Source organism: Salmo salar, chromosome ssa03 (assembly GCF_905237065.1).
Source record: "Salmo salar chromosome ssa03, Ssal_v3.1, whole genome shotgun sequence".
NCBI lineage: Eukaryota > Metazoa > Chordata > Actinopteri > Salmoniformes > Salmonidae > Salmo > Salmo salar.
The window spans coordinates 45,370,291-45,434,416 of record NC_059444.1 but is presented as its reverse complement, the minus strand read 5'-3'; the positions used below and the strand labels follow the sequence as shown (position 1 = coordinate 45,434,416).

General features: G+C 41.3%; 1 protein-coding gene across 2 annotated transcripts; it reads right to left on the bottom strand.

Moving 5' to 3' along the window:
- Positions 1-14,540: 14,540 nt before the first annotated feature.
- Positions 14,541-60,898, bottom strand: LOC106600551 (serine/threonine-protein kinase OSR1). 2 transcript variants are annotated; one of them, XR_001327834.2, is made up of 17 exons: positions 60,666-60,898; positions 45,925-46,037; positions 45,387-45,495; positions 44,651-44,792; positions 44,064-44,119; positions 42,877-42,986; positions 42,152-42,253; positions 41,821-41,954; positions 41,228-41,276; positions 40,203-40,268; positions 39,691-39,813; positions 39,166-39,195; positions 38,137-38,302; positions 27,983-28,035; positions 17,172-17,240; positions 15,040-15,104; positions 14,541-14,915 (listed from the first exon to the last, which is right to left on the bottom strand). XR_001327834.2 is itself a non-coding variant. In XM_014191988.2 (17 exons), exons 1-17 carry the CDS (start codon positions 60,733-60,735, stop codon positions 14,841-14,843), a joined length of 1,518 nt encoding a protein of 505 aa, XP_014047463.2. In that variant the 5' UTR covers positions 60,736-60,897; the 3' UTR covers positions 14,541-14,840. The 2 variants fall into 2 exon arrangements, 1 of the variants encoding a protein (XP_014047463.2); XM_014191988.2 differs by having other exon boundaries at positions 38,151-38,302; positions 60,666-60,897.
- Positions 60,899-64,126: the final 3,228 nt, after the last annotated feature.

Here is a 64,126-nt window from a genome sequence, read left to right as displayed (position 1 = left end):
AAATCAGAATAAGAATAATAAATAAAAGGAACACGTAATTAAAGAGCAGCAGTAAAATAACAATAGCTAGAGTATATACTGTGGGTACCGGTACAAAGTCAATGTGTGGAGGCACCGGTTAGATGAGGTAATTGGTTGGTAGAGCATGGTGTGTGCAACGCCAGGGTTGTGGGTTCGATTCCCACGGGGGGCCAGTACAAAAAAATGCATGAAATGAAATGTATGCATTCATTACTGTAAGTCGCTCTTGATAAGAGTGTCTGCTAAAATGACTAAAATGTAAATATGTACATGTAGGTAGAGTTATCAAAGTGACTAAGCATAGATAATAACAGAGTGTAGCAGCGGCGTAAAGGAGGTGGTGGTGAATGAAAATAGTCTGGGTAGCCATATGATTACATGTTCAGGAGTCTTATGGCTTGGGGGTAGAAGCTGTTTAGAAGCTTTTTGGACCTAGACCTGGTGCTCCGGGACCGCTTGCCATGCGATAGCAGAGAGAACAGTCTATGACTAGGGTGGCTGGAGTCTTTGACAATTTTTAGGGGCTTCCTCTGACACTTCCTGGTACAGAGGTCCTGGATGGAGAGGTCCTGGATGGAGGGTAGTGCTCTGTAGTGCCTTGCAGATGGAGGCCGATCAGTTGCCATACCAAGCAGTGATGCAACCAGTCAGGATGCTCTCGATGGTGCAGCTGTAGAACCTTTTGAGGATCTGAGGACCCATGCCAAATATTTTCAGTCTCCTGAGGGGGAATAGGCTTTGTTGTGCCCTCTTCACGACTGTCTTGGTGTGTTTGGACCATGGTAGTTCGTTAGTGATGTCGACACCAAGTATCTTGGAAGGTCTCAACCTGCTCCACTACAGCCCCGTCGATGAGAATGGGGGCGTGCTCGGTTCTCCTTTTCCTGTAGTCAACAATCATCTCCTTTGTCTTGATCACGTTGAGGGAGAGGTTGTTGTCCTGGCACAACACGGCCAGGTCTCTGACCTCCTCCCTATAGGCTGTCTCGTTGTTGTCGGTGATCAGTCCTACCACTGTTGTGTCATCAGCAAACTTAATGATGGTTTTGGAGTCGTGACTGGCCATGCCGTCATGAGTGAACAGGGAGTACAGGAGGGGACTGAGCATGCACCCCTGAGGGGCCCCTGTGTTGAGGATCAGCGTGGCGGATGCGTTGTTACCTACCCTTACCACCTGGGGGCGGCCCGTCAAGAAGTCCAGGATCCAGTTGCAGAGGGAGGTGTTTAGTCCCAGGGTCCTTAGCTTATTGATGAGCTTTGTAGGCACTATGGTGTTGAACGCTGAGCTGTAGTCAATGAATAGCATTCTCACATAGGTGTTCCTTTTGTCCATGTGGGAAAGGGCAGTGTGGAGTGCAATAGAGATTGCATCATCTGTGGATCTGTTAGGGCGGTATGCAAATTGGAGTGGGTCTAGGGTTTCTGGGATAATGTTGTTGATGTGAGCCATGACCAGCCTTTCAAAGCACGGGGACTGGGATTAAAAATAAAAATATATAAATATAAGACAAAACACACATCACGACAAGAGAGACAACACAACACTACATAAAGAGAGACCTAAGACAACAACATAGCAAGGCAGCAAAACATGACAACACAGCATGGTAGCAACACAACATGGTAGCAACACAAAATAAGATACAAACATTATTGGGCACAGACAACAGCACAAAGGGCAAGAAGGTAGAGACAACAATATACCACACAAAGCTGCCACAACTGTCAGTAAGAGTGTCCATGATTGAGTCTTTGAATGAAGAGACTGAGATGAAACTGTCCAGTTTGAGTGTTTGTTGCAGCTCGTTCCAGTCACTAGCTGCAACGAACTGAAAAGAGGAGCGACACAGGGATGTGTGTGCTTTGGGGACCTTTATCAGAATGTGACTGGCAGAACAGGTGTGTATGTGGAGGATGAGGGCTGCTGTAGATATCTCAAATAGGGGGGAGTGAGGCCTAAGTGGGTAAATAACATCTAGCTGCTCGAGAGCACCCTTACCTGCTGATCTATAAATTATGTATCCGTAATCTAGCATGGGAAGGATGGTGATCTGAATCAGGGTTAGTTTGGCAGCTGGGGTGAAAGAGGAGCGATTACGATAGAGGAAACCAAGTCTAGATTTAACTTTAGCCTGCAGCTTTGATATGTGCTGAGAGAAGTACAGTGTACTGTCTAGCCATACTCCCAAGTACTTGTATGAGGTGACTACCTCAAGCTCTAAACCCTCAGAGGTAGTAATCACACCTGTGGGGAGATAGGCATTCTTCTTACCAAACCACATTACCTTTGTTTTGGAGGTGTTAAGAACAAGGTTAAGGGTAGAGAAAGCTTGTTTGACACTAAGAAAGCTTTGTTGTAGAGCGTTTAACACAAAATCCGGGGAGGGGCCAGCTGAGTATAAGACTGTATCACCTGCATATAAATGGATGAGAGAGCTTCCTACTGCCTGAGCTATTTTGTTGATGTAAATTGAGAAGAGCGTGGGGCCTAGGATTAAGCCTTGGGGTACTCCCTTGATGACAGGCAGTGGCTGAGACAGCAGATGTTCTGACTTTATACACACACTCTTTGAGAGAGGTAGTTAGCAAACCAGGCCAAAGACCCCTCGGAGACACCAATACTCCTTAGCCGACCCACAAGAAGCGAATTGTCTACCATATCAAAAGCTTTGGCCAAGTCAATAAAAATAGCAGCACAACATTTCTTAGAATCAAGGGCAATGGTGACATCATTTAGGACCTTTAAGGTTGCAGTGACACATCCATAACCTGAGCGGAAAGCAGATTGCATACCCAAAGGAATACTATAGACATCATGAAAGCCAGTCAGTTAATTATTGACAAGTTTCTTTTGTTGTTGGGATAAACAGGGCAAAATAGAAATAGGCCTATAACAGTAAGCTTGATCTCACCTTTAAATAAAGGATGAACCGTGGCTGCCTTCCAAGCAATGGGAACCTCCCCAGAAAGGAGATACAGGTTAAAAAGGTCGGAGATAGGCTTGGCGATGATAGGGGCAGCAACCTTAAACTATTTTGCAATCTATATGGCACAGTTGTCAATTTTATGGTCCTTAAATGAAACAGGTATATATTTTTATTTATCACAATTTTCTTTAAGCAATTTTGGTCTTTAATGTAGGCCGACAGACAAGTTCCTTACTTTTTCCCCCCTTCCACTTGATAAAGGTTCCAATTGATATCGTTTTTTTATCAATTAGTATATTTGAGTTTAACCACAATATTTGTTGTATTATTTGTTCTGTCTTCAGGTGGATTAAACTGAAATTGCAACCAGCTTTCTATGGCAAAGTAAAAAAATATATATATATATATTTTAGAGTATTTCTTTTCAAATAACCGAAAGTGAGCGGCTAACCCTAACCCTAACCCTAGTGGTTAGAGCGTTGGACTAGTAACCGAACGGTTGCAAGATCGAAACCCCGAAACCCAGTTAACCCATTGTTCCTAGGCCGTCAATGAAAATAAGAATTTGTTCTTAACTGACTTGCCTAGTTAAATAAAGTAAATAAATATATATATATATATATATATATATATATATATATATATATATATATATATATATATATATATATATATATATATATTTAAAATTAAGTGAAAAGGCCATTCTTGAACATGGGGTGAGAAATTCTTAATAATTTGTAAATAAAGCCAGTTTGTTATTTAGAAATGATTTATTTCTGTTTTTAGAGGGAGAGAAACCAAAAGCCCACAGTGCTTATTTTTCAAAAATCGTCAGTCCACACGTCAAGTGAAATTCCCCCATTGTATTTACCCATGTTCTCTCTTAACTCCAGGACCACCAAGAGTTTTTGTTGTTGTTGCCTGATGCAGGACTCTAGTGCCAGAGAAGAGAGAATATCAGACTAAAAACGCCTCCATAAATGACCACAGTTTAGACTACCGATAGATCAGCGTTCAAACTCCCCGTTGTGATAGTGTGGTGCAATGACAGAATGCCACCATCTACCACTAATGGTCGCGGCAGAAGCTTGTAACTTTTAGAGGAAGAATCACTATAGGTATTCCCCTTGTCCTGATAGGATCGGGCAGTGTGCAGTGCGATGGCGATTGCATCATCTGTGGATCTATTGGGACGGTATGCAAATTGAAGTGGGTCAAGGGTGTCAGGTAAGGTGGAGGTGATGTGATCCTCTTAGGGATAGGATTCCCACTAGCGGGACAACTTCCAGTGAAACTGGAGGGCTCACAATTCAAATAAATAATCATAAATATCATGGATATTAGGGACAGACGTTCCGCTAGCGGAACGCCTCACCAATATCCAATGGTATAGCGTGGCGCGAAATACAAAAACTTCAATTTCTCAAACATATGACTATTTTACAAAATTTTAAAGACAAGACTCTACTTTATCTAACCACATTGTCCGATTTCAAAAAGGCTTTACAGCGAAAGCAAAACATTAGATTATGTCAGGAGAGTACCAGCAAAAAATATTCACACAGCCATTTTCAAAGCAAGCATATATGTCACAAAAACCCAAACCACAGCTAAATGCAGCACTAACCTTTGATGATCTTCATCAGATGACACTCCTAGGACATTATGTTATACAATACATGCATGTTTTGTTCAATCAAGTTCATATTTATATAAAAAAACAGCTTTTTACATTAGCATGTGATGTTCAGAACTAGCATACCCACCGCAAACTTCCGGTGAATTTACTAAATTACTCACGGTAAACGTTGACAAAAAACAAAACAATTATTTTAAGAATTATAGATACAGAACTCCTTTATGCAATCGCGGTGTCAGATTTTAAAATAGCTTTTCGGTGAAAGCACATTTTGCAATATTCTGAGTACATAGCCCGGCCATCATGGCTAGCTAATTTGACACCCACCAAGTTTGGCCCTCACCAAACTCAGATTTACTATAAGAAAAATTGGATTACCTTTATTGTTCTTTGTCAGAATGCACTCCCAGGACTTCTACTTCAACAACAATGTTGTTTTGGTTCGAAATAATCCATAGTTATATCCAAATAGCTCCGTTTTGTTCGTGCGTTCAAGTCACTATCCGAAGGGTGACGCGCGGGCGCATTTCGTGACAAAAGATTTCTAAATATTCCATTACCGTACTTCGAAGCATGTCAAACGCTGTTTAAAATCAATTTTTATGCTATTTTTCTCGTAAAATAGCAATAATATTCCAACCGGGCGACGTTGTATTCATTCAAACACTGAAAGAAAAACATGGAGTCGTCTTGTGCACGCGCGCTCCAGTGTCATTGTTCTCAGCAGGACCACTCACTAAAACTCCTGCTGTTTTTCGCCCAGAGACTGGAGAGCTCTCATTCCACTTTCTGGCGCCTTCTGAGAGCCAATGAAAGCCTTAGAAAATGTCACGTCATGTCTCTGCTGTAGCAGAGATGCAGTATTTTTGATAGAGATGCCCTAGAAGGAGAACAAAATGTCAGACAGGGCACTTCCTGTATAGAATCTTCTCAGGTTTTGGCCTGCCATATGAGTTCTGTTATACTCACAGACACCATTCAAACAGTTTTAGAAACTTTAGAGTGTTTTCTATCCAAATCTACTAATTATATGCATATTCTAGTTACTGGGCAGGAGTAGTAACCAGATTAAATCGGGTATGTTTTTTATAAAGCCGTGAAAATACTGCCCCCTATCCCAAACAGGTTAAACATTTAGGTACATATAAGTGTCTTATATCGTCTGAGAGCTTAAATTCTTGTTAATCTAACTGCACTGTCCAATTTACAGTAGCTATTACAGCGCAAACATGCCATGCAATTGCTTGAGGACGGCGCCCCACATCAAAATATTTTTCCACTGGCACAGGTTTCATACATTCATAAATAACGATTAAATATTCACTTACTTTTTGAAAATGTTCCTCTGATTTGTCATCCAAAGGGTCCCAGCTATAACATGTAGTGTCGTTTTGTTAGATAAAATCCTTCTTTATATCCCAAAAAAGTCTGTTTAGTTGGCGACATCGATTTGAGTAATCCACTCGTTCAACCTGCAGAGAAAGGAATCTGAAAATGTACCCCTAAACTTTGTTTCAACAAGTCAAAATATGTTTCTATCTACTCCTCAGATACCCTTAAATGTAATCAAACTATAATATTTATTTCGGAAAGAAGTATGTTCAATAGGAAACTGATTTTAGCAGGTGCGTAATGTCTTCATGCGCGTGCAAATTTCCAAGACTGTGTCCTTCTACTAAAACTGATATTTCTTATTAGTTTTTTAAATTACAAACTTAACTCTACATACAGGAATGAGAGAAAATGTATAGGGGTACTCACAGTGCTTGGAGGGGAAACATTCAATGTGCCAGTGGATGAACGGGCACATGGGACTTGGCTTCAGTTCACGTCAGGAGAAAGTTTACAACTCACAGGGCTGAGCTTGCTTGGTGCATGTTTGCATCATGCAGGCCTATGCAACTGTAGGCCTTACAAAACATTTACTCATGTCCATCATCACTATTATGTTGATTCATTAATTCCAGTTATTAATCATTATGGATTAAAAATGTATAGGCAGCTTAGCCAGCCCAATTTTGAATATTAACTACATTTGATCACATTCACATTTTCTCCTGACACACTAATGGACTATAAATACATAACGTTACCAATTAGTTTACCCTGACCAGATGGACAGAGCACATAGGCTGTATGCAGCTGCTCATATTAGTAGCCTACAGTTGATCAGACTGAACAATAGTCTCCTTTTCATCCCATACAGCATGTCAGATATCTAATGTTTAGGTGTAGCCTAGGCTGCTGCAACATTTATGTCATGAGTTTTTGCTTGTGTCTGTCCGGAGTGATTACGTGTTATCCTCTTCGGAAAATAAATAGCGGAGGAAAGTGGAAAGCCTACTTGAGCGCAAGCGACACTCTCTTTAATCTTTTAATGGATGATGCGACGGATGCTATCAAATCATTCGGAATTGTTTTCGACATCTCAGAAAAGACAGTCGAAACTTTGATATGTTCAGCAAGTAAAGCATCGTAACGTGCAATTACCTCTGCAAGCTCCTTGTAGTTGCCCTAGTCGGCGGAACTTTCCATCTCGTCGTGTCCTGTAAAAGCAAATGATTGCATGCCCAAAAATGCAGGCAAGGCCAGCAATACAGGCGGCTTGATGAAAGGCTCCCTGTTAACCAGCTATACTTTTGATACCAGGTGGTATTGAACGCCCTCACCTTTTCATCCTTCTTCATGAAACTGATATCAGGCAGAGGTTGACCCTCGGTTTTAATTCACACCTGTTCCATGTACCCCAGAGAATGAAAGGGGCTCTTCAACAAAAAGTCAACAACAATTTTGGCAGCATTAGCCATTCTACCATTCTGGTGCACACTCGTGCTGGTACAGTAGTTAGATAGCTACTGAAGTTAGCAAGACAAATGTAAATAAATTGCACTAAATAGACAAAAATAAAGTAAAAGAAAAAGCAAGAAAACAATTTATAATATACCTCCTCAGTCTCCTGTAATTTGAAAAACTAATTTGAATTGAATAATATTCCAAAAATGCTCAACTTTCACTCTTAACCTCTATCCAACAATGTCACCAAGCTCCTCAACAAATAGAAACCCCATAATTCTCTGTGGCACAATCCCAATACAACTCAATAGGTTTGTTCTCTGATCCTAATTCTATGATTGGATGGACAACATGTCAGTTCATACTGCAAAAGTTTTGATTGGTTGGAGGACGTCCTTCGGAAGTGGTCATAATTACCATTTATGTCTATGGACGGGGTGAGGCCTACGAGCCTCCTAGGTTTTGTATTGAAGTCAATGTAGCCAGAGGAGGATGGAGGCTAGCTACACCAGACAGTGCTGTTGAAGTTACTATAGACCTTCAATGCATTTAAAAACAAATGTAATCAATTATTTGGTGACTTTAATGTTTCACAATTAGTTTTTTTAATGAAATTTTGCGGAGGAGTATGGTCCTCCTCCCCTTCCTCTGAGGAGCCTCCACTGGTGTGAGTGTTGGAGTGTGCCCCTGGCTATCTGTACATTTTTAAAACAAGAAAATGGTGCCTTCTGCTTTGCTTAATATAAGGAATTTGAAATGATTTATACTTTTACTCCAACTTCTGATACTTAAGTATATTTTAGCAATTACATTTACTTTTGATACTTAAGTATACTTTTACTCAAGCAGTATTTTACTGGGTGATTTTCACTTTTACTTAAGTAACTTTCTATGAAGGTATCTTTACTTTTACTCAAGTATGACAATTGGGTACTTTTTCCACCGCTGTGTACTAGTAAGTAGGTTCAGAAATGACAATGTCTCAACAGCAGAGCCGGAGAGCTTTGTATCCTGTAGCCTCCCTCCCGTCTCTTCATGGGCTCGGAGCAGCGGTCATGTTTCTCCTCCCTGGAGTTTTGCGCCTGTTTCGAAACACTTCCTTCTAACGCAGGTAACCAGCCGATGTAGAAATGCCAAGTGGTCTGCTGACAATATTTCCTCGTCAAGACCTGCAGAGGAAACAAGCTCTCCAAGACAAGAGCACACTGAGTGGCAAGCACTGCCTTATTTAGGCTAAGTCTCTATAAAGCGGGACAAAGTTGAATTACGGTTTAACGGATGCCCCGCCTTACTTTTCTCCACACCAATAAAAAAAAAAAAATCAGATGTGTTATTTTGTTGGGCAATTTATGCAGCGCTTTGTTTATAATCCACTGTCCGCTCGCGCTTGAGGCTTCCCCAAATTGATGCGCAAGAGACCAAACAGCCCTAGATCACAGACTCAGATCATGTTCGAGCTCAGATTGGACAGTGAAACACACGCTCTCAACTGCAGGCGACGTGCAGATGTTTCATTTCTCTCTCATGCGGTATTGGCTGAATACAGCGCAAATTCCTACTATTTATGTGTCCAGGTTAAATGTAGGGCGTCCCTCATTATAAACAAACAGTCGGTTCAATTCATGGTTATTGTATCATTTTCATATCTATTAGAAGCGATTAATAGACGAAACAACAATGTAATTTAACCAATTGACTGGCCAGAGATCAGGACATTCATCAGCAAATACGCAGTGCAAGCTGATAGTATTTTGGACAACCAAATTGAAGTCAAAATGATTGATGAAATCGAAGTGTGTCAGCTGTATGGTGATTTGGATTCATATCATTTTACCGGTACTACCAGTAGTAGGAAAACCGATAACACCAAGACGGAATGAGTTTGAAGTGGATGCGCTGCCGAGAACAGCTAGCATGTCCAGCAAAGTACATCGCCAGTGGCACGCACACACTTCATGTAGATCAGCAGCTCTACAATGATGTGATCGACTGTCTCCCAGGTGGGGGCTTTTCGTGGCAGCCAGACGAGACAATAGAAGGAGGATGGTGTGAGCAAAGTTACTGGGCTCTAATTTAGTCAAGTTTGCTCTATATTTCTTGATGCTTCTAAATGTGCATGTTATAAACTATATGTTTTATTTTGATGATGGGCTATACGCTATGGCTGGATTTATGAGAAGCCTAATCATATTTGTGTGAATATTTTGTTAACGCCTATAGGCTATCGAGATGCATTCTGATAATGAACTCATTATACATCAACATTTTAATTTGATTACAATTATGTCAATAATTCTTGAATTAGAAAATCATGTTAAATAGTCTACTTTATTACCCTACGTCACATAAAATTACGAGATTGGATTACACTTCTTTTTTTAACCATGAATAAAGAAACTGTCGCAAGTTATACTTCCCATTGTGTTTCATTTCTCATGGTTATAACATTGTAACATCTGCATGCTTTTTAAGAAAAATAGTGTAGGTTTTCGCATGGAATAATATAACTCAAGAAACCCACAGTAGGTCTAGAGCCTGTACAAGTGCCTAGCACAATGTGGTGAAGCACTGTTATTCCTTACCCACTTGTTTTTTTTTTGCACGCTCGCCTCCCTTTCTGGGGGGGAAATCCGTTAAAACAGTGAATACATTTTGTCTGGCCTAATAGTCTATAATAGTGTCGCCCATTACCTCTCATCAGCACCTGCATCTTTTGTAGTAGGACCGTTACACAAAACAAGGCCAAATATACATTGGAGTTGCTTACCAAGATGACATTGAATGTTCCTGAGTGGCCTAGTTACAGATTTAAAATCGGGTTTTAAATCTATGGCAATACTTGAAAATGGCTGTCTAGCATTGATCAAGAAACATCTTGACAAAGCTTGAAGACTTTAAAAGAATAATGGGCAAAGGTGTTGTGCAAGCCAGGTGTGCAAAGCTCTTAGAGACTTACCCAGAAAGACTTACAGCTGTAATCATTGCCAACGGTGACTCTAACACTTATTGACTCAGGCAGTTGAATATTTATCTAATCAAGATGTTTTATTTTTCATTCAAAAATATATAATTTTTCTTCCACTTTGACAAGGTATTTGAAAGAAAAATATCATTTTAATCCCACTTTCTAACAACCAAATGTTGAAAAAGTCTAGGGGTGTGAATACTTTCTGAAGGCACTGTATATAAAGAAAACAAACTCTTGGGACTTGGTTCAAACCATGTGAATTTATTTACCTTTTCACTTATTTTAGAAATAGTTGACCAGAATTATTTGTGTGATGGCAATTTTAACCACACATTTACATCATTGATTCTGCAAAGTGCTTTTAATTCCTGACATCAAGTTGTCCTTTAATGATAAGGTTTCGCAAATAGCATTCTTCAATTTTGATCACTTGCACGTTTTATGATACACATAATGTCTAAAATATATATGCGTTCCAACAAACATTAAAAAAAAACTTTCGACAAATAAAAATAAACTCATAAAAGTTCAATCAGATCCAAGTAAGTGTCATAATAAATACTAATCATTCAAAGAGCTCGCCTTGTGACCGATATCTACCTGACAACATTGGCTTTACAAGAGGGAAAATAGATTAAAACCCAGGGCATTTTGCTATCAGCTCACACATTCTTCTAGCCTGGGTGTCCAAGATATGTTTATGCTCTTGCCAATGCCAATTGTATTGTTTGGCAAGACAATGAGTAACAGGGAGTTGGCACAAACAGACTGACACACGGGCAAACATTCTTCAACATATTGCTCAGTCTGAAAGCAACATATCACACCAGTGGGAATTGTGTCAGTTCTGTGTCATTTTGTTGTTAGTTAGCTAGGCCTACTTTTACATTTCTTGAGGAACATCATTCCAGTTTGTATTTCGACAGGAAACTCAAAATTCAACAGGTTTCAGTGATTAAAAAAGTCTCAATGGAAAAAACAAAACACAAATTGCATATTACTATCTCCATGACAACAAAAGCATAAAATGTGAACTAGAAGACGAGCCTTTCTGAACTAACTCAAATGTACGTTAATATCAATAAGGTACCAATTCAGCAAATCACGTGGCATGATTAGCAACAAAACTTGAAATTATTGGAAAAATCTATAAAACAGCCAATTAATTTAAACCTGTAGAGATACTGGATGGCCTACAGATCAAGTATACCAGTTGTTTATCTGCCACAATCATATGTACAACTAAAGAGCATTCTTTCCTCATTAGAAATGTACTCCAGAAACAGTTGATACTTTGCTTTGCTTCCTAATCACATACATACCTTTGGGAGCGTGTGTGAAAGTGTGCATGTTGTGGCATCACCAGCTTGCCATTATAATGTAACGTACCTTTTTGGAAATACAATATCTGCCAAATAGACCGATTTACAACAGTACCTGAACTAGCTAACCCACACACACAGCCCCTGGAACACTACAGAAACACACATACCAACCAACCAACCAACCAACCAACCAACCAACAAAACAAACAAACATAGAACGTAAAGTAGGAGTGACAACTGTTGGTGACTTTGAGGTGAGTGTGGATGGATTGGAGCACAAGGCTACGATACAAATGAATTTGTCCATCTAGGAAGAAGAAACAGCCATCATGATGACAGCTAGCTAGAGGGAGTACAGAGGTCCAGTAACTAGTGAACCGCTGGTCATGAACATCACAGAGACAAAATTGCATAGTCCCAAGACCATAATCAAGATCTTAGGAAGTTATTGTTTTACTGTCTTTGAGTATTAACTCTGGATAATCGTTCAGAATGTTTTCAGACTGAAATGTAATGAATAGAGCAGACCCAATTCCCAAATCTATACGACATGCAATCCTATCTGTTCTACACAATACATATCTATTCATACGTTTCATTAAGTCTTGTAATATTGCTCCCTTCTGAACAGACCCCTTCCTTGTTAGAGCAATGATATCGGTCTGTCTGGGGTAACTTGAACCACTAACACAACAGCTTATATCAACATAATGATACACCAATGAGAGGTTATAACAGGGAAGAGAACTTATGACAGTTAATGTCAACTTTTAAAACACCTATGAGAGCTTATAACAGCTTATGTCAACAGATAGACCAAGGAAACCATATGACACCTAAGAAAGCTTATGTCAGCGTATGTAATGATATACACTATGATGCCAGTTATTTCTGATTCATGACTGGAGGCCCCTATAGTTCAATATCAATAATGTTATCAAGGGAAGTCACTTTTCATCAGCCATTCACTCATTCTTCTAGAAATCCATACTGTAATAGATCCTCACTAAATAACTAACTCCTTTACACTTCGTCATATACTAAGTCTGCATCCGAAATGGCACCCCTCCCCTACGTAGTGCACTACTTTTGAACAGGGCCCTGCTCAAAAGAAGTGCGCAATATAGGGAATGTGGTGGTCATTGGGGAGGCAGCTATATAATTCAGATAACAGTACAAGGATGCCTAATAGTGATGTCTATTACACACAACTCAGCATTGGGGAGGCAGCTTATCTAATTCAGATAACAGTACAAGGATGCCTAATAGTGATGTCTATTACACACAACACTCAGTTGTGTGTTGGTTCAGTGGCAGTTTATAAACAGGCATGTACAGTGCCTTCAGAAAGTATTCAGACCCCTTGACTTTTTACACATTTTGTTAGGTTACAGCCTTATTCAAAAATTGATTAAATTGCTTTGGTTCCTCATCAATCTGCACACAGTACCCCAGAAATGACAAAGCAAAAACAGGATTTTAGAAAATGTTACTAATTTATATAAATAAAAAACACAAACATCACATTTACATAAGTATTCAGAACCTTTACATTCAGACCCTGTATTCAGACCCTTAACTCAGTACTTTGTTAAAGCATCTTTGGCAGCGATTACAGCCGAGTCTTCTTGGGTATGACGCTACAAGCTTGGCACACCTGTATTTGGGGAGTTTCTCCCATTCTTCTCTGCAGATACTCTCAAGCCCTGTCAGGTTGGATGGGGAGCGTTGCTGCATAGCTATTTTCAGGTCTCTCCAGAGATGGTCGATCGGGTTCAAGTCCGGGCTCTGGCTGACCCACTCAACGAAATTGAGACTTATCTTCGAAGCCACTCGGAGCAAAGTACAGAGAGATCCTTGATGAAAACCTGCACCAGAGTGCTCCGGATCTCAGCTACTATAGCTGTGTGCTTAGGGTGGTTGTCCTGTTGGAAGGTGAACTTTCGCCTCAGTCTGAGGTCCAAAGCACTCTGGAGCAGGTTTTCATCAAGGATCTCTCTGTACTTTGCTCCGGTCATGTTTTCCTCAACCCTGACTAGTCTCCCAGTCCCTGCTGCTGAAAAACATCTCCACAGCATGATGCTGCTACCTCCATGTTCCGCTGTAGGGATGGTGCCAGGTTTCCTCCAGAAATGACGCTTGGCATTCAGGCCAAAGAGTTCAACCTTGGTTTCATTAAACTTGTTTCTCGTGGTCTGAGAGTCTTTAGGTGCCTTTTGGCAAACTTCAAGTGGGCTGTCATGTGCCTTTTATTGAGGAGTGGCTTCCATCTGGCCACTCTACCATAAAGGCCTGATTGGTGGAATGCTGCAGAGATGATTGTCCTTCTGGAAGGTTCTCCTTTCTCCACAGAGGAACTCTAGAGCTCTGTCAGAGTGACTATCGGGTTCTGGGTCCCCTCCCTGACCAAGGCCCTTCTCCCCGATTGCTCAGTTTGGCCTGGCGGCCAGCTCTAGGAAGAGTCTTGGTGGTTCCACACTTCTCTCATTTAAGAATGATGGAGGTCACTGTGTTCTTGGGGACCTTCAATGCTGCAGACATTTTTTGTTACCCTTCCCTAGATCTGTGCCTTGACACAATCCTGTATCCTGAGGTTTCTGTTTTTAATTTTTAATAAACGTGCAAAAATGTCTAAAACCCTGTTTTCACATTGTCATTATGAGGAATTGTGTGTAGATTTCTGAGGATTTTTTTTATTTAATCCATTTTATAATAAGGCTGTAATATAACAAAATGTGGAAAAAGGTCAAGGGGTCTGAATACTTTGAACGCACTGTAAGTTATCACTTCCAGAACTCAAGATATTAGAATATGTGTTGGATTGTAGCGCTAAATGTAGAAAATGAAATAAGAAACATTTGTTGTTTACTTTTAAGTCGATGTTTATGTCGATTGTGATGCCCGCCGTCCTCCCTCCCAGATACACTGCTGTAAACTCTTTCAAGTGTGATTTACTGTTCCTGTCCTAACTGTTGTCTTTTTGTTACACTGGTCCCATTCTCAGAGGCCATTTTAACTAACACTGCAGGTTTCAGTAAAGAAAATAACCCTACAGGTTGACAAATGCACTGTGGCTCTCTTCTTTGGCAGTAGTGGTGTCTTGGAATTTAGAACTATGCTGCTGTGCAATACTGTTTGTTCTCCTTTGTTGACGGAATATTGAGTTAACTGATGCTGAGCTGAGCGAAACCCATCAGTTTCACATCGTCAGGGATCTCCGACTCATCTATGCCAGATGCCTGAGAAAGAAAGAAAAATACATGTTCAGTGTATCTGTCTTTGTAGGATGTTCAGCAGGGCATACTGCTGTTTGAACAGGACAAAAATGGAAGCTTTGATTGAAACAAAAAATATTGAACTTACCAGTTTGAAAGTTACATTTTTATTGTTGAAAGGATCATCAACAATCTTCTGCAGGTTGGCAGCAACTGGAAAGAATATATATGTGGAATAAGGAATCTGAACCTCTCTAAAACCAGCATAATTTTTGCCATCTCTGGAGTAAATGACCGTGTCTGAAATTTGTCTTGCCTACTACTTACTAAAACTAAATACTGTGTACTAATCGTTCTACATACTATTTAGAACGTACTGTTTAGTAAAACGTATGCACTAAGCAACAAATATCAACATACTAGTGTCATGACGTGGCCCTCTTTAGATATAGCAAGCACCAACTCTCTCTCTCGCACCACCTCTCTCTTCCCCCTACAACCAGGCTCTGTTATCTCAGGTCGTAAATTCCTGAAGGAGACTCTCTCCCTCATGCAGTATCGAGAGAGAGGGTTCACAGTAGAACAAAGGAACTTCTTCTACCTCATAGAACTTGAGAACGGAACAATATCCATGTTTTGGAGAATGTGTAAACGGTCGGTGGAGAATTCAGCTACGACCGGTCCATTTTGTCTAATGTTTGTGACCTCATAAGAGACAATACAGCCACATTACCATAACTCTGTTTATACAAGAGTCTCCATTATGAGATTTGCACCTAATTATTGTATAAAATCAATGAGTATAGATGAAACTATTTGTGATATTATGTAATGTGATTTTATACTGTTTAATGAAAGAGAATCCAATTCCCTTTAAAATGTAACTAAGTCATTGGCCCACCCAATGAGCAGACATTGATCTGGCGTCATAGGACAGCCTTTTTCTGCTGTTCCGAATATAAACCCCACTTCAGACCATGCGTACCTCGATTACCGAGAAGGCTAAGGTTTGAGTAGAGACCATGCATTCCTCGGTTGTTGAATTCCTAACCAAACCACGTGGAGCATTGGCTACACTGGTGGAAATGGTTCAACTATGAGACTATCGATACCGACAGAATAAGAGCAAATCTTCGATACTAATTACTAGTCTGCAGCTAGAATTTATGTCGACCTGGAATGCGAAGACCGACAACCGCCGAAACATCTATTCTATAAGAACATTTCTGAATGTTACTCTGAAGTATCCATTCTAACCACAGACTCCAGGGACGCAGAGAGAATCTCAGATGAATTTGCCAACAGAAAAGGACGATTCCAAAAGAGATCACGATGACACACTGAGTGTAAATATATATATTGATTGCAATTATTCCCGAATGAGTGAGCGTTCATGTGCAAAGGATTAGCATTTCAATTATTATAATTATCCACTGTGTAGTGACTCTCGTCTTTCCCGGCCTTCTCAGTCCACACCCACTTCCCTTATCATTTCCTTGTAACCATATCTACTGTTTGTTTGTTTGTTTATGCATTTCTGTGATTATTTAGTTAGTAAATAAATGATTAAGACAATTGATGTATGGATGATTCATAGTGAAGGCTGGGTTTGTGCAGATAACCAACAACTTACAACGTTTGGAATGAGACTCACGTGAGGTAAAGAACAATTAATTAATTAGAAGACTAATTGGTCAGATATTAAAATATCTGAAAAGTTATATTAGGAAAATTATAACTTCGTAATCTGAAGATTTTCCTTGGTGTCCCGACTTCCTGGTTAATTACATTTACATGATTAGTTTAATCACGTAATAATAATTACAGAGAATTGATTTCATAAAATAAGTCTTCACTTTAATGATGCCAAAGACACGACACTAGGCTCACCCATACTGAGAATGTGTCATCTAATGCGCAATTGCGTTGTTTCCAGCCATTTGTTACTTTTTCTACAGCCCGTCCCTTTCTTTGATTATCAGCTGTTGTCAAACACACATAGGTCTGAAAATATGATTCTCTTCCTTAATAGTGTGCAGCTAAATCTACTAGATGAAAAGCCAAAATGAGTATGACATCCTGGCATTTAAAGCATACTCAAATTTCTAAATGTTACACTATAAAATATTATATTTTCACATAACCAAAATGTGTTGTCTCAATCAGTCATTTCAGCCTGACCTGTGACTTCACTGACCTCTAGTAGCTTTGGTCAAGTTACCATAGTGAGGGACATGTTATCCTACAGAAGATCTCTCTAAGCTTTGGTTTCATACTCACCAACCACTACGTCTTTCCCATCGACTAGACCTGCGGATACCAACTCCTGAGACACTCCATCTGATGAATCTGAGGGAAGGTAGGTGGGTGGGTGAGTGAGTGAGAGAGAGAGAACAAAACCAAGAGATATGGAGATAGATGGGGAGAGAAACAGAGCAGGAGTGGTTAGTTATGTGAGAAGAAAAAAAGTCTGATGGGTCCATATATGTGATTGTAACCCATTAACAGGTTGACCAGAAAAGCCACATCCCTGATATGCAGATGACTGGCAACCCTGATTAGAAACACCTGCTTCTCCCCTGTTGATCCCTATAAATGTGGTTTCTGATAGGAAAAGATTTTAACCTACATGAAGACTTAAGTTGAAACATCTGTTCTGAAGCAGTAAAAGTAAAAGTTAGCTTTATGCAACATATTTTTTAGTGTGAATCCCATCACACTTTTTTGCTAATCTGGATTCACTGGTTTTATGCAACCATCAGACTTTTGGGTGAATGCGATGGTCCACTTTTGTTTAGTGGTTAGATACAGTGCCTTCAGAAAGTATTCACACGTCTTGACTTTTTCTACATTTTGTAAGGTTACAGCCTGAATTTAAAAATATATTAAATTCATTATTTTTTTTTCACTGATCTACACACAATACCCCATAATGTCAAAGTGGAATTATGTTTTTAGAAATGTCTACAAATTATAAAAAAATGTATGGGTAAAATCATTTGAGTCAATAAGTAGTCAAACTTTTTGTTATGGCAAGCCTAAATAAGTGCAGGATTGTTGAGGAAAACTTGTTCCAACGATCAGGCAGAGCTCATTATCCAGTTTATAAGAGTTTATTAAAACAATTGCAGGGAAGTTCACTCAGGACAAACAGAAGCAGAAGAACAAAAAAAATCTACATAATCACAGTCATTTATATAATTTACCAGTCAAAATGTTGGACACACCATTCAAAAGGTTTTTCTTTATTTGTACGATTTTCTACATTGTAGAATAATAGTGAAGACATAAAAACTATGATATAACACATATGGAATCATGTAGTAACCTAAAAAAAAAGTGTTAAATATATTTTAGATTCTTTGAAGTAGCCACCCTTTGCCTTGATGACAGCTTTGCACAGTCTGGCATTCTCTCAACCAGCTTCACCTGGAATGCTTTTCCAACAGTCTTGAAGGAGTTCCCACATATGCTGAGCACTTGTTGGCTGCTTTTCCTTCACTCTGCGGTCCAACTCAGCCCAAACCATCTCAATTGGGTTGAGGTCGGGTGATCGTGGAGGCCAGGTCATCTGATGCAGCACTCCATCACTCTGCTTCTTGGTAAAATAGTCCTTACACAGCCTGGAGGTGTGTTGGGTCATTGTCCTGTTGAAAAACAAATGATAGTCCCACTAAGCACAAAACAGATGGGATGGCATATCGCTGCAGAATGCTGTAGTAGCCATGCTGATTAAGTTGTGCCTTGAATTCTAAATAAATAACTGACAATGTCACCAGCAAAGCACCATCACACCACCTCCCCCATGCTTCACGGTGGGAAATACACATGCAGAGATCATCTGTTCACCTACTCTGTGTCTCACAAAGACACGGCGGTTGGAACCAAAAATCTCAAATTTTGACTCCTCAGACCAAAAGACAAATTTCTTGGCCCAAGCAAGTCTCTTCAACTAATTGGTGTCTTTTAAGTAGTTGTTTCTTTGCAACAATTCGACCATGAAGGCCTGATTCTCCTCTGAACAGTTGATGTTGAGATGTGTCTGTTACTTGAACTCCGTGAAGCATTTATTATTTCTGAGGCTGGTAACTAATTCACTTATCCTCTGCAGCAGAGGTAACTCTGGCTCTTCCTTTCCTGTGTCGGGCCAGTTTCATCAGGGCACTTGATGGTTTTGCAAATTGCACTTGAAGAAAAGTTCAAAGTTCTTGAAATGTTCTGTATTGACTGACCTTCATGTCTTAAGTAATGGACTGGCGTTTCTCTTTGCTTATTTGAGCCGTTTTTGCCATAATATGGACTTGGTATTTTACCAAATAGGGCTATCTTCTCTATACCAGCCCTACCTTCTCACAACACAACTGAGTGGCTCAAACTCATTAGGGAAAGAAATTCCACAAAATATATTTTGATGTGTTAAACACTTTTTTGGTTACTACATGATTCCACTTGTGTTATTTCATAGTTTTGATGTCTTCGGAACTAGAAGAACAAGCACTTCGCTACACTCACATTAACATCTGCTAACCATGTGTATGTGACCAATAACATTTTATTTGAGTCACTGTTATTCTACATTGTAGAAAATAGTAAAAATAAAGAAAAACCCTGGAATGAGTAGCTGTCCAAACTTTTGACTGGTACTGTACTTCACCTACACAAAGAACTGCTTACCCCTACATACGCGATAAGGGGTACTTGGCTGCAATCCCTTAATGCATTATACAAAAGAGAACTGGTTCTAACCAGTTAACTTGGGTCAAACATTTTGGGTAGCCTTCCACAAGCTTCCCACAATAAGTTGGGTGAATTTTGGCCCATTCCTACTGACAGAGCTGGTGTAACTGAGTCAGGTTTGTAGGCCTCCTTGCTCGCACACGCTTTTTCAGTTCTGCCCACAAATGTACTATGGGATTGAGGTCAGGGCTTTGTGATGGCCACTCCAATACCTTGACTTTGGTGTCCTTAAGCCATTTTGCCAGAACTTTGGAAGTATGCTTGGGGTCATTGTCCATTTGGAAGACCCATTTGCGACCAAGTTTTAACTTCCTGACTGATGTCTTGAGATGTTGCTTCAATATATCCACATAATTTTCCTTTCTCATGCCGCCAACTATTTTGTGAAGTGCACCAGTCCCTCCTGCAGCAAAGCACCCCCACAACATGACGCTGCTACCCCCATGCTTCACGGTTGGGATGGTGTTCTTCGGCTTGCAAGCCTCCCTCTTTTTCCTCCAAACATAACGATGGTCATTATGGCCGAACAGTTCTATTTTTGTTTCATCAGACCAGAGGACATTTCTCCAAAGAGTACGATCTTTTGTCCCCATGTGCAGTTGCAAACCGTAGTCTGGATTTTATATGGCGGTTTTGGAGCAGTGGCTTTTTCCTTGCTGAGCAGCCTTTCAGGTTATGTCGATATTGGACTCGTTTTACTGTGGATATAGATACTTTTGTACCTGTTTCCTCCAGCATCTTCACAATGTCGTTTGCTTAGTTCTGGGATTGATTTGCACTTCTCGCACCAAAGTACGTTCATCTCGAGGAGACAGAACTCCTTCCTGAGCGGTATGACGGTTTTATGCTCCCATGGTGTTTATACTTGGGCACTACTGTTTGCACAGATGAACGTGGTACCTTCAGGCATGTGGAAATTGCTCCCAAGGATGAACCAGACTTGTGGTGTACAATTATTTTCAGAGTTCTTGGCTGATTTCTTTTGATTTTCCCATGATGTCAAGCAAAGAGGCACTGAGTTTGAAGTTAGGCCTTGAAATACATCCACAGGTACACCTCCAATTGACTCAAATGATGTCAATCAGAAGCTTCTAAAGCCATGACATCATTTTCTGGAATTTTCCAAGCTGTTTAAAGGCACAGTCAACTTAGTAGATGTAAACTACTGACCCACTGGAATTGTGATACAGTGAATTATAAGTGAAATAATCTGTCTGTAAACAATTGTTGGAAAAATGACTTGTGTCATGCACAAAGTAGATGTCCTAACCAACTTGCAAAAACTATAGTTTGTTAACAAGAAATTTGTGGAGTGGTTGTAAAACGAGTTTTAATGACTCCAACCTAAGTATATGTAAACTTCCGACTTCAACTGTAGTACATTTAGTACGATTCAACTCAAGCTTTTACATAGCATTAGATTGTAACAAAACCATTTTGCCCCAACAGGAGTGCTGCACAAGTCACATAATAAGTTGCAATAATAGTGTTTAAGATGATTTTTAAATGACTACCTCATTTCTGTACCCCACACATACAGATAATTTTAAGGTCCCTCAGTTGAGCAGTGAATTTCAAACACAGATTCAACCACAAAGACCAGGGAGGTTTTCCAATGCCTCGCAAAGGGCACCTATTGGTAGATGGGTAAAAAAATAAGCAGACATTGAATATCCCTTTGAGCATGGTGCAGTTAATAATAACGCTTTGGGTGGTGTATTAATACAACCAGTCACTACAAACATACAGGCACCATTCCTAACTCCATTGCCAGAGATGAAGGAAACCGCTCTGGGATTTCACCATCAGACCATGGATGTATCATGGTCTGATAAACACCGCTCTAGCTCTGCCATCTTTTACCGCAGATGCGGAAGTGCGACATCGGCGGATGCAGTAGATCAGTGGTTCCCAAACTTTTTATAGTCCCGTACCCCTTCAAACATTCGACCTCCAGCTGTGTACCCCCTCCAGCACCAGGGTCAGCTGTTGCGCAAATGTTGTTTTTTGCCATCATTGTAAGCCTGCCACACACACAATATAACATTTAATAAACATAAGAATGAGTGTGAGTTTGTCATATACATATAAAACCTTATTTGTTCATCGAAAAGTGTTAACTCACCACAGGTTAATGAGAAGGGTGCGCTTGAAAGGATGCCCATAACTCTGCAATGTTGGGTTGTATTGGAGAGAGTCTCAGTCTTAAATCATTTTCCACACACAGTCTGTGCCTGTATTTAGTTTTCATGCTAGTAAGGGCTGAGAATCCACTCTCACATAGGTACGTGGTAGGGCTGGGCGATATATATATAGTGTGACGATAGACGTTTTTCTATCATTTGATATTATGCTCTATCGTTTATTTCGTTGTGTTGCAAATCACACTATTTAAGGCAATATTTTTCAGGCAATTGGACAATATGCCAGGTGGAAGGAAATTTGCAACACAAACAAACATGGAGGAGAGTGAACGTGACACAGAGCAGGGAGACACGGAGCTCGTACCTAGGGCTGGTAAATCATACCGTATTTTATGATTTACCGGTATTGATGCAGGGACCGGTTTGGGTTTTTACTTTACCTTCTATACCAGTATTTGAATGTTTGGTTTGTTAAATGTGATTCGCCATACGTAATGTTAATCTTCATAGTTTACTTCATTACTTGAGTCATCTCTCTCCGCTGTTTCTCTCCGTGCCACTTTCCACACAGACCTAGCCACGCCCCCTGTCACTCAAGGAGCGCATTTGATGTTCCTCAACCACGAGACACTTGCGTTCAGTCTGCATGGGCAATGCAGCACATGCAACAATGTTGATGACAAACATGCTGTTTTCACTTTGCTTCTTAACATGAATACACTAGCGTTCTATAATGACACTAGTAGTTTGTGTTTCTTACATCAGCAAACAGCTACTTTGTCTTTTCTTAGCAAGTTGCCCTAAATCTTGTGAGACGCTAATTGTTAGCCGATAATGCTAATAGCTAGCTAGCTAGTAAATGTACTGAGTAAGAGCAAACGTAGCTAGCTAATACAGCCTGATAATACCACTGATGGTGTAGACCTAAATCAGCATGTTGTTTGTACAACAGTATCTTCTTAATCAAAAGAGGAATATGCAAAGCAAGAATATGTTAGCTGCATTAAGTAGCTAAGAGAAAATAAATCTTATAGGGTACCCTAGGAAACGCTTATCAACACTTTACTTCCTACCCTGTCACAATAACTTCTCCCTGGCATTTCCATTCGTTGTCATATCAAACACTGTATTCAAAGTGCCCACTATTATATTCTGACCATATAATTAGAATAGTCATTCTATTTCCATATTCCAACAGTTTTGCTCTAATTCGCAAGTCAAATCGCAAGTCCTAGATTATTTACCCATAACGTCCAGCCCTACGTGGCAGTATGGAAATTCTCAATTGAGCAGTGGTGTAAAGTACTTAAGTAAAAATACTTGAAAGTACTACATGTCGTTTTTTGGTATCTGTACTTTACTATTTTTATTTTTCACAACTTTTACTTTACTACATTCCTAAAGAAAATACTGTACTTTTTACTCCATACATTTTCCCTGACACCTAAAAGTACTGGTTACATCTCGTTACAGGACAGGAAAATGGTTCAATTCACACACTTGTCAAGAGAACATCCCTGGTCATCTACTGTCTCTGATCTGGAGGACTCACTAAACACAAATGCTTTGTTTGTAAATGATGTCTGAGTATTGGAGTGCGCCCCTGGCTATCCGTATATTTAAAAAAAGAAAAATTGTGCCATCTGCTTGGCTTAAAATGAGGAATTTGAAATGATTTATACTTTGCCTTTTGATACTTAAAGTATTTGGTTTTAAATATACTTAACTTTTACTCAAGTAGTATTTAAATGGGTGACTTGCACTTTCACTTGAGTAAATGTTCTATTAAGGTATCTTAACTTTTACTCAACTATGACAATTGGGTACTTTTTCCACCTCTGCAACTGAGTGCAGGAAATGCAGAAATGATAAAAGTGCTGAAACTTGTTTTGGTTGAAGTTGAATTGAACAGTAGAAAACAATCAGAACGGAGAAAGACTTGAAATCACTTAGAATGTGTGTGTTGCCACCCTAGGATCCCTCACCACTCATAAAGCAAACGTAGAACTTTTATTATTCAAAAACTAAAAATACCGTCAAATACCGTCATACTGTCCAATTGTTTAAAAAATACCGTGATAAAATATTTTGGCCATGTCGCCCAGCCCTACTCGTACCTAAAAGAGGGGCTACTTCTGTCGCATGGACGTGGTTTGGGTATGAAAAGTCTGACACGGACCAGAAAACCGTCCTCTGCAAAATATATATAACCTCTTTTTCCACCTACGCAAGAATCATGTGAAACAGTACGGAGAGTCACGGATGAGACCCAAAAAAGTAAAGTCGAGCGCTCAAAACAAACCCCCGACTCAGATGTTGCAAGAGGCTTTTGCCCGCGACACACCATATGGCAAAGAATCACGAAGACGGAAGGAGAAAACAGCTGCCGTTACAACTTACATCTGCAAAGACATGGTCCCAATTTACACAGTCGAGAAATGGGGGTTTTGTGAGTTGGTGCTAACACTCAACCCAAGGCACCAAATGCAAATTGATGTGACACAAACTCAGCAAAAAAAGAAACATCCTCTCACTGTCAACTGCGTTGATTTTCAGCAAACTTAACATGTGTAAATATTTGTATGAAGATAAGATAACAACAAACTGAACAAGTTCCACAGACGTGACTAACAGAAATGGAATAATGTGTCCCTGAACAAAGGGAGGGTCAAAATCAAAAATAACAGTCAGTATCTGGTGTGGCCACCAGCTGCATTAAGTACTGCACTAGATTTGCCAATTCTTGCTGTGAGATGTTACCCCATTCTTCCACCAAGGCACCTGCGAGTTCCAGGACATTTCTGCCGAGGAACGGCCCTAGCCCTCACCCTCCGATCCAACAGGTCCCAGACGTGCTCAATGGGATTGAGATCCGGGATCGTCGCTGGCCAAGCAGAACACTGACGTTCCTGTCTTGCAGGAAATCACACACAGAACGAGCAGTATGGCTGGTGGCATTGTCATGCTGGAGGGTCATGTCAGGATGAACCTGCAGGAAGGGTACCACATGAGGGAGGAGGATGTCGTCCCTGTAACGCACAGTGTTGAGATTGCCTGTAATGACAACAAGCTCAGTCCGATGATGCTGTGACAGACCACCCTAGACCATGACGGACCCTCCACCTCCAAATCGATCCCGTTCCAGAGTACAGGCCTCGGTGTAACGCTCATTCCTTCGACGATAAACACGAATCCGACCATCACGCCTATTGAGACAAAATCACAACTCGTCAGCGAAGAGCATTTTTTGCCAGTCCTGTCTGGTCCATTGACGGTGGGTTTGTACCCATAGGTGAAGTTGTTGCCGGTGATGTCTGGTGAGGACCTGCCTTACAACAGGCCTACAAGCCCTCAGTCCAGCCTCTCTCAGCCAATTGCGGACAGTCTGAGCACTGATGGAGGGATTGTGCGTTCCTGCTGTAACTCGGGCAGTTGTTGTTGCCATCCTGTACCTGTCCCGCAGGTGTGATGTTCGGATGTACCGATCCTGTGCAGGTGTTGTTACACGTTGTCTGCCACTGCGAGGACGATCAGCAGTCTGTCCTGTCGCCCTGTAGCGCTGTCTTAGGCATCTCACAGTACAGACATTGCAATTTATTGCCCTGGTCACATCTGCAGTACTCATGCCCCCTTACAGCATGCCTAAGGCATGTTCACGCAGATGAGCAGGGGCCCTGGGCATCTTTCTTTTGGTGTTTTTCCAGACTCAGTAGAAAGGTCTCTTTAGTTTCCTAAGTTTTCATAACTATGACCTTAATTTCCTACCGTCTCTAAGCTGTTAGTGTCTTAACGACCGTTCCAAAGGTGCATGTTCATTAATTGTTTATGGTTCATTGAATAAGTATGGGAAATAGTGTTTAAACTCTTTACAATGAAGATCTGTGCAGTTATTTGGATTTTTACAAATTATCTTTGAAAGACAGGGCCCTGAAAAAGGGATGTTTATTTTGTTTTGTTTATTAATGTCAAAATAACATGCAAAACAGGCAAGCTCCCAAACAATATATATGTATGTCTATATTTATTTTGTTTTCAACTATAGTTGAAGTGTTTTCTATTTACCTTTTTAGATTTTCTACATGAATATTTTGTCACATGCTTAATTGAACATTTGCACAAAGGTTCTAAATAAAAGGAGAAATAATCAAATATGAGTAAGTACCTTTTATTTCTTGAGTATAATTCCAAAAGTAATACGAAATAGGCCTTTACGTGGTCATTTTATATAAACTATTTATTCATTGAATTTACATAAAATGTGCTATATCGTGATATGCATCGTATGAAATGACTTATAATTGGGATATGAGATTTTGGCCATATCGCCCAGCCCTAGTACGTGCTTGCAAAGGGCATCAGTGTCTTAACAGAGCGATTTGCCAAGGCAGGATACTCTGAGCGCAGCCCAATCCATTTTCAAAGATCCACTTGTTGCAATTTCGATGAGGCTCTCTTGTTCAGATATTGGTAAGTGAACTGGAGGCAGCGCATGAAAGGGATAATGAATCCAGTTGTTTGTGTCGTCCGTTTTGGGAAAGTACCTGTGTAATTGAGCACCCAGCTCACTCAGGTGCTTCGCTATATCACATTTGACATTGTCCGTAAGCTTGAGTTCATTTGCACACAAAAAAAATCATACAATGATGGAAAGAGCTGTGTGTTGTCCTTGGTAATGCAGACAGAAAAGAGCTCCAACTTCTTAATCATACCCTCAATTTTGCCCCACACATTGAATATAGTTGCTGAGAGTCCCTGTAAGACAAGGGACTCAGACAAGTGAAAATTATGGTCAGTTAAAGAAAACTTTAAGCTTGTCTCTGTGTCAATACTTTGCCCCTTGATAACCAGCGCACTTCTGTATGTTGTAAAACCGTTACATGGTCGCTGCCCATATCATTGCCTAATGCAGAAAATACACGAGAGTTCAGGGTCCTTGCTTTAACAAAGTTAACCATTTTCACTGTAGTGTCCAAAATGTCTTTCAAGCTGTCAGGCATTCCCTTGGCAGCAAGAGCCTCGTGGTGGCTGGTGCAGTGTACCCAGGTGGCGTCGGGAGCAACTGCTTGCACGCGCATTACCACTCCACTATGTCTCCCTGTCATGGCTTTTGCGCCATCAGTACAGATAAACACATCTTGACCACCAAAATCCATTCGATGTCACAAAGCTGTCCAGTATTTAAAAAATATCCTCTCCTGTTGTCCTGATTTCCAGTGGTTTGCAGAAGAGGATGTCTTCCATAATTGACCCCCCATAACGTAACTGTGCCAGGCCTACCACGTCTGTTGACTCATCCAGCTGTAACGCATATAATTCACTGGCTTGTATGCAAAGCAGTAATTGTTTCCAAACATCTCCTGCCTTGTCACTGATGTGTTGTCAAACAGTGTTGTTTGATGAAGGCATTGTCTGTATATTTTTTGGTGCCTTTTCCCCCTGCATTGTCCCAGCCATATCCGCGGCAGCAGGAAGAATGAAGTCCTCCACAATAGTATGGGGCTTGCCTGTCCTAGCCACTCGGTAGCTCACCATATAAGACGCTTCTAGCCCCTTCTTATTAATGGTATCTGTTGCTTTTATACATGTCTTACTACTTGAAAGTCGTCTTTATTCTCATTCAAAAAACTCCTATGGCTTATTTTTCAAATGGTCATATTTCGTTTCTAAATGTCTGCGCAAGAGTGAAGGTTTCCCGTCAGAGAGTAACGGTTAATGTGATTGGATGTTAATTATTTGACTAGGCTACCTGTATTGTACTGTTTGAAAATATGAAGAATTTTTGTAATTTGTAAAAATGTTTTCAAAGGTGAATAACGTTTTTATTTGGCGTACCCCCGACAGCGCGTACGCCCCCCAGTCTGAGAATACATGCGGTAGATTAAGACACATCCAAAAAAAACATATCTCCTAAACTGTCGGATTTCGACAGGGATATTTTTTTTAATGCAAATTAGATTTCCGCAGGGCCGTGGAAATCGACTCTACGGGTTTAAATACATTTTAATCCCACTTGTAACACAACAAAATGTGGAAAAAGTCAAAGGGTGTGAATACTTTCTGAAGGCACTATGTTTTAACAAGCAAACAAGAGTGCAAGACCAGCCAAAAGTCAGCCGGTTAGCTCCCTCTGTTGGCTCCAGGGTGAGTGTGAGGAGGGATATAGCAGGAAATAGCTAACACACACAAACACACAGAGAGACAGACACTTACCTCTACCAGGCATGAACTCAAATCGGATGTCGTTCAGTTCTTTCTTAAAGTTCCTGGGAAGAGCAGAGTTAGAACTGGTTAGGAGGAGGGCAGGACATTCAGGTTAGGCGGTGTTAACCATTGTCCAATTGTGATTATCTACTCATAAAACATTGTGATATACCCCTATTGGCCAACACTTTTTGTTATATAAATAAAACAACCCAACTAAAAAAACAGAGTTGGGCTATGGCGCGAAATCGGATGCTACAACTGGACGAAACATGACAAAATATAATGTTGAAAGCCTGGACAGATACTAAGTGTAGGCAAATATTTTGTAATATTCCTTTCTGGTGGAGGAGCTTGGGCATGGAACAGGTTTGTGTGTGCGTCTGTGTGGCACGCACATGACGGAGCAAAGTGACAGTCAACTGATGAGGAATGGGCGGTCTTGCCGTAGTGAATTAGGTTATAAATCATGGGCTGGATAGAAACAAAGTCTGCCGTCTTCAGAACTGGATAATAATTGCTTAATTTGCCTCATCCTCGTTTGTTCAACTTCTCATAAAGCTGTGATTGAGAACGTTATGGGGCTATTTCACTTCCACTGGTCCAACGGCAGACAATAACCCCAAAGACACATGAAAATCTACAAAGAAATGATTAAGTGACCACAAAAATCAACATTTTGCAATGGCAATCTCAGTCTCCAGACTTGAACCCCATTGAAAACCCGTGGTTTGAATTGAAGAGGGCAGTCCATGCTGGGAGACGAAGGATATCGAGAATCTGGAAAAATGGTCTAAGGGTTCAATGTGTTTTCCAATCTCATAAGCCATTTTAGAAATAGGCGCAGTGTCGTTACCCTCACAAGGACAGAGTTCAACAGTATCAAAAACAAAAGTGTCAATAAATTTGACCCCTATCTTAAGTAGTTTTATTAAACAAAATCTGAGCAATTGTATTAGTATAAAATATCATTTTCAAAGGTTTTATACATTCTTTTTTGCTTATCTTTGTCAATAATTTTAGACCCCATTGTATATAAAAAAAAGATTAATAGGTTTAGGCTATAAGGACAGACAGAGAGAGAGACAGAATATTTTCTGACATTTTGGACTGCTTTGGCATTCTGTACACAACATATTTATTGAAATAGGCTATAGCAAAAAGGAATAAGAAAATGAGTCAGTATGTCACTCGTGTGCTGCCCTGCTGGTACGCTTCACTCGGTCAGTGTTTCTGAATCCTTTCTGAATAGGCTGGGGGAGATGTGGAGAGCGATTATGACCTCACACCATCGTAAATTAGAAGGCAGCAGTCCAACTCCATTCTGTGGAGCGTCTGTGTTTTAGGAAGAGTTTACAGCCCAAAACTACAGAACATTAGAATGAATAGACTTTGGGACAATATATTTCATCAGCCAAAATGGTGGTAATAATGATAGATGGAATATGAAAATAAATGTTGTTTTTGTTATATTATCAAAAGTTAAGTGACGACGTTATAACGAAAACATTAACTTCAGGAGATTTCATAATATGTATGTTTACATACTGTGCGTTGTGTAGAAAATATCCAGATCAAAGAGAATGTTTTTGAAAAGATGAACTGTGAATATAGTTGTCTAAACTATATCAGAGTGATATCCTGATACCTTGTAATGAGCTATGCCCCAGGGAGCCCAGAGAGCAACCTTGCCTTGTAACGAGCTACGCCCCAGGGAGCCCAGAGAACAACCTTGCCTTGTAACGAGCTACGCCCCAGGGAGCCCAGAGAGCAACCTTGCCTTGTAACGAGCTACGCCCCAGAGAGCATGCCATAAAGACAGAAACGCCCCTTTGTGACCCGAGGGTAAAAAACTTGTGAGGTAAGAATTTACAAAGAGACTAAAACGGAGCACAGCTGCAGCGTCATCTAAGATAGTCGCGACCCCACAAACGCAGCTATTGTAAGAATATGTTGAATATAAATACACAATGCAGAGACAGAGGACGAGTGATCAAAAGGACGAGAAGTCAATATAGAGTAATAACGACAGATATCAATCAACATAATAAACTGACTGTCATCAGAGTAGTGCAGTTCCGAGAGAAACCAACAACATTATTTGGAAGAGAGACCTGGTATATGTCATTATTGTGGGATTTCTGCTCACTGGCAACAAGACTTTCAGAAAAGAAAACGTATTCTCGTGAGAAGTGGCCAGGAGAAGAAGGGTCCGTCTAAGGGAAAATGGAAATGTGACAACAGCCCCAACGACACAATGCTGTTGCAGAAATTCAAGAAGCTCTCTCTGGATCAGCAGCAGAATTTGCTGGATGCCGTTGAGGTAAACTAACATCCCATCTCAGCTGGTGTACATATGAACAGAGTTTGCTGGATGCTGTGGAGTTAAACTAATAGATCCCTCTTACGTCCCATCTCAGCTGGTGTACATATGAAATCAACTAATAGACCCCCCCCTTACGTCCCATCTCAGCTGGTGTACATATGAAATCAGATGGAATATATGTGAACATGATGGTTAACAACTTTGGCAGTAGATTGTTTAGTAGATACGGGTGCTGAAGTCACTGTATTGCCCATATCTTATGTTAAACATATATGTCCTCAGTACACGGGCAAGAAGATGAGAGCAGCAGGAGTCGGGGGGAAGACATATGAAACAAACCAAAGCATTATCAATTTCTATTGGTCCAATGAAGATTGATGCAGGAATCTACAGTTCAGAACCATGCTATTTGGACTATGAAGAAAAATGTGTGTGGAACTTTGGATATGGAACCAGTGCGATTGACAGGTGTTGCCCCAGCTTGCACAAAACAATATCCCATTAGCAAGGAAGCTATGGACGCTACTAAAGTAGTGACTAAAGATCTATGGGGCATGGGTATAGTTGAAGACACCATGTAATCCAGCTACTCTGATGTATCCTATAGATACCACATTACTTGAACACAACTGGTGTGAGTTGTTTTGGATATGCTCTCTGATGGGTTTAGAGTCATCCGTTGGAAATCCCTGAGTTTATCTTATACACAGACAGTTCAAGCATTGTGGAGGTGGGTGAGAGGCAGGCTGGGTACCGTAATTTCCGGACTATAAGCCGCAACTTTCTTCCCACGCTTTGAACCTCACGGCTTAAACAATGACGTGGCTAATATGGATTTTTACCGCTTTCAAATTTTTTCTCTCCAAAAAAACACATTCTGTGACGTGCTCAGTTTTTTGGCGGCATGAAGCTTTCATTAGACCAATGAAATTGCCGAACGGGTTACGGTCAAACAACTTTTTTGTTTACGGTTTAGATTAAATCGAGCGCTCTCAAACTTCCCACCATTCTGATTACGGTAGTCATTTTGTCACCCTCATCATGGCAAAGACACAGAGAAATGCATATGATGCAGCTTTCAAGTTGAAGGCGATTGATCTGGCTGTTGGAAAAGGAAATAGAGCTGCTGCACGGGAGCTTGGTCTTAATGAGTCGATGATAAGACGTTGGAAACAGCAGCGTGAGGAATTGACTCAGTGCAAAAAGACAACTAAAGCTTACTGCCAATTTTTTATTTTTTGTTACAAGCCGTGTTTCGTTAAAGCCTGTGTAAAGTTCATTTGTTTCAATGTACCGGTAGGCACCTGCGGCTTATAGACATGTGCGGCTTATTTATGTTCAAAATAAATAAAAACATTTAATTCAGTGGGTGCGGCTTATATTCAAGTGCGCTCAATAGTCCGGAAATTACGGTAGTTACTACAATGGACAATGTGATAATACCAGGCACGTTAGATTTGAGAACAGCAGACGTTCCCTTTATGATTGACACAATGCTTAACTATTGCATGCAACTATCTAATGCAGTAGGGGAAGCAGACAGACAAGTAAAAGAGACGTGGGGAATAACTCCCGAGGGGGGACATGACGTAGTACCAGGACAGTGGGTGATGGCAAAAAAAAATATGTAACAGATACATTAGGACCAAAATGGGAAGGTCCTTATCAAGTTTTGCTCATAACGAGGTCAGCAGTAAAAGTCCAGGGAAAATCACGATGGATACATGTTATTCAATGCAAGGTTGTCCATGTTGATGACAAAGCGGAGCCTGGAGAATAAAGAACTGATTGATTAGGAATTGGGGGCTAATATTATCGTCTTGTAGATAATACTTGTTTTGTGTGAGTTTCCTCCTAGTACAGGATGTGGTAGGAATCATAAGGGACATCATCATTACACCTGTTAATACTTATTTTCTATAACTTTGTTTGAAATCCATTTCTTATTGTAACAGCAAGTACAATATGCCCTTTGTGTTTTATAGAAATGCAAGGTGATTAATGTGAATGATTTTATGCTTACTGCTGTTTTTTTATACAGTCTATTTTTTTGTGTTTATTGTTTTCTAAAAACACATTTTAAGTACATGTATTTTTTAAATGGTCTAGGGGGAGTGTAAGAATATCTCGAAGATAAATACACAAGACAGAGAGAGAGGACGAGAGGTGAAAAGAATGAGAAGTCAGAGTAATTAAGGGAAATAGTGTTTTTTCTGTAATAAGGAATTATTGATCAACGGTTCAGAGACATGGAAGGAATATGTCTTCTGTAATAGGATACTTGTTATTTGGCCATTGGCTAGTTTTATTGCAAGGAATTCTAAATTGGTCAACCACAGACTAGTGCTGGGTTATAAAACGACATGCTGTCCCTTTGTTCTGTAGAGAGAGTCACAGGCGAGAACCAGAGGAGAGAATCACTGAGGACAGGGGAGAATGACCATCTACCTCCCCGTATGATTTGTCCTCTTCGAATAAACCTATTTTCCTCTCCCTGATTTGCTTTGGAGTTTGTGTTATTGAAGACCAAGAGAAAGGAAAGTGTGACTTTGTGTGGCCAATCAAAGACTTACACCCGGTAACGAAGGAGTGCCACCATCGGAGAAGTTAGTTAAACCTAAGCGGAACTCGGTCCACGAAGAGTATTCACCCCCAGGGTTTCCGTTAGCTGGTAATAACCAGCGTTTGCCCCTCCCAAACAATGCATTTTAGACTATTCATTGATTGAAAAACCAGTCGATGTAGCACGAGAGCTGCTGAAACAGCTCAAACAGCTATTTGTTGCTTCTGGAGTGAAACATGTACTTTAAAATAAGCCCAATCATTGTGCAACAATTCTAAAAAGGCAAAAAAAAATGGCCACAATAAAAATAGCTATTTTTATTTCTCAACTGGTAATTGAAGCGCAATTCCCATTCAAGTGTATAGGAAACTAGGCAGGCTTCAGTGCATCACACCACTTTGCAATGAGCTGGAGGCAGTATGCATTTTGAAAACATATAGTTAATTGCTTCAAATCTAAACATTTTACTAAATATTATTTGGCATGTCTTAGCTTCCTTCAAAGTATTTTAGCCAAAATCCAACCAAACATGCAGACAATTATTTTATAAAGACTTTCACATGCCATTGAAACCAGGAAGCTTGTTCTCCCATGTTACATTGGTTTTCAAATTAACTTTCTTCCATTGTCCAGTAGCCAAAGGCACAATCCTAGTCATATTAGCAACCCTGCAGGTTGATGATAATCCTAGTCATATTAGTAACCCTGTTAGTTGATGATAATCCTAGTCATATTAGCAACCCTGCTAGTGGATGATAATCCTAGTCATATTAGTAACCCTGTTAGTTGACGATAATCCTAGTTATATTAGCAACCCATGTTAGTTGATAATCCTCGTCATACTAGTAACCCTGCTAGTTGATGATAATCCTAGTTATATTAGCAACCCATGTTAGTTGATAATCCTAGTCATACTAGTAACCCTGCTAGTTGATGATAATCCTAGTCATATTAGTAACCCTGCTAGTTGATGATAATCCTAGTTATATTAGTAACCCTGCTAATTGACGATAATCCTAGTCATATTAGTAACCCTGCTAGTTGACGATAATCCTAGTCATATTAGTAACCCTGTTAGTTGACGATAATCCTAGTCATATTAGTAACCCTGTTAGTTGACGATAATCCTAGTCATATTAGTAACCCTGTTATTTGACGATAATCCTAGTCATATTAGTAACCCATGTTAGTTGACGATAATCCTAGTCATATTAGTAACCCTGCTAGTTGATGATAATCCTAGTCATATTAGTAACCCTGCTCGTTGATGATAATCCTAGTCATATTAGTAACCCTGCTCGTTGATGATAATCCTAGTCATATTAGTAACCCTGCTAGTTGATGATAATCCTAGTCATATCAGTAACCCTGCTAGTTGATGGTAATCCTAGTCATATTAGCAACCCTGCTAGTTGATGATAATCCTAGTCATATTAGCAACCCTGCTAGTTGATGATAATCCTAGTCATATTAGCAACCCTGCTAGTTGATGATAATCCTAGTCATATTAGCAACCCTGCTAGTTGATGATAATCCTAGTCATATTAGCAACCCTGCTAGTTGATGATAATCCTAGTCATATTAGTAAACCCTGCTACTTGATGATAATCCTAGTCATATTAGTAACCCTGCTAGTTGATGATAATCCTAGTTATATTAGCAACCCATGTTAGTTGATGATAATCCTAGTTATATTAGCAACCCATGTTAGTTGATAATCCTAGTCATACTAGTAACCCTGCTAGTTGATGATAATCCTAGTTATATTAGCAACCCATGTTAGTTGATAATCCAAGTCATACTAGTAACCCTGCTAGTTGTTGATAATCCTAGTTATATTAGTAACCCTGCTAGTTGATGATTATCCTAGTTATATTAGTAACCCTGCTAGTTGATGATAATCCTAGTTATATTAGTAACCCTGTTAGTTGATGATAATCCTAGTCATATTAGTAACCCTGCTAGTTGATGGTAATCCTAGTCATATTAGTAACCCTGCTAGTTGATGATAATCCTAGTCATATTAGTGGTGTGGGGGCTGTGCTTTGGCAAAGTGGGTGGGGTTATATCCTGCCTGTTTGGCCCTGTCCGGGGGTATCATCGGATGGGGCCACAGTGTCTTCTGATCCCTCCTGTCTCAGCCTCCAGTATTTATGCTGCAGTAGTTTATGTGTCGGGGGGCTAGGGTCAGTCTGTTACATCTGGAGTATTTCTCTTGTCTTATCCGGTGTCCTGCGTGAATTTAAATATGCTCTCTCTAATTCTCTCTTTCTGTCTTTCTCTCGGAGGACCTGAGCCCTAGGACCATGCCTCAGGACTACCTGGTATGATGACTCCTTGCTGTCCCCAGTCCACCTGGCCGTGCTGCTGCTCCAGTTTCAACTGTTCTGCCTGCGGCTATGGAACCCTGACCTGTTCACCGGACGTGCTTGTTGCACCCTCGACAACTACTATGATTATTATTATTTGACCATGCTGGTCATTTATGAACATTTTAACATCTTGACCATGTTCTGTTATAATATCCACCCTGCACAGCCAGAAGAGGACTGGCCACCCCTCATAGCCTGGTTCTCTCTAGGTTTCTTCCTAGGTTTTTGGCCTTTCTAGGGAGTTTTTCCTAGGGAGTTTTTCCTAGCCACCGTGCTTCTTTCACATGCATTGCTTGCTGTTTGGGGTTTTAGGCTGGGTTTCTGAACAGCACTTTGAGATATCAGCTGATGTACGAAGGGCTATATAAATAAATTTCATTTGATATTAGTAACCCTGCTAGTTGATGATAATCCTAGTCATATTAGTAACCCTGCTAGTTGATGATAATCCTAGTCATATTAGTAACCCATGTTAGTTGATGATAATCCTAGTCATATTAGTAACCCTGCTAGTTGATGAAAATCCTAGTCATATCAGCAACCCTGCTAGTTGATGAAAATCCTAGTCATATCAGCAACCCTGCTAGTTGATGATAATCCTAGTCATATCAGCAACCCTGCTAGTTGATGATAATCCTAGTCATATCAGCAACCCTGCTAGTTGATGATAATCCTAGTCATATCAGCAACCCTGCTAGTTGATGATAATCCTAGTCATATCAGCAACCCTGCTAGTTGATGATAATCCTAGTCATATCAGCAACCCTGCTAGATGATGATAATCCTAGTCATATCAGCAACCCTGCTAGTTGATGATAATCCTAGTCATATCAGCAACCCTGCTAGTTGATGATAATGCTAGTCATATTAGCAACCCATGTTAGTTAATGATAATCCTAGTCATACTAGTAACCCTGCTAGTTGATGATAATCCTAGTCATATTAGTAACCCTGCTAGTTGATGATAATCCTAGTCATATTAGTAACCCTGCTAGTTGATGATAATCCTAGTCATATTAGTAGCCCTGCGAGTTGATGATAATCCTTGTCATATTAGTAACCCTGCTAGTTGATGATAATCCTAGTCATAGTAGTAACCCTGCTAGTTGATGCATATTTAGATCTCCCCTCTCAACATTTCTAAAGGATATTTCCATCTATCACATGAAACACATGGTGTTCTCTCATTAATTGCATTATGGAACGAACATTCGCACGTAGCCTACTGCCCTGTGCGCATTGCTGTGCTTATGTGAGAAAATAAATGATCAACATTTTCTGATCTGTTGCATGAGCCTCATTGCTTTTTTATGTTTTGGGGATGTAGCCTAGTCGTATGTATTTGGACTATCGTCTGTTTGGAATAGGCTACTTCTTTCTCGCACATAACAACAAGCTGACCAATAGAATTGGTAAGGTTCTCTACTATGGGTGATAGTAGATTAATATACAGTACGCTAGCGATTTTGCTATTCGTTACTCGTCTTGTTGGCTGAGGAAAAGTACATGTCGGCAGTTATTCTAACATAGGCGGCACATGGGTTTCAAGTATGGGGAAGATAATTTCCACCATAAAAATGTACATTTACATTTTAGTCATTTAGCAGACGCTCTTATCCAGAGCGACTTACAGTGGTGAATGCATACATTTCATACATTTTTTTTTTTTTTTCTGTGCTGGCCCCCCGTGGGAATCGAACCCACAACCCTGGTGTTGCAAACACCATGCTCTACCAACTGAGCTACAGGGAAGGCTACCTTTATAATAAAGCATTCCATGCATCCTCACATTTGCAGATTTATGTAAAATAGCCTAATATTCCTAATGTGGTGATTAGATTGGATGGTCATAATTTAGGACAATAATATAACTCACTGTTCGCAACAACAAAAAAACGTCAAGGCAGTGCGCGTAGTAGCTTAGAGTAGGCCTACGCTATATCAGATAGGAGAAGAAATGCTACGCTTTTTTTGCACAGGAAAATGTTTGCGTTTTTAAAACACATTTTTAACTTTATTTAACTAGGCAAGTCAGTTAAGAACAAATTCTTATTTACAATGACTGCCTACACCGGCTAAACCCGGACGACGCTGGGCTAATTGTGCGTCGCCCTATGGGACTCCCAATCACGGCTGGATGTGATACAGCCTGGAATCGAACCAGGAACTGTAGTGATGCCTTTTGCACTGAGATGCAGTGCCTTAGACCACTGCCACTCGTGATTGCAATTCTATTACACTTTATATGACAGGAGACATTAACAGAATATTTTTTAATAGGACAATTTACTGGGTAGCCTACTCTGCTGACACTGACAAACAGAAACAATAAAAACAACACTGTCTGATCCATTAGGCCTATGAAAAGGGGAGACCCATCTAACCTGGAGGAGGAAATTATTGTCCGAAAACAAACAAAAGTGGCACTGACCCAATGATCAAGACAGTGAACATGCACACTCACCAAGGATATGGCCGATGTTCTCCGCTGGTGCCAATAAGACAGGCTACATTTCCCTCAAATAAGCTGAGAATTTTGATAACTAAAAGACAGATTGGAGTCTTTTCATTGTCTTCTCTTTACAGCAATAGCCATTTGTTTTCAAAACCGTTTTTCCACGATTGTGTATTTTTTTTATATTGCGATATGCTTGGCTGGGTCTCTGCTTTTCACTGACAGTCGCAACTCAACAATCATCTTTTTGGTCCAAATTGAGGGCCCTTCCAGCTGTAGGCTATGTGATTTAAAATAATCTACACCTAATTGTGGGTGGGGGCCCTAATCAGGTTCTGCAACCAATGCATATGGGGGTCTGGTAAATTTCTTAAATGTCCGGTAAATTAAATGCTGCCGGTATAATGTCTGGTGCCACATTTTCCTAACGGAAACAATGTCACCCACCACTGGATGCGTACCTCAACCTCAACACCAGGCTGATGGGGACTTTGGTGGCGGCAGGGTCCTGGGCTACAGCGTCTCCCTGTGTAAGGGTGGCCTCAGCTACTTTGTCGTGCCCTTCCCCTCCAGGACGGAGCGGACTGGGAGAACCATCCTCTGGAAGGAAGATCTGAGGTGGACCAGAGATAAAGAGATAAACTCATGCTGTATCAGAAAGAGATTAATCCACCTTTTAAGGTGAATGTGGTTTTGATTGTCAACCTTATGTGGTAATATTACCAAAGCTACCTTTAAAGGGATACTTTGGGATTGTGGCAATCAAGCCCTTTCTCAACTACCTCAGAATCAGATTAACTCATAGATACCATTTTTTTCTCTGCATCCAGTATGAAGGGAGTTAGAGGTAGTTATGCGAGCCAATGGTAACTAGCGTTAGCGCAATGACTGGAAGTCTATCGTATCTACTAGCATGCTAGCAGTTAGCGCAGTGACTGGAAGTCTACGGGTAACGCTAGTAAGCCACTGCGTTAACGCTAGGCACGCAAAGGCATAAAAATTGTTATCCAATGGTACATCTAACTAAAGGGCTTAATTGCCAAAATCCCAAAGTATCCCTTTAAGATGAAGGCACTAACTATAAGTCACTCTGGATAAGAGTGTCTGCTAAATGACTAAAATGTAAATGTAAAGACGTTTTACACTGTATTCTCTCAGGCCATGAGGCTGTCAGCCCTGGGCTAAGAGCAGTGTGAACGTGGCTATAGATACTTATGCCAAGTCTTACAATGCATTATGACTGCACCATAATGCATTATATACCTGTATGCCTTAAAGTAAGTGTTACCACATTATCTGCATGTCCATACACTTCTTTTGGGGGAGAGCAGATTAAAGAGTTAGATCAGGTCTTTGGCAATAATTCTTCTAATACAATTTCATACAAAACTAAAGCTGACCGGCATCCTATTGTTTCTGCAATTAATAGATAAAAGATTTTTAGGTGTTCTGATTTATATCAACACCAGGGCTTACCTCGATGGATCCATCTCTCACTCTGGGAGACTAGAATGGGATACGACACAAAGATTAACAGACGTCAGAAGAACATGCAATGAAGGTTTTCCCTCCCCCACAGAATAACAGGTTGATTGATTGATTGATTGATTGATTGAGGAGTCCTAGGTGGCATTGAACCACTACAGGACCTAAGGTTACAGCTAGCAGACCTGGGTTCAGATATAATTTAAAATAATCAATATCTGTGCTTGATTGAACTTGCTTGGTACAATGAAAACAATAGAATAGTTGCAAGAGTGTAAACCACTCCAGGCAGACTAGAGCAAACCATAAGGGACGGTTTCCTGGACACAGATTAAACCTAATCCTGGACTAAAAAGCACTTCCGATGAAAATCTCCATTGAGAATGCTTTTTAGTCCAGGACAAGGCTTAATCTGTGTCTGAGAAACCGGCCCTAAAGCTAAGTATTGTAAAGATTTTCAATAGTATTTTAACGTAGGTCTGATGGCTAGGTTAAGGGTAACTAGGTTAGTCTCACCCTTAGAGCTGCCACGGCTGCCTTGCCCTCCTCACTCTCCATATCCAGTTCATCATCACTCCACTCCCACTCTCCGTCTTCTGTCTTGTGGAGACGACCACTGGAGCCAGGCACACGGCGCACCTAAACACAGAATTTTATCTTTAGCATGGCATTGTGTGGTTTTGAGTAAAAAAAGATACCTTGGACCAGTCCCTCGAAATCATGTACAAACTTTTCATATCGTAAAACGATAGACACAAAATGCAATATTTCCCTGCCATACTGTAGGCCTAGACTACTGCTGTACATAGCAGGAAGGAAGTCATTGTGTCAAAGCATGATGTGTCTATGTAGATTCCTGTGTTTGATGCCACTACGTACACTGCCCTGGAATAAGCACTGGGGCCTGTTCAGGAGGCTGTATCGCTGAATAACATTTTTATAGAACTGCATTGTGTAGAACAGCTATGACTGTGTGTCATGTAGAATTCCACTTTGTGAGTAAGGGTTATAATTTTGTTGTCTCGTACCCTTTTGGATCTGTCTCCTATCGATGGACCTTTCTGAAGGAGCTTCTCTTCCAAGTATTCATTATTCTGCATGACAGAGACAGACAAACAGACAAGATTAAATCACATGACAACATGATTCTATTTTTCTTTGCAACAGCAGCCACTCGGACTCCCGAGTGGCGCAGCAGTCTAAGGCACTGCGTCTCAGTGCTAGAGGCGTCACTACAGACACCCTGGTTCGAATCCAGGCTGTATCACAACCAGCCGTCATTGGGAGTCCCATAGGGCGGCGCACAATTGACCCAGCGTCATCCGGGTTTGGAAGGTGTAGGCCGTATGTGTTCTTAACTGACTTGCCTAGTTAAATAAAAAGAATAATATTTGTCAAAGGTACTAACATATTACGTAAAGTGGTAAAGTGGTTGTTCCACTGGATATCATAAGGTGAATGCATCAATTTGTATGTCGCTAAATGACATAAATGTAAATACGGATGCACATACACAATGTACAAAACATTAGGAACAGCCGCTCTTTCCATGACAGACTGACCAGGTGAAAGCTATGATCCCTTATTGATGTCACTTGTTGAATTGACTTCAATCAGTGTAAATAGAAGGGAGGGGACATGTTAAAGAAGGAATTTTAAGCCTTGAGACATCGATTGTGTATGTGTGCCATTCAGAGGGTGAATGGGCAAGACAAAAGATTGAAGTGCCTTTGAACAGGGTATGCTATAAGGTGCCAAGCGCACCGGTTTGAGTGATTCCAGAACTGCAATGCTGCTGGGTTTTTTACGCTGAACAGTTTCCTGTGTGTATCGAGAATGGTCCACCACCCAAAGGACATCCAGCCAACTTGACACAACTGTGGGAAGCATTGGAGTCAACATGGGCCAGCATCCCTGTGGAACGCTTTTGATACCTTAGAGTGTAGAGTGAACAAATTCAGGCTGTTCTGAGGGCAAAACAGGGTGCAACTCAATATTAGGAAGGTGTTCCTAATGTTTTGTACACTCAGTGTATATACAGTATCTGTCTTACCTTTGCTTTAGTGAAGAATTTATGCTTAAGCAGCTCAGCAGCAGTTGGTCTGAAATACAGAGTGAGACAATTCTTTACTACTCTGCAGGACCTTAAACGCACCATGGCAGGAAAATCAGATGAGGGAAGAGAAACCACTCAACAACAAAAAATTGGATTAAGAAAAGTTGAGAGACAGAATAAGATGACTAGGTGAATAATAATAATAATAATATCTGCTTTCTGGTGTGCCATACAAAGGACAATGCTAACTTGGAGAAATTGTGTCACAGTGAAATTAGGTAGCTAACCTGGTTGTAAAACATCTGATTACTAGAATCAGATTTGTTAGATTAGGGTTGAAGCAAAAGCCTGAAGGGGGAAGCTCTCCAGAAATACCCCTGTGCTATACCCATCTCAGGTCAGTTACATAGTCAGGTGGTCCGATGTGACTCAGTTGGTTAGACCGTGGCCTCTGCAACGTCGGGGTAGTAGGTTCAATTCCCACTGGGGCCATATACTAAAATGTATGCAATTACTGTACTGTAAACCACTTTGGATAAAAGCATCTGTTAAATGGCATACATTCTATTATGAGAGGTTGGGATAGTCACCTTTTCTCAGGCTCCTTCTGTAGACACAGAGATATCATCTTCCTGAAGGACTTGCCGTACTTCTTCACCATCTCCTTGTCCTGGATCCCCGTCTCCAAACAGGGAGGGTCATTCTGCAGGGTCAACATCAGCACCTACACACACACACACACGGTTACTACCCACACAACACCAGGTCATGACCAGGTTATTACACACACAACATGTAAGACAACATCAGTTAGCAATTTAATTCATATATATTTAGCCAGGATAGTCTCAGAAACTGATTTTCAGGGGGATAAAGATGACACTGCTTCCACATCTTTCCAAGTAAATGTGTATAAATCACCTTCATGGGTGGATATTTATGATAAGGGGCTGCGCCTGTAGCCAGCTCGATGGCTGTGATCCCGAAACTCCAGATATCTGCTTTGTAGTCATAACCTCTGACCTGAGGAGAGAGGAAGAATAATTGTAAGATATTTTTTCAAATATCTTCTAAGAGCATCTGTTCTAACAGTTAGACATAATTATGGTAGCTGACAAACAATAACGACAGATAAAGTGCTTGTAATTTCTCAAAAGATCTGAAGTAAGAGGAAATTGTGTATGTCTCCACTAAGCTCTTTGGAGGTGAATTAGTTTTCATCTAGAAGTTAGATCAGAAAGAAAGAAAGAAAGAAAGAAAGAAAGAAAGAAAGAAAGAAAGAAAGAAAGAAAGAAAGAAAGAAAGAAAGAAAGAAAGAAAGAAAGAAAGAAAGAAAGAAAGAAAGAAAGAGAGAAAGAGAGAAAGAAAGAAAGAAAGAAAGAGAGAAAGAAAGAAAGAAAGAAAGAAAGAAAGAAAGAAAGAAAGAAAGAAAGAAAGAAAGAAAGAAAGAAAGAAAGAGAGAAAGAGAGAAAGAAAGAAAGAAAGAAAGAGAGAAAGAGAGAAAGAGAGAAAGAAAGAAAGAAAGAAAGAGAGAAAGAAAGAAAGAAAGAAAGAAAGAAAGAAAGAAAGAAAGAGAGAAAGAAAGAGAGAAAGAAAGAGAGAGAGAGAGAGAGAGAGAGAGAAACAGAAAGAGGATTGCCACCCACCTGCTCCATGACCTCTGGGGCCATCCAACATGGCGTTCCAACAAATGTCTTTCTGACCTTAGTTCTGGTCATATCTCCTCCCGCCGCTAAGAAGGCACTCACACCAAAGTCTGGGATAGACAAGGGAGGAGAGAGGTGAGAGTTGGTAGATAGACAACCAACCAATAGACTTGTTCCAGAGGAGTAAATGCTACAAAGTTTGTATAATTTGTATTGGTAAAAAACAGAATGAAAGAAAACGTACCGTAAATTCCGGACTATAAGCCGCAACTTTTTTCCCACGCTTTGAACCCCGCGGCTTAAACAATGACGCGGCTAATATGGATTTTACCCGCTTTCAATTTTTTTCTAAAAAAAAAATAAAACATTCTTTGGCGTGCTCAGTTTTTTGGCAGCATGAAGCTTTCATTAGACCAATGAAATTGCCGAACGGGTTAAGGTCAAACAACTTTTTTGTTTACTGTTTAGATTAAATCAAGTGCTCTCAAACTTCCCATCATTCTGATTACGGTAGTCATTTTGTCACCCTCATGGCAAAGACACGGAGAAATGCATATGATGCAGCTTTCAAGTTGAAGGCGATTGATCTGGCTGTTGGAAAAGGAAATAGAGCTGCTGCATGGGAGCTTGGTCTTAATGAGTCGATGATAAGACGTTGGAAACAGCAGCGTGAGGAATTGACTCAGTGCAAAAAGACACCTAAAGCTTACTGCAAATTTTTTATTTTTTGTTACAAGCTGTGTTTCGTTAAAGCCTATTTATTTTTGTTACAAGCCGTGTTTCGTTAAAGCCTATTTATTTTTGTTACAAGCCGTGTTTCGTTAAAGCCTATTTATTTTTGTTACAAGCCGTGTTTCGTTAAAGCCTATTTATTTTTGTTACAAGCTGTGTTTCGTTAAAGCCTATTTATTTTTGTTACAAGCCGTGTTTCGTTAAAGCCTATTTATCTTTGTTACAAGCCGTGTTTCGTTAAAGCCTGTGTAAAGTTAATTTGTTTCAATGTACCGGTAGGCACCTGCGGCTTATAGACATGTGCGGCTTATTTATGTTCAAAATAATATATATTTTTTTTAATTCAGTGGGTGCGGCTTATATTCAGGTGCGCTTAATAGTCCAGAAATTACGGTAATACTTTTCCAGCATAAATAAGCATAAGGGAGTTGGGGTCTTGGGACACATGACCATACCTGCGATTTGCACTGAGCCATCGTCCCCGAGAAGAATATTACCAGCCTTCAGATCCCTGTGAACAGAAAAAAAACAGACAATGAATCAGTATCAGGAATCGACTTTAATGAAACTAAACTAAGCAGTAGGTAGTACTAAAAAGGAGTCATGATCCTGTGTGTCTGTGGCCTGTTTGAGCTGTAAACCGGAAACTATATTTATTTGCTCCTGATAAATGCACTCCATAAATCTGAACCAAACATGCTGATCAGTGCTTACTACTAAAAAGTTGTCATTATCCTGTGTGTCTAGGGCCTAGCTACATGACACTGTGGTGCTTCAGCTGAATGACAAATCACTGTGTGTTCCTGGGGAGAAGCTGTTGAATTAATAAAATAATGAAAGATTGAATGAATGAGGGAGTTTACATGAAGGGAGGAAGTTAAGAATTCAATAGGATGTGTGCCAATTTCTTTGACTGGCTCTTGAATGTCACAACTCTGCAAAACGCACCTATAATTTGACTTTGGCCAGAGAACAAAACACAGATAATGTCCATGCTAAATATTTCAAGTTTAGGTAAAAAACAAAAAACAAGTGACTGCACCTGTGAATCTGCCCATTCTTATGCAGGTACTCCAGTCCTTCCAGGACCTCTTTTAGGATGGTGGCTATGGACGATTCATCCAGCACCCCAGACTTATGCTCCCCACGAGATATGATGTGTTTAATGATGTCCAGTACTGAGCCTGAGGAAGAAATATTGAGAGATGGAAGCAATGAGAGGTCACTATTAGTTAGCTGTAGGATTCAACATGCGTCATAAGAGGGTGAACAGTAAAATCGTGAATTTCTTGGTCAAGTCCTTTTAGGTCAATAGTACTTTACTTCTAAAGTCTTATTTAGATTTTGTGAACAGAAATAGCTATCACACACATGCACATTTCATTACAAGCAAAGGTAGACCACAGAATATATAAAGATAAAAGGAGCAGGGACAGTCTGGGCTGAGATGCCCTATCCCTCCTCTATCTCTTGGAAGTGTTACTGCATGCCAGGAGGATGGACAGTACTGGGCTGAGAGTTAAGGCCACAGCTGGAGAAAAGCTGCTGCTCTGTGGCCAAAAGAGCCTGGTATGCAGGCAGCTGGGATTGAGATGGGGTCTGGTAGTTCAAGAACAAACTTCTATTTCAAATACAATTTCATTACTATTAGCAACACTAAATTAACAGTCGAGCTGACAACAACCTGATATCAATCTCAATTACATGTCATCCCAGACAGTTTGAAAGGCCAGTACAGGGGCAGCCATAAGTAAATGTATTCTAACAGCAGTACTTACCACCACTGAGTAGCCTCATCACCAGCCACAGCTCGTCCTTCACTACGAAAGACGTGTAGTAGGACACAATGTTGGGGTGGTGGCACTGGGACATAGCCTGGATCTCTTTCTGCAAAAAAAGGACGAGAAAGAAAGCGAGAGAGAGAATCTGAGAGGACTGTATCAGTCTCAGCAATGCAGTCATAATGTCTTTCCCTCTGATTTTGTGTGTTTGTGTGTGTGTGTGTGTGTGTGTGTGTATCTGCTGCTGCACTCTCACCTTTTCCAGCCCCTCCTCTACAGCTAGCCTAGCCTATACCAGAGGCCATATTGTGAGATTTTGACAATTCATGTGACTGTGGGTAAATAGATAAAGAGCTTCATTGCTAAAATATCACACTATCCCTTTAAGAGGCCTTGCTATCAAATTATTATCTAGTATTTATTAGATAGTATTGATTGCTATACTGTCAACTCCTGAAAGAGATTGTGCTGTAAACATGTGTCTGTCTGTCTGTCTGTCTGTCTGTCTGTCTGTGAGTGAGTGAGTGAGTGTTACCAGGAGCTCGTCCATACTGGTCTGACACTTCTCCAGGTTGATGCGTTTAATGGCCACCCTCTCCTTCCTGGGCTCACAGTAGGCCGCCTGCACCACAGCCGTGGCACCACTCCCTGAAGAGAAAACGTAGGGGGAAGAATTAGAATGTAACACACATCCAGAAGGAAGCCAGTGGCACCATTACCTGGGACACACCAAGAGGGGGAGGGGGGAGGAGCATAACACACACACTGTTAGGAACACATAAGGGTTTAACTAAATCAATGTTTTGTTAGCAGACAACTTCAACAAAAACCGAGAGAAAAAGAAAAAAGGGAAGAATTCGAATTAGATGGCAACACACTCATTGGATAGGGAAACCATCAGGTTTTAAATGAATATGTAATAACCAGACAACTTCAACAAAACCACGAGGAAGACAGAGGGGGAAGAATGTAACACACATAGGTAAACCATGAGGATTTAAATTACAGTAGCTAATAATTTAACTCCAGTGTTTGACAACGAAGAGATATAAAGAACTCCAATTGTAAAATAGTCTTCTCTTTTTAGTCATAGATATGGCTCAAATTACAGTAATTGACCGGACAACAAAAGGCAATAAGAAGTCAGTTGGGGAAGAATGTAAGTTGCACATTTATAGGAAAACTAACTAGCTACAGTAATGTTTCAATACTCAACAACAAGTCACTATAGCAACCCTGTGTTTACTACAAATAAATCATTTTTTATTTTACATTTTGCAGGATAAAAATCGGTGTCCAAATATATATTTTTTTAAATTGAAACAAATTAGTAACAAGAGCAATAAGGCAACCACCTAATAATAATAAACAACAATTAAATAATACAAATATATACAGTACTAGTCAAAAGTTTGGACACACCTACTCAAGCTAGGGTTTTTCTTCATTTTTACTATTTTCTACATTATAGAATAATAGGGAAGACACCAAAGCTATGAAATAACACATATGGAATCATGTAGTAACCAAAAAAAAGTGTTAAACAAATCTAAATATATTTTATATTTGAGATTCTTCAAAGCAGCCACCCTTTGCCTTGATGACAGCTTTGCACACTCTTGGCATTCTCTCAACTAGCTTCATGATGTATGGAACGCATTTCAATTAACAGGTGTGCCTTGTTAAAAGTTAATTTGTGGAATTTCTTTCCTTCTTAACCTGTTAGGGCTAGGGGGCAGTATTGACACGGCTGGATAAAAAACGTACCAGATTTAATCTGGTTACTTCTCCTGCCCAGTAACTAGAATATGCATCTAATTATTGGCTTTGGATAGAAAACACACTAAAGTTTCTAAAACTGTTTGAATGGTGTCTGTGAGTATAACAGAACTCCTATGGCAGGCCAAAACCTGAGAAGATTTCAAGCAGGAAGTGGCCTGTCTGAGAAGTAGTGTTTCATCTTGGCTCTTTTTATTGAAGACTCAGGATCTGTGCAATAACGTGACACTTCCTACGTCTTCCATAGGGTCTCAGAGCCCGGGAAAAAGTTGAACGATATCGAGGCAGGCTCTGGCTGAAACACTTTATCGCTTTTGGCAAGTGGCCACTCAGAGTACTATGGGCTTAGGCGCGTGCCCGCTTCGACCGAATGCTTTCTTTTCCTTTGTCTGTTTATCTAAACGCAGATTCCCGGTCGGAATATTATCGCTTTTTTATGAGAAAATTGGCATAAAAATAGATTTTAAACAGCGGTTGACATGCTTCGAAGTACGGTAATGGAATATTTAGAATTATTTTGTCACGAATTGCGCCATGCTCGTCACCCTTATTTAGCCTTTAGGATAGTGTCTAGAACGCACGAACAAAACGCCGCTGTTTGGATAGAACTATGGATTATTTTGGACCAAACCAACATTTGTTATTGAAGTAGAAGTCCTGGGAGTGCATTCTGACGAAGACAACAAAGGTAATAACATTTTTCTTATAGTAAATCTGACTTTGATGAGTGCTAAACCTGCTGGGTGTCTAAATAGCTAGCCCTGTGATGCCGGGCTATCGACTGAGAATATTGCAAAATGTGCTTTCACCGAAAAGCTATTTTAAAATCGGACATATCGAGTGCATAGAGGAGTTCTGTATCTATAATTCTTAAAATAATTGTTATGCTTTTTGTGAACGTTTATCGTGAGTAATTTAGTAAATTCACCGGCAGTGTTCGGTGGGAATGCTAGTCACATGCTAATGTAAAAAGCTGGTTTTTGATATAAATATGAACTTGATTGAACAAAACATGCATGTATTGTATAACATAATGTCCTAGGGTTGTCATCTGATGAAGATCATCAAAGGTTAGTGCTACATTTAGCTGTGGTTTGGGTTTATGTGACATTATATGCTAGCTTGAAAAATGGGTGTCTGATTATTTCTGGCTGGGTATTCTGCTGACATAATCTAATGTTTTGCTTTCGTTGTAAAGCCTTTTTGAAATCGGACAGTGTGGTTAGATTAACGAGAGTCTTATCTTTAAAATGGTGTAAAATAGTCATATTTTTGAAAAATTGAAGTAATAGCATATCTAAGGATTTGAATAACGCGCCACAGGATTCAACTGGCTGTTGAGTAGGTGGGACGCAAGCGCCCACCTAGCCCATAGAGGTTAATGCATTTGAGCCAATCAGTTGTGTTGTGACAAGGTAGGGGTGATATACAGAAGTTGGTCTTCTACCAAATAGGGCTAAGTCCATATTATTGCAAGAACAGCTCAAATAAGCAATGAGAAATGGCAGGACATCATTACATTAAGACATGAAGGTCAGTCAATATGGACAATTTCAAGAACTTTGAAAGTTTCTTGAAGTGCAGTCGCAAAAACCATCAAGTGCTATGATGAAAGTGGCTCTCATGAGGACCGCCACAGGAATGGAAGACCCAGAGTTACCTCTGCAGCAGAGGATAAGTTCATTAGAGTTACCAGCCTCAGAAATTGCAGCCCAAATAAAAGCTTCACAGAGTTCAAGTAACAGACACATCTGAACATCCACTGTTCAGAGGAGACTGTGTGAATCAGGCCTTCAAGGTCAAATTGCTGGAAAGAAACCACTAAAAAGACACCAATAAGAAGAAGAGACTTGCCTGGGCCAAGAAACACGAGCAATGGACATTAGACCGGTGGAAATCTGTCCTTTGGTCTGATGAGTCCAAATGAGATTTTTGGTTCCAACCACCATGTCTTTGTGAGACGCAGGGTAGGTGAACGGATGATCGCCGCATGTGTGGTTCCCACCGTGAAGCATGGAGGTGGTGGTGTGATGGTGCTTTGCTGGTGACACTGTCGGTGATTTATTTATAATTCAAGGCACACTTAACCAGCATGACTACCACAGCATTCTGCAGCGATATGCCATCCCATCTGGTTTGCTCTTAGTGGGACTATCATTTGTTTTTCAAGAGGACAATAACCCAACATACCTCCAGGCTGTGTAAGGGCTATTTGACCAAGAAGGAGAGTGATGGAGTGCTGCATTAGATGACCTGGCCTCCACAATCACCCGACCTCAACCCAATTGAGATGGTTCGGGATGAGTTGGACTGCAGAGTAGTGTTTCCTCTGCGTAAGTGTGGCGCTGCACCACGGCAGAATCATTGCCACCCCACGAAAAGAAACATCCTATGTCTACCAGACATAGTTTCAATAAAGTTCTGTAAAGCACATTTTCTTTTCTTGGTAAATAAAAAATCTGTTTGGGTTCAACACAGTTCTGAAGGTTATTTAGCTCTGTGAGGTAGCCTGCAACTCAAGAAACACAGTGCGCGAGTGACCAGTGTTCAATAGACGCTCTGCGGCGTGAAACACAATTCACTTGAATTACCTCAGAGTGCACCTTCGTGAGAAACTGCAAGAAAGGTACGTTAGCTTAATTGTTTGACTAACGTTAGCTAGCCAACTAGCTAACTACACAAGCTAGCTATCACATAAAAACTCTAACATAATTTAGATCTATAATATTGCTGCCACAATTGTAACGGCAATAAGCTATCCAATATCCACAAGTATGTTGAGGATAGAAACATGGTTAACATTACTAGTCTACCAAGTTAACTAGCTACTTCGTTTGGAACTGTATCAAGTGCAAGTAAGATAGATACATTTATCTGACCTTGATTAGATATTATTTTTTTCACAGATGAGTTTATTGAAGTATTTCCAGCCACAGCAGCGAAAGAGAAAGGGGGAGCAGGGAAAAGAGTGTCAGGTAACATCACCTTAGCTATCTATCGTCAAATCAGCCTGAATTAAATTAAACTTTCTTTAGTTAGCTAACTCTTTAAAAGCTTAAGCTATCGTTGTATAACAAGTGAATGGCTTACTTTACGCAGAGGAAACACTGCTATGTGGTCCAACTCATCCCGAACCATCTCAATTGGGTTGAGGTCAGGTGATTGTGGAGGCCAGAGAAGAGTCAGAATCCCAGGAGTGAGGTAGGAATGCATGAAGGACAGAATGGAGCTGAGAGGAGAGAGCCCAGGAGGGGAGATGGAAGGAACAAAGGAGAGAGAGCAGAGAGAAGAAAGAGTAGATAAAAGGAGAGTGGTGGTGGAGGAGGAGGGAGAGAGGAGTAAGGCCAAGTGTGCACCACCGGCAATCCGGATGGGACCCAAAGTGGCTTAACATTTACAGACTGAACCTGTGGCTATATAATACACCACATGGTCAGTCAAATTTCCTTTAATTAGGCTAGGGGTAAAAATGTTTGTGCAAATTTAGTCTGTACTAGTCTACAGCATTATGTGAAGTGTTGTAATGCTTGCTATCTGTAATAGGTATTGCCCAAGCCACCAGTAATTACACTAAACTACACTCTACATCCAGTCTAGGAATGTTCTGCCGCCTGTGCTGTCAACATAGGCAGGCTGCTAAGAGGGGTGTGTCAAAGCACCCTTTTATTGAAATAGGGGCCCAGATTCATCAGTTGGACTATATTAACCGTTGACTACAACGTTCAACACCATAGTTCCCACAAAGCTCATCACTAAGCTAAGGACCCTGGGACTAAACACCTTCCTCTACAACTGGATCATTGGACTTCCTGATGGGCCGCCCCTAGTTGGTAAGGTTAGTCAACAACACATCACCTACGCTGATCCTCAACACTGGGGCCCCTCAGGGGTGTATGCTTAGTCCTCTCCTGTACTCCCTGTTCACTCACGACTGCGTGGCCAAACAACTCCAACAATATCACTAAGTTTGCTGATGGCACAACAGCGGTAGGCCTGATCACCGACAACGATGAGACAGCCTATAGGGAGGAGGTCAGAGACCTGGCAGTGTGGTGCCAGGACAACAACGTCTCCCTCAACGTGAGCAAGACAAAGGAGCTGATAGTGGACTACAGGCCCCCATTAACATCGACGGGGCTGTATAGTGGAGCGGGTCGAGAGTTAAGTTCCTTGGTGTCCACCAACAAACTATCATGGTCCAAACACACCAAGACAGTTGTGAAGAGGGCACGACAACACCTTTTCCCCCTCAGGAGCATGAAAAGATTTGGCAGTAGTCCCCAGATCCTCAAAAAGTTCTACAGCTGCACCATCAAGAGCATCATGACTGGTTGCATCACCGCCTGGTATGGCAACTGCTCGGCATCTGACCATAAGGCACTACAGAGGGTAGAGCGTAGGCCCAGTACATCACTGGGGCCAAGCTTCCTGCCATCCAGGAACTATATACTAGGCGGTGTCAGAGGAAAGCCCCAAAAATTGTCAAAGACTCCTGATGCTGTCATGTAGGTTTCAGTGTTACTTGCCTTGAAGAGAGCATAGAAGCAATTTAGCTCGTCTGGTAGGCTTGTGTCACTGGGCAGCTCGCAGCTATGCTTGCCTTTGTAGTCTGTAATAGTTTGCATGCCCTTCCACATCTGACAAGCATCAGAGCCATTGTAGTACATTTCAATCTTAGTCCTGTATTGACGCTATGTCTGTTTGATGGTTCGTCGGAGGGCAGAGCGGGATTACTTACAAGCTTCTGGGTTAGAGTCCCGCTCCTTGAGTGGCAGCTCTACCCTTTAGTGAGGATGTTGCCTGTAATCCATGGCTTCTGGTATGTACGTACAGTCACTGTGGGGACGACGTCATCGATGCACTTATTGATGAAGCCAGTGACTGATGTGGTGTACCCCTCAATGTCATCGGAAGAATCCCAGAACATATTCCAGTCTGTGCTCGCAAAATAGTCATGTAGCTAAGCATCTGCGTCATCTTACTACTTCTTTATTGACCGAGTCACTGGTGCTTCCTGCTTTAGTTTTTGCTTGTAAGCAGGAATCAGGAGGATAGAATTATTGTCAGATTTGCCAAATGGAGGGCGAGGGAAAGCTTTATACACGTATCTGTGTGTGGAGTAAGGGTTGTCTAGAGGTTTTTTCCCCTCTGGTTGCACATTTAACATGCTGGTAGAAATCTGGTAAAAAGGATTTAAGTTTCCCTGCATTAAAGTCCCAAAGCCACTAGGAGCCCCGCCTCTGGATGAGGGTTTTTCTTTTTGCTTATGGCCGTATACAGCTCATTGAGTGAGGTCCTAATTAAGAACTTGTAAGTAAGCATTTCACAGTAAGGTCTATTCAGCGCATGTGACAAATAAAGTTTGATTTGAATTCTGGGCTCGGTTCAGAGAGGTAAAAACATCTGTTTTCAAATGCTGTTATGAAACCAATGTTAAACAAAAAAGATATGAATCACTTATTTTCTGTGTTGTGTAATTAGGTCATAGATCCTTAACCTACTGGCCTCCAGGACAGCCTAGACAGGAGGTTCCAACACCTGGATATTCTGGGGGCCTTCGGTGTGTTGGGACCTCAGTGTGTTGGGCGTTCTCTAGTGAGAGGATAAACACCTTTAACCTGACCCTCCTCTCCAGCCAATTCTTGCAATCGCTAGACGCTTCAGTGCTGCAAGAGTGGCCCTCATCCCAAGCAACATGTGCTAGTTGGAGCATTCAAGGTACTCTGTTGGCTCTTCTTTAATGTTATACATCTTTTTGTTTTTCATGTATTTCGGGGGTGGACCAGCTGACAAAAATGACAAAGCTGGCCTCGCAGTTTGATGAGTGGGGACAGCTCTACCCCTGCCTTAGCCAGCTGGCAGCAATCGAACAGACTACAACAGTGTCTTCTGTTAATTGTGAGAGGGACTTCTCTGCAATGAAGCGAGTAAGAACATATAAATGTGAAAGAAGATCCTCTTTGTCCCTCTCCCTTCTCTTATTATTATTTCTGTTATTGAATCCTTTATATTATAATAGTTTTATCAATAAATTATTGAGTTCATTTCTGGGGGTGGAAATTATATTTTAGATGGTTTATTTGAGTTTTTCACTTTTAAAAAGTCACCAGAACCAAGCTTTTCAGTACTTAAAACATATTATGCCCCCCTCCCCCTCTAACACATTTTCCAGAGGAAAGACTGCCGGAGAGCAAAGGAAAGGAAAAGCTGCCAACAAGTGCTGAGCATGTGGGACCTCCTTCAACACTGTTGGAAAAGCATTCCAGGTTAAGCTGGTTGAGAGAATGCCAAGAGTGTGCAAAGGTGTCATCAAGACAAAGGTTGGCTACTTTGAAGAATCTAAAATATAAATATATTTTGATTGGTTTAACACTTTGGTTACTACAAGTGTTATTTCATAGTTTTGATGTCTTCACTATTATTCGATAATGTAGAAAATAGTCAAAATGAAAAAAAAACCTGGAATGAGTAGGTGTCCAAACTTTTGACTGGTACTGTATATATACTGCTAAAAAAAATAAAGGGAACACTTAAACAACACAATGTAACTCCAAGTCAATCACACTTCTGTGAAATCAAACTGTCCACTTAGGAAGCAACACTGATTGACAATACATTTCACATGCTGTTGTGCAAATGGAATAGACAACAGGTGGAAATTATAGGCAATTAGCAAGACACCCCCAATAAAGGAGTGGTTCTGCAGGTGGTAACCACAGACCACTTCTCAGTTCCTATGCTTCCTGGCTGATGTTTTGGTCACTTTTGAATGCTGGCGGTGCTTTCACTGTAGTGGTAACATGAGACGGAGTCTACAACCCACACAAGTGGCTCAGGTAGTGCAGCTCATCCAGGATGGCACATCAATGCAAGCTGTGGCAAGAAGGTTTGCTGTGTCTGTCAGCGTAGTGTCCAGAGCATGGAGGCGCTACCAGGAGACAGGCCAGTACATCAGGAGACGTGGAGGAGGCCGTAGGAGGGCAACAACCCAGCAGCAGGACCGCTACCTCCGCCTTTGTGCAAGGAGGAGCACTGCCAGAGCCCTGCAAAATGACCTCCAGCAGGCCACAAATGTGCATGTGTCTGCTCAAACGGTCAGAAACAGACTCCATGAGGGTGGTATGAGGGCCCGACGTCCACAGGTGGGGGTTGTGCTTACAGCCCAACACCGTGCAGGACGTTTGGCATTTGCCAGAGAACACCAAGATTGGCAAATTCACCACTGGCGCCCTGTGCTCTTCACAGATGAAAGCAGGTTCACACTGAGCACATGTGACAGACGTGACAGTCTGGAAACGCCGTGGAGAACGTTCTGCTGCCTGCAACATCCTCCAGCATGACCGGTTTGGCGGTGGGTCAGTCATGGTGTGGGGTGGCATTTCTTTGGGGGGGCCGCACAGCCCTCCATGTGCTCGCCAGAGGTAGCCTGACTGCCATTAGGTACCGAGATGAGATCCTCAGACCCCTTGTGAGACCATATGCTGGTGCGGTTGGCCCTGGGTTCCTCCTAATGCAAGACAATGCTAGACCTCATGTGGCTGGAATGTGTCAGTAGTTCCTGCAAGAGGAAGGCATTGATGCTATGGACTGGCCCGCCCGTTCCCCAGACCTGAATCCAATTGAGCACATCTGGGACATCATGTCTCGCTCCATCCACCAACGCCACGTTGCACCACAGACTGTCCAGGAGTTGGCGGATGCTTTAGTCCAGGTCTGGGAGGAGATCCCTCAGGAGACCATCCGCCACCTCATCAGGAGCATGCCCAGGCGTTGTAGGGAAGTCATACAGGCACATGGAGGCCACACACACTACTGAGCCTCATTTTGACTTGTTTTAAGGACATTACATCAAAGTTGGATGAGCCTGTAGTGTGGTTTTCCACTTTAATTTTGAGTGTGACTCCAAATCCAGACCTCCATGGGTTGATAAATTGGATTTCCATTGATTATTTTTGTGTGGTTTTGTTGTCAGCACATTCAACTATGTAAAGAAAAAAGTATTTAATAAGATTATTTCATTCATTCAGATCTAGGATGTGTTATTTTAGTGTTCCCTTTATTTTTTTGAGCAGTGTACATTAACAGCATAAAAATGTTGTACAACTACTAATAAGCCTAGAACTAATAAAAACTATGGCTACAACTCCTGCATGCTTTGTTGACTACGAACGTTCTTTACCCAACCGTGGGACAGACTGTTTGTTCCCACGCTCGGGACTCTGACTCTCTATTGGTTACACAGACTTTTGGCCTCCCATCCTATTCTAACCACCTCTCGCCGGCTTTGTATTCAAGTTACCTGATGAAATTGCTGTACAATATGAGCTTGTTGCCATCTGATGCACATTCAGAAATCTCTCCCTGTCCTGTGCCGTGCCTTGATTGTATTACTGTTGATGATATCTCATAATGCATCTCATAGTGCATGTACACTCTGGCCCATCTACTGTTGCTAGCCCCAATTCTGACTGTTCTCTTATATCTGCTTCATTGATTTCTGCTCCCGTAAAAGCCTGGGTTTTCTGCACGTTAACACAATATGTTTTTTTTTTTTTAATTGTAAGTTCAAAGCTCCAATCCAGATGTGTTGGTTATTACTGAGACGTGGCTAAGGAAGAGTGTTTTGAATACTGATGTTAACCTTTCTGGTTATAACCTTTTTCGGCAAGACAGATCTTCCAAAGGTGGGGGAGTGGCAATCTTTACCAAGGATCACCTTCAGTGCTCGGTTGTCTCCACCAAGTCTGTCCCCAAATAATTTGATTTGCTGGTTTTAAGCACTAAACTTTCAAATAGCTCTTTGTTGACTGTTGCTGTGTGCTATCGTCTTCCATCAGTACCGGCCTGTACCCTACCTGCGCTAAGCACTCTCCTGGCCCCTTACACCAAGTCTGAATTTGTCCTGCTAGGGGACCTAAACTGGAACATGCTTAAACCACCTGACCAAGTCCTAAAGCAATGGTACTCCCTACATCTCTCAGATTATTACCAATCCCACAAGGTATGACTCCAAACACCCAGAAATGGCTACTCTTCTTGATGTTATCCTCACAAATAATCCTGATAGGTACCAGTCTGGTGTTTTCTGTAATGACCTTAGGCTGTAAAACAGTGATCACTGTGTTTGTAATGGGGCGGCAGAGTAACCTAGTGGTTAGAGCGTTGGACTAGTAACCGAAAGGTTGCAAGTTCGAATCCCCGAGCAGACAAGGTACAAATCTGTTGTTCTGCCCCTGAACAAGGCAGTTAACCCGCTGTTCCTAGGCCGTCATTGAAAATAAGAATTTGTTCTTAACTGACTTGCCTAGTTAAATAAAGGTAAAAATAAATGGCTGCTCAGTTGAACGACCTGGGCTGATTTGTCATAGACACTTGCTAAAAAACTTTAATGAGCAAGCCTTCCTTCATGAACTGGCCTCTGTAAAATGGTATAGAATCAGCTGGCCCCTCCCCAGATTTTGTGTTAAAAGCTTTCTTAGTGTCCACAAAGCTAGTGTTCTTCCTTGCAGAGCTGCCTTTCAGGTTATGTCGATATAGTACTCGTTTTACTGTGGATATAGATACTTTTGTACCCGTTTCCTCCAGCATCTTCACAAGGTCCTTTGCTGTTGTTCTGGGATTGATTTGCACTTTTCGCACCAAAGTAAGTTCCTCTCTAGGAGATAGAAAGCGTCTCCTTCCTGAGCGGTATGACGGCTGCGTGCTCCCATGGTGTTTATAGTTGCGTGCTATTGTTTGTACAGATGAACGTGGTACCTTCAGCCATTTGGAAATTGCTCCCAAGGATGAATCAGACTTGTGGAGGTCTAAAAAAAAAAATGTTGAGGTGTTGGCTGATTTCTTTTGATTTTCCCAGGATGTCAAGCAAAGAGGCACTGAGTTTGTAGGTAGGCCTTGAAATACATCCACAGGTACACCTCCAATTGAGTCAAATTATGTCAATTAGCCTATCAGAAGCTTCTGAAGCCATAACATCATTTTCTGGAATTTTCCAAGCTGTTTACAGGCACAGTCAACTTAGTGTATGTAAACTTCTGACCCACTGGAATTGTGACACAGTGAATTATAAGTGAAATAATCTGTCTAAACAATTGTTGGAAAAATTACTTGTGTCATGCACGAAGTAGATATCCTATCTGACTTGCTAAAACTATAGTTTGTAAACAAGAACTTTGTGAAGTGGTTGAAAAACGAGTTTTAATGACTCCAACCTAAGTGTATGTAAACTTCTAACTAATATATATATATATATCCCAGCCCCCGTCCCCGGCGGACGCCTTTTGCCTTTTTGTAGGCCGTCATTGTAAATAATATTTTTTTTCTTAACTGACTTGCATAGTTCAATAAAGGTTAAATAAAACTATTAATACAAGTAATAAAACGAAGTACCTATAATATATATCCTTTGCTGGAAGGATATTAATTATATAGCTATTATACTATAATTAATATCCCTTTGTTGCAAGGTTTTTGACATCTTTGGCATTTGTATCAACAGTGATTTGTGAGATATGTTCGGCCTTATTCACGTCTCCTTTAAGACAATTTTCATCTGTATCAAGTCTTAGTAGTCTCCTTTACGACGCAAACTTCAACTACAATACCCATACAGCATTATACAGAAGCACAAACAAAAACCAGCCAATTTCACAGAAACAAAAGCCTGAAATACAGTACATGGCGCCGACAGAAATGGTAGCTTCGCGTTCTTAGGAAACTTTGCAGTATTTCGGGGTTTTTTATGTATTATTTCTTACACTGTTACCCCAGGAAATCTTACGTCTTATAACATATAGCTGGGAAGAACTATTGGAAATAAGAGCAACATCAACTCACCAACATTACAACCAGGAATACAACTTTCCCGAAGCGGATCCTCTGTTTGGACCCAGGACAATGGATCGGATCCCAGTAGGCGACCCAAAACAAGGACGCCGCAGAAGGGGCAGACGAAGCGGTCTTCTGGTCAGGCTCCGTAGACATGCACATCGCTCCCGAGTATACTACGCGCCAATGTCCAGCCTCTTGACAACAAGGTAGACGAAATTCGAGAAAGGGTTGCCTTCCAGAGAGACATCAGCGATTGTAACATTCTCTGTTTCACGGAAACATGGCTGACTCGGGATACGTTATCAGAGTCGGTACAGCCACCCGATTTCTTCACGCATTGCACTGAGAGAAACAAACATCTCTCTGGTAAGAAGAAGGGCGGGGGTGTATGCCTTATGACTAACAAGTCGTGGTGTGATCATAACAACATACAGGAACTCAAGTACTGCTGTTCACCTGAACTAGAATTCCTTACAATCAAATGCCGACCAATTATCTACCAAGAGAAGTCTCTTCGATTATAATCACAGCCGTGTATATCCCCCCAAGCAGACACCTCGACGGCCCTGAAAGAACTTCATTGGACTCTATGTAAACTGGAAACCACATATCCTGAGGCTGCGTTTAATGTAGTTGGGGATTTTAACAAAGCTAATCTGAAAACAAGGCTTTCTAAATTTGATCAACATGTCGAATAAGCGACCCGGGGTGGCAAAACCTTGGATCATTGTTATTCTAACTTCCGCGACGCATACAAAGCCCTTCCCCGCCCTCCTTTCGGCAAATCTGACCACGACTCCATTTTGTTACTCCCAGCCTATAGACAGAAACTAAAACAGCAAGCACCCGTGCTCAGGTCTGTTCAACGCTGGTCTGACCAATCTGATTCCACGCTTCAAGATTGCTTCGATCACGTGGACTGGGATATGTTCCGGATAGCCTCAGACAACAACATTGATGAATTCGCTGATTCGGTGAGCGAGTTTATTAGCAAGTGCATCGGTGATGTTGTACCCACGGTGACTATTAAAACCTTCCCCAACCAGAAACCGTGGATTGATGGCAGCATTCGCGCAAAACTGAATGAACGAACCACTGTTTTTAATCAGGGCAAGGCGACCGGAAACATGACCGAATACAAACAGTGTAGCTATTCCCAGCCGTGTCCTCAGAGCATGCGCAGACCAGCTGTCTGGTGTGTTTACGGACATATTCAATCAATCCCTATCCCAGTCTCCTGTTCCCACATGCTTCAAGAGAGCCACCATTGTTCCTGTTCCCAGGAAAGCTAAGGTAACTGAGTAACTAAATGACTATCACCCCGTAGCACTCACTTCCATCATCATGAAGTGCTTTGAGAGACTAGTCATGGACAATATCACCTCCACCCTACCTGACACACTAGACCCACTCCAATTTGCTTACCGTCCTAATAGGTCCACAGATGACGCAATCACACTGCACACTGCCCTAACCCATCTGGACAAGAGGAATACCTATGTAAGAATGCTGTTCATCGATTACAGCTCAGGATTTAACACCATAGTACCCTCCAAACTCGTCATTAACCTCAAGACCCTGGGTCTCGACCCCGTCCTGTGCAACTGGGTCCTGGACTTTGACGGGCCACCCCCAGGTGGTGAGGGTAGGAAACAACATCTCCACCCCGCTGATCCTCAACACTGGGGCCCCACAAGGGTGCGTTCTCAGCCCTCTCCTGCATGCCTCCAACTCAATCATCAAGTTTGCAGACGACACTACAATGGTAGGCTTGATTACCAACAACAAAGAGACGGCCTACAGGGAGGAGGTGAGGGCCCTCAGAGTGTGGTGTCAGGAAAATAACCTCACACTCAACGTCAACAAAACAAAGGAGATGATCGTGGACTTCATGAAACAGCAAAGGGAGCACCCCCCTATCCAAATCGACAGGACAGTAGTGGAGAAGGTGGAAAGTTTTAAGTTCCTCAGCGTACACATCATGGACAAACTGAAATGGTCCACCCACACAGACAGTGTGGTGAAGATGGCGCAACAGCGCCTCTTCAACCTCAGGAGGCTGTACCATCTACTGCATCTTGCATATTCTTATTAATTCCTTTACACTTGTGTGTATAAGGTAGTTGTTGTGAAATTGTTAGACTATTTGTTTGATATTGCTGCACGGTCGGGAACTAGAAGCACAAGCATTTCGCTACACTCGCATTAACATCTGCTAACCATGTGTATGTGACCAATACAATTTGATTTGACTAATATAGTAGCTACCAACTTCTTACTAACACAAGGTATGAGCGACTCACTAAGCCCTATCATGCCTTCTTTCAGCGAAGAAAGGGAACCACCCACCACCATCCTGCCCCTAACTAGCACTTCACTTGTCCTGATTTACCTAGTTCGCTAGCTCCAGTAGCTTCGGTCGGGAAGCTAACTACGCTAATTAGCTGCCTAACTAGCTAGTAATCCATGAACCGCACAACTGAGAAACATATGTTTGGCCTATGTCTAACGTTACTTCAATATATTTGCTAGCTATCAAAAGTAAGGTTGGTTAGCTGTAGGTTTAGCTGACCGGCTATAAGTTAGCGAGCTAGCTAGCGGTCTTGCAAGAAAGCCAGCTTAGCTATGACGTTAGCATGTTAGCTAGGTGTCTAGCGGCATACTCACCAATCACCTCGTTGAGCACATAATCGTCCTTGTTGATGGACCAAGTTTGAGCACTCGGGTCCTCTGTCATGGCTTCGTTGGAGGTTTATACTGTTTACAGTGTTATACTGAATGTGGTGGGTTGGTTTTCAAGAAATGTAACGAGATAATTACTCCATTCGGTTCTGGGATGTTACCTACCTCACCCTGACAGTTCCTGCAGCTACTGTCAACACAACTTTCACACTTGCAAGGCGCATCGTAGCCAAAAGTGGAATGAAAAAGACGCCATCTTGAGTGTGGCAATAGGTGGCTACATATGGAACGCTGTTTGGGTGATTTCGCGTCGAAACAGATACACGTCAAATAACAAAATTACACCGGTGTAAAGTACTTAAGTAAAAATACTTTAAAGTACTACTTAAGTCGCTTTTCGGGGTATCTGTACTTTACTATTTATATTTTTGACTACTTTTACTTCTTCATCACTACATTCCTTAAGAAAATATAGTACTTTTTACTCCATACATTTTCTTTGACACCGAAAAGTACTCGTTACACTTCGAACGCTCAACAGGACAGGAAAATTGTGAAATTCACGCTCTTATCAACCGAACATCCCTGGTCATCCCTACTGCGGACTCAGTAAACACACATGCTTCGTTTGTAAATTATGTTTGAATGTTGGAGTGTGCCGGTGACTTTCCGTAAATAAAATAAAAAACTTGAAAATTATGCCATCTGGTTTGCTTAATATAAGAATTGTTTTGTTATTTATAATTTTACTTTTGATACTTAAGTATATTTTAAACCAAAAACTTTAAAACTTTTACTCAAGTAGAATTTGACAGGGTAACTTTTACTTTTATTTGAGTCATTTTGTATTAAGGTATCTTTACTTAAACTCAAGTCTGATAGTTGGGTAGCTTTTCCACCACTGCAAAATTATGTTATAAACTGGGTGGTTCGAGCCCTGAATGCTGATTGGCTGACAGCCGTGGCGTATTTAAGAAAAAAGGCCCAAGGGGGTGTGGTATATGGCCAATATACCACGGCAAAAGGCTGTTCTTATGCATGACGCAATGCGGAGTGCCTGGACACAGCCCTAAGCCGTGGTATATTGGCCATATATCACAAACCCAAAGGTGCCTTATTGCTATTATAAACTGTTTACCAAAAGAATTAGAGCAGTAAAAATAAGTGTTTTGTCATACCCGTGGTATACGTTCTGAAATACCACGGCTGTCAGCCAATCAGCATTCAGGGCTCAAACCATCCAGTTTATTACAGACCGTATACCACGGGTATGATAAAACATTTCTTTTTACAGCTCTAATTATGTTAGTAACCAGTTTATAATAGCACTAAGGCACCTCGGGGGTTTGTGGTATATAGCCAATATACCACGGCTGTCAGACAATCAGCATTCAGGGCTCGAACCAGTCAGTTTATAATATAATTGTGTTATTTGACATGTCCCTAAGAACAGCCCTTAGCCGGCAGAGATGGCCGCCTCACTTCGCGTTCTTAGGAAACTATGCAGTATTTAGTTTTTTACGTGTTATTTCTTACATTGTTACCCCAGGAAATCTTAAGGGGCAGACGGAGCGGTTTTCTGGTCAGGCTCCGTAGACGGGCACATCGTGCACCGCTCCCGAGCATAGTACTCAACAATGTCCAGTCTCTTGACAACAAAGTAGACAAAATCCGAGCAAGGGTTGCCTTCCAGAGAGACATCAGAGATTGTAACATTCTCTGTTTCACAGAAACATGGCTCACTCGGGATACGTTATCATAGTCGGTACAGCCACCTGGTTTCTTCCCGCATCGTCCCGAGAGAAACAAACATCTCTCTGGTAAGAAGAAGGGCGGGGGTGTATGCCTTATGATTAATGAGACGTGGTGTGATCATAACAACATACAGGAACTCAAGTCCTTTTGTTCACCTGACCTAGAACTCCTTACAATCAAATGCCGACCACATTATCTACCAAGAGAAATCTCTGCGATCATAATCACAGTCGTTTATATCCCCCCAAGCAGACACATCGACGGCCCTGAAAGAACTTCATTTGACTCTATGTAAACTGGAAACCACATATCCTGAGGCTGCATTTATTGTAGCTGGGGATTTTAACAAGGCTAATCTGAAAACAAGGCTCCCTAAATTTGATCAGCATATCGAATACCCGACCCGGGGTGGCAAAACCCTGGATCATTGTTATTCAAACTTCCGCAACGCCTACAAAGCCCTTCCCCGTCCTCCTTTCGGAAAATCTGACCACGACTTCATTTTGTTGCTCCAAGCCTATAGACAGAAACTAAAACAGCAAGCGCCCGTGCTCAGGTCTGTTCAACGCTGGTCCGACCAATCTGATTCCACGCTTCAAGATTGCTTCGATCACGTGGACTGGGATATGTTCCGCATAGTGTCGGACAATAACATTGATGAATTCGCTGATTCGGTGAGCGAGTTTATTAGCAAGTGCATCGGTGATGTTGTACCCACAGTGTCTATTAAAACTTTCCCCAACCACAAACCGTGGATTGATGGCAGCATTGGCACAAAACTGAAAGCGCGAAACATGACCAAATACAAACAATGTAGCTATTCCATCCGCAAGGCAATCAAACAAGCTAAGCATCACAATAGAGATAAAGTAGTGTTGCAATTCAACGGCTCAGACATGAGAGGTATGTTGCAGGGTCTACAGTCAATCATGGACAACAAAAGAAAAACCAGCCCCATCGTGGACCATGATGTCTTGGTCCCAGACAAACTAAACAACTTCTTTGCTCGCTTTGAGGACAATACTGACACGGCCCACTACCAAAACCTGCGGGCTCTCCTTCACCAGAGCTAATGTGAGTAAAACATTTAAACGTGTTAACCCTCGCAAGGCTGCCGGCCCAGACGGCATCCCCAGCCGCATCCTCAGAGCATGCACAGACAAGCTGGCTGGTGTGTTTACGGACATATTCAATCAATCCCTATCCCAGTCTCCTGTTCCCACATGCTTCAAGAGGGCCACCATTGTTCCTGTTCCCAAGAAAGCTAATGTACCGCCCCAATAGGTCCACAGACGAAGCAATCGCAATCACACTGCACACTGCCCTAACCCATTTGGACAAGAGGAATACCTATGTAAGAATGCTGTTCATCAACTTCAGCTCAGCATTTAACACCGTAGTACCCTCCAAACTTGTCATTAAGCTCAAGACCCTGGGTCTCGACCCTGCCCTGTGCAACTGGGTCCTGGACTTCCTGACGGGCCGCCCCCAGGCGGTGAGGGTAGGAAACAACATCTCCACCCCGCTGATCCACAACACTGGGGCCCCACAAGGGTGCGTTCTCAGCCCTCTTCTGTACTCCCTGTTCACCCATGACATGCACGCCTCCAACTCAATCATCAAGTTTGCAGACAACACTACAGTGGTAGGCTTGATAACCAACAACAAAGAGACGGCCGACAAGGAGGAGG

Bases quoted from the DNA above. Each gene is read 5' to 3' on its own strand.
- LOC106600551 (XM_014191988.2), bottom strand. From the start codon at position 60,735: ATGACAGAGGACCCGAGTGCTCAAACTTGGTCCATCAACAAGGACGAT. The intron at 39,196-39,690 runs GTGAGACTAACC...ATCCCATTCTAG, and splicing joins CAGCCGTGGCAGCTCTAAGG to TCTCCCAGAGTGAGAGATGG. The intron at 28,036-38,150 runs GTACGCATCCAG...TGCTCTTCCCAG, and splicing joins AGCCTGGTGTTGAGGTTGAG to GAACTTTAAGAAAGAACTGA.